Source organism: Centroberyx affinis, unplaced genomic scaffold (genome assembly GCF_046629955.1).
Source record: "Centroberyx affinis isolate AG114_WGS23_722 - 3 ecotype Tasmania unplaced genomic scaffold, CSIRO-AGI_Caff_v1 ptg000521l_1, whole genome shotgun sequence".
NCBI lineage: Eukaryota > Metazoa > Chordata > Actinopteri > Beryciformes > Berycidae > Centroberyx > Centroberyx affinis.
In genome coordinates, this window is record NW_027279170.1 from 24,374 (window position 1) to 96,462 (window position 72,089).

Sequence of the window (72,089 nt, forward strand, 5' to 3'; positions counted from 1 at the left end):
GCATCTCCCTTGGGGTTTTTCATTCCCAGCAGATCGCACATTTAGATTGAGTATGTTTCCTCCTGGCAGCATGATCCAAATCTCCACTACAAGCTCACAATTGTAAAGAAAGCCTCGTTGGGCACCCGTCCATTTCTCTCTGTCTCCGTCTTTCTCATCTGTAGCTTTCATATAAAAGGCAGTGTGATTCATTCAGATTTTGGCCCATGTGTCTCATAAGAGAACGCCCACAGGTCAGGATTCTGCAGCGGTTTCTCCTCTTCTTATACGCTCCCAGCGGTCTCTTTGTTCAGCCTTTCATTTCTAAGACACTGTTAAATATTTTTATTAATAAATCCTTTTCAATACAATTTTCCCCTCTCTGCTTCTTTTAAATCTGCTGTCTCTCCCCGCGGGGCCGTGGTGGGGAACTGATGTGTGCCTGTGGGGTGATTTGCATATAGACTTGTCCCACGGGTTACATGTCTCCGTTGTCATCGGGCTGCAGATACCCCAAACGGAGACTGCTGTAAACACATTATTGTGAGACTTCAAACAATTACAGATTCATTCTTCTGTAGCACACTAATGCACTGTGGATCATTATGGTGGTGCTGTCAAGACTTGTTTTGGTGAAATGAGAGAAGAAGACATGAGCAGACTAACCAATAGTAGAACATGAAAAAGGATCATAATTAATAGAGCATGAGATTTTCTCTACACAGGTCTTGCTCAGCCACAATAAAACCTGCCACAGTCATCTGTATATATCTTTACTGTCAATAGTGTTTTCATTTGACAATGTTCTGTAGATTTCTTTCATTTGATTGCTAATTCCTTGCAACATAATGTTCTCCCAAGCATCCCCCAACCCCTCAACTCCCTCTCTCTATGCATGCAGGCGTGGTAATAGATGAATTTAACGCTCATTGACAGTCATAGTTTCATGCTTCACTAACTCACACTATTACTGAGGACAGACCCATGGACTGATGTTGCAATGAAGACCAGGCGCTCGTGATCAGATTCCTGATAGGCTACCTGAGGGGAGAAGTCTGTCTTCATCGATGGAACCAACACCTCACAGCTCAGCCAATCACATTAGCAGGCTCCGCCACGCTGGGTGAGCTGACTGGCTAGAGCCACAGGCTTTTCTATCGCCCCTCATGTCCTCTGATAAATAATCAGCCTAACTCCAGTGTCTGTGATCCATATTCTGTGTGCAGGGAAAGTACTAAACATAGCCAAACAATTTTAAACAGTGGGGGGCATTGAGAGGAACGTGTAGTCTAATTTGCTACATACTGTGGTAAATGCTAGAGTAAGCACAGACCATGTTGGCTGTGTGTTTTCACACCAGAGGATTAATTGGTTCTCGTGTTAACAGAAAGGAGCAGCCATCCATGTACATCTCTCAGAGCATTAACCAACTTTTTTAATCAAAGGCTTATCTTATGCAGTATGCGTGAGAAACATATTAACACAGAATGGTAAACTGGTGAGATACATGACAGAGAGCAGTGACATTGTGAATCATCTAGTCATTGGAGACGCAGCATGTCCAGCTGTTAGTTGTAAGAGGAAAAATTGCATTTGATTTAATATTCCGTACTTCTGCATTGTTCCAACCCTTTGTATCATCTAAACTAGCAAATTTTGAAAGTTATGCATCATCTAATACTTGAAAAGCTCTGTTGTGATCTGTTATGATAAAAAAAAGTATTTGTTTCCATAATCTCAGCCTGTGTGGACATTAAGTTGATTCATTAATTACTACTGTGACAAGGGAAAGTTTATAAATTCTCTGGCTAAATCATTGCTTAATTAATAATATTTTATCATTGATCACTTCTAGTATGTATAAAGGAATATGTGATGTGAGAAATAATATCACACAGCTTTGTCCATTATTTACTCCACAAAAATTATTAAGCATGTAGGTCGGAGTTAAGAGCATAAATTAAAGGCCAAGTTGATCAATAATGATTCAGAATTCCTCCTGAGCGCTGTAAGAGGCAGATCGACACTGCTTGAGGGGTTACTTTCTCTGCAGGCTTACTATACAGGTACATGTCAATTTTTTAAATAAGATAATGGTAACGTTTTAACGTTTTAGATTACTTGCCATATCACATCATCCTTTACCACAAGTTATATGATGAAGTATCATTTTGTTGGAAAATTTAAAAAGAAAAACAATACAGATTTCATCAATGATTTTTCTAACCCAATAACAGCTTTTTTCCCCCCCTAATTACTCTATTTGTTACTGGGCCTCAAAATAAGTGTCAAGCCCCAAATGCATACATCACATTAAACCAGTATTAATCACCTATCAATCTCAAAGCTGGATATTAAGGGTATTGATTTGTTGCCACTGAGGAAAAAGAAAAAAAACGATCACACCAGCTTTTCTATTTATGGATGCTGTTTATCTTCAGTGAATGATAATAGACTGCTTCTGGTTAAGTGTGAAATTTGACTGCAGCAGCTGTGTCACCTATGAAAGGAGGCGTGAATTGGATTGCTCCTCATCGTCTAGCCTGGTCTACACCAGCTGATATGATTGGCCGCCCCTGCTCTATGGTTAATATGATTGACTGCTCCACTGTCTGTTGACTAATGCAATTGCCTGCCGCTATTTTTGTGATGACGTGATCGGCGTAATTGGCAGTGGTTCCTCCTTGGTCACGGTAGGATCAAGTCACCTCCTGTGCGTAGACAGCCAATGCCGCCACAGCAGGTTCGTGGTGGAGCCGCTGATTGGAGCAGCCAGTCCGCCCTGCGACGGTAGGCCAGCCACACCAGCAGCAGCGTCACCGTGACAACAGAGCAGCCAGCCACCAGGCTGAGGATGACCAGAACGAGGTCCAGGCCTGATGGGTCTGAAACCCAAACAGAAGAATAACAACAGGATATGAAAGTTGTGTTTTATATCCTAAGTAGACAACAACACTGTTTAATCCACTGCAGCCCCTCCCTCACTGTTGCAAATGTCTTTGTTAGGTTTGAGTAGCTTTCCATGATAAACCCACATAGAGCTAACCAAACACACACACACACACACACACACAGACACAATACACAGCCACTTAGCAACAAGGTCCTATTCCTCACATGCTACAGATAAATGGCATGGTCATCTCTCATTTCCTGTCCGGCAGCATCTCCTGTGCGTGCTCAGTTATCTCAGATTGATCATATTTTGTTTTAAGGCACAGCTAATAATTACCTATCTCCTCTGGGAAGGTAGAATTCTTCACTTCTTTCAGCATGGGACCAAAGGATATGCGATTCCTGAGATTGGTGACAATAGCCTCTGGACCCTCCAAGGGGAAGGCACTCCTCTGCTGAACACACTGCTATAAAAAGACAGGGGAAATATGTGGCTCATGAGTATGAAAAATGATCGAGTGGCTAACTGGTAATTAGCTTTTTGAAGAAGTATGGTGTTCCTGGATATCTTAGAAGATACAGGGTACAATGCACAGAAATAGTAATTGAAATAACTCAAGTGCTCCTCTTTGATAAATATGTCTAAAACAAGTTTTCCCTTTGTGGTGTTTTTTGTTTGGATAAAAGGATGGGAGCAGAACCATCTGTTACAAATAGAGAGCTGGAAATAGATTTTTAGCTTGAAAGCAAGCCACTTTCTTGTAATCTAACAGGCCCACTCTGAGCTGGCATAATTCAAACCAGGTAGTTGATATGTATAATATATAGCTCTTATGTATGCATATGATATGTCTCAGAGAATTATGCAGCCTGCCAGGAACAGAAAGACCTTTTCAAGGAAGTAGAAAAAACAATTAATAGATGCACACAAAGATAGGTGGGAAAACAAATGTACGTGGTAACACTTTATAATAACCGTCCTTCATAAATGCTGAATATATCATTCAGTTTATCAGTTTATCATGATATATTGTATATAATTGATAAGAGATTATAAAAATGGGCTCGTTCTATAATTAATCATTTATAAACAGTTTCTTATTATCCTAGTTAAACACTAAAATTTAATATCAGTCGTCCATATGAATGATCGTTCATCATGGGCAACACTTGACAAGTGATTTAATGGTAATTTTTATTATGGATAACCCTGTCTCTTCAAATACTCCTCACACACATTTTGCATATTGCGTCAATGATTTATATTAAAATAAAATGTTGCATTGCTGAGTTAATCTTTCAAAGACCACTTATTAACCATTTAATGGTGTGTGTTGATGTTTTTCATGTACTAACAAAATATCAGTTGCAACTTTATAATAGCAAACCCCCAAAAATTATTTTAAAAATCATTTGATTAACCAACACTTAATGATACATAATTATTTTTTTTTTAACCAAGATAATAACAGACTGTTAATAAATGGTTATTTGATATAATCAAAAAGCCATTATCTCAGTTATGATGAGGTAATAATTGATAATTTTTTATTACATTAACTAATGTTCAAAATTACTAATAGCATTTACTAATCATTGCCCATCTGTTTTGTATTTTTGCAGCATTTACTAACCATGCTGACCTGCTGTACTACCCATAACATGTTTGTTTTTGTTGTCAACAGACAGTTTACTGTTAATATTTAATAACTTTATGATACTAACAAACATATTGAGAGACTGGCAGCATCACTAGTGTGTGAGGTAAGGGAGACACTCAAATGAGTCTCCAAAGTTTATCCTCTGTCTCACCTCCACCCACTCACACTTACTCGTCAGATGACTCACTTTTTCCCAACTCAGTCCGAGTGCTCATTCCCACAACAGCAGGAGACAGCGAATGGTATCAGCGCATCAACGTTCTTTGCTCCTCTGCAAGTGTTTTTCTTTTACTTCACCAAGACCTTATCTGACCTTCAGAGTGCGTACTGACATGACAGATGTTTTAGACTGCATGTCTCTGGCTCTTGGCCTCAGTCTCACCTTTCCTTAGTCTGTGCATCTCTGTCTCTCTCCCTCTCTCTCTCTCTCTCTCTCTCTCTCAGTCTATCACACCTCTGTTCATTTCTGACTTCTTATCACATCTATAAAAGGAGACCCGCTCGCTGTACCTTTGACAGGGTATTTTCATCATCTCACCCTCCCATTTTAACATGCACTTCCAGTTCAGGCAAGTCATATTTATCCTCTCCCTCTTGCAAATAAGCTAAGCCTCACTCACTTGTTTCTCTATCTCGTTCTTAACCCCCAGTACTCTATCCCATTTACCTCCTCTCACTCACTCACCCCTTCCTGCCACCCCCCACCCACACATACACACACACGCACACGCACACGCACACACACACACACACACACACACACACACAAACACATACACACTCACTCCAGTCTCCCGTCTTGCTCCCCCTCCCTAACCCATTTGCATCAGCCTGTTCGCTCCATATCTGTCTCCCTGTTTTCACGGTCAGTATCATACCCTGTGTGTCACTAAATTTTAGTCTCTCTCAACCATTCATTCTCTCATCCTTTCATATTCATTACACAGTTCACTCATCACAGTCTTACCCTTTCACAGTCAGAGCGGTTCCTCAGGCAGACACTCAGATCACAGTGTAGGTACGCTACTGAGTAATTAATCATTTGGAAGAGACTGATGGTGAAGCTGGCACTGCTTGACAAGGCACTGGGCAGCAGCCTGATCCCCGCTGGCTCCGCTGCTAACCTGAGGCGCCACAACACACACAGAATATAACCTTAGTGGATAGTTATTTCCCTATAAATAACTGGTAAAATGCTTAAAGAAGAGAGTATAACAGTGCATACCTCACAGGTAAAGTTTAAATTCAGCTGCCATTGGAGCTGTAATTACTCAATAAACCATTGAAGCTGTAATTACCCAATAAACATAAAAGCAGAAAAAAAATTGGCAGACCAGCTTGCTATCAATATTTCATATTGGATTAAAATGGAAGCTTAAGAGAAGAGGAATCATGTTGGGTAAAGGTCAGCTTTCCTTTGATGTGGTTTAATCAGATCCTTTATTATCCTTTGATTATCCATATTGGTAATGAGTTATGTTTACGTTGAATTCAGCAGCATAATGGCCCAGACTTTAAACATTGATCCTTGGCTAGTTAACTCAGCATCTATAGCTGAGTAAATGGTTTCAGGGCTACATTGAATGTTTTACCATTCTTCCTGTATTTCATCATTCAGCCCAGGGAAGAAATGCATTAAAAAGACACCTGTCCCCAGTGTCAACACTTTTCCTTGTCATTACAAGTGTTCTGTTCAGACGTATGCAGTAAAAGTCTACAGTCAGCCAGCTTATTCACATTTGACAGATTTTAGAGGTTATGCATTTTACTGCTCCCCTCTAAGCGTGTGTGGGTACATTGAATTTCCCATCCATCTCAGTGATGCTGCCTCCCAGAGATAACACCATCAACCTACAGCAGTCCTCTATTTACTGGCCAGACAATATTCAGCTCTTCAAAATGTACCTGCAGCTCCCTGGATCTACATGAGCTACAGCCACATTGTTTCCTTGGTAAACACTTTTGCAAGCATTGACAGTTTGACAAGGTTGTGTTGAAATTGTCACAGAGGTTTATTCTATGAAAAAGTCTAACCTGCATTATTCATGGCTGTATTTGTATAGTGTGTTAAAAAATGTCGATGACAGTCTTTAACCTAATTCTTTTGAAAGCCTCGCCCCAATTCCCAATATGACAATCAGCATATGAAAGAAAAAAAACGACTAAGAGGAACTTGCTTTTCTTATCATGAAATGCAGTCCAGAGTGCTCTCCCATACATGTACAGAACATTTCCCACTGTGAAATGCCTGTATTTGATGACGCTCATCTATATTTAGTCTCTATACTGTACTACCTAAAAATAACTATTCTGGTCTGCTTGTCCTTGTATAATTCTTTACCCCATTTTACCTCCTACTCCTCTCGAAATAAAGGAATAAACTGCTGCCCGCTCACCTTAGTGCAGAAATCTAAATTTCAGATTTTCCCTGTGTACCTGGAGAAGAGGCAGCAGGTGGAGCTGGTGAGGTTGGGCTGGACGGTGGGGGACAGACAGCAGGAGGTGACCTCCAGGTTGACCAGGCTGTTGTTGGTCTTCAGGTTAATGACCACCCTGAGGTTCCCCAGGGCCGGTACAGCATCTCCAGGCTCTACACCTCTCCCCAGGTTCAGACTCATCTCTGCTGTGTAGTTTCCACTGCCACACAGGTCGTCTGAAACTTCTGTTACACTGATTACAGATTCACATTATTGCAGGTTTGCAAAATAAAACCATGGTATTTATGTCTACCTGCACTACCAGTCAAACAATAGTTCACTAAATAGTGAAGTTGATGCCTATGTATGAATTTCTTTCCAAAGCCTTTGCCTTTCCACCAAGGCAAAGGGTGGATACTTTAAAAAATCTAAAATATAAGATAGTTTTGATTTGTTTGGCACTTTTTTGGTCACTGCATAATTACATTTGTGTTATTTCATAGTTTTGATGTCTTTACTATTAATCTAAAGTCTGTGTCCAAACTTTTGACTGGTTGTGTATAAATTTAACCCCTGGAAAAAGTGTCATCACTACTAAAATAACTGTAATAATAATTGTGTTAACTAATATTTTACAAGATGATATGATTACCCAGAGATGTATAGATAAGGTGAGGCCCTCCTGTGTTTTAGCCTAGGCTGTTCTGGTCCAGACTCCAACAGCAACAGCCTCCGCCCAGACTCTTCAACTGGTGTCTCTCCTCCCGCCACAGCAGGCTCTAACTGAGTGCCATTCTGTGCTTCAAATATCTCAGCTTTGGCTGCTCCACTGTTGAACTGTGTTTTTGCGTTGGTCTTGCTCGGCGCAGTATGGTCAGAAGTCTTTTCAGTGGTGTGTGCAGTAATTGCTTCAGGTTCAGATAACGTAACCTCTGTTCTAATAATGTCCTGCGCTTCAGAGGTCTCCCTATGAGGTTGTCTCTGTGTTGTTGTTTTCTCTCCAGACTGAGCCTGTTCAGGTTTCCCAAATGTGCCAAAATGCTCAGTTTCGACAGCTTCTCTGTGTGTCTCTGTTGAAGTCCCATCTGTCACGCTATTGGTATTTCTATTTGTAGTCTCAACAACAATGGCACGGTCAAGGTCAGCTTTACTGGTGGCAGGTGATGTAATTTTCCTAGCCACTGTGTGGTCGAGGCTGGCGGTCTGTGTTGCAGTCTTTCCAGCGCGGTCACTGTTAGAGTTTCCATTGGCTGGTTTGGTATCAAGAGTCTGCTCAGAGTAAAAAGGATCTGTTCCATTACTAGCCTGTGTTTCATATATTTCCTGTAGAGCAGCATGATCAATCTCACCTCCTCCATTTGGGGCCTGTGTTCTAGTTGTCTCGCCTGACATAGCACAGCCGGTTGTCCTACAGCTGGTTTTATTGATAATCTCTATAGTATCAGTCACAACTCTGAGTGTCGTCCGAGTTGTTGAGGTCTTTTCAGATAAAGTATGCTTCTCGTTTGGGTCTGCTCTTTCCATTGTGTGTACTGCTTCAGTCCTTCCAGGCAGAGCGTGGCTGGCTTTAAAAGCTCTGTTTGTTGTCTGTGTTGTTGTGACCTCTTTTAATAAAGAATATTCTGCACTCTTACTCATGGTGCGTGTTGCATCATGCGCCCCTCCAGCTCTGTGAGTGGCCTTTAACGTAGACATACCTGCTCGGTTGCCTTGGTCAGGGTCATGGATAGGACGTGTTATTGTGAGCGTTGCAGGCAGGCCGTGCTGAGTCGGTTCGATACTCTGTATGGAAATTTCACGGTCAGGCTCCTCTGTGCTCTGTGTTTCTGTTGTGGTTTTTCTTTTCACAGTAGGGGCTAGTTTACCAGTGGTGGGAGTTGAGTGAGGCTCCCGCAGTGAAGAAGGCTCAATGTGGTTATTGGACTGTACTATAGGCTCGGCTATATTTGCAGTCTGAAATGCCCTTTCAGTAACGGCTCGTCCACTGTCACCAACGGTCGCTGCTGATTCATGAGGCTCTCTGGACACAATAACATCACTTATACTAGCAGCTGGTGCCAGAGACACATAATGATTGGTCTTAATAGTGGTTATCTGAAATGCAGAAAGAACATTCGCTATCCCTTTAGCAATCTGCTGCTGTGCAGAGATATTGTGGACCTTAAGGTCATTTCCAAAATTAGTCTGTGTGGCAGGGAGAGCATGGTTACCCACAATAACTTGTGCTGTGAATGGGCCATGCTGATTTTCATCAGTAGTTTCTGCTGCACGAATCTCTATATTAAATAAAGCGCTGTTTGTCACATCAGTAGGCTGTATTCTGGACGGACTACCTGACTCAAAAATTGCAGCGTTATCAGTCTCATCATTTGTGTCAAACGCAGATATAGCAAAGTCATTCTTAAGAGGCTCAGATTTCCCATTTATTGGCTGCTCAATCTCGCGAGTGGGCTGAATTGTAAACATAATAGGGCTATTGCTCGTTTCATTAGCAGCTTCTAACTGGGATAGATCATGATTATTCTTGTTAGTGGTTTTCACTGTATTGTTTGTTTCATCATTGGCATCTACATTGGACAGGTCAGTCTGGTTACTCTCATCAGTGTTTTCTACTGCAAGATTCTCCCCACCAATCGGTATTATAGACAAAAGGTTAAATTCATTGGTCTTATTAGCAGTCTTGCCAGTTGTTTGTGCTGTAACAGTGTTTTCATCGCTGTTCTCTGCCATGTGCGTATTGATTCCATCCAAGTTTTTTTCAGCAGAGGTCTCCACAGAAAACACATGGTCATTCTCCACAGTCTCATCAGCAGTCCCTAATATGGATCCAGCATGGTCACTTTCATTATTAATGTATTCAGAATTGGAATGGAGGCTTTTCTCTGCCCTCAATTTCCCTTCCTCAGAGGCTGATCTGGTTAGTTCTCTCAGACCATCAGTGTCAGGTAAACTGTCGCCTCCGAACAACATTAGGAACAATAGTGGTGGCACGCTGCTGAGAGGAAATTGATCTGTTTTTGCTTCAGGGCTTGTTGAAGTCATTGAAGCCTGTGAGGATCTGAGCTCGTTATCATCAAGAGAAGAAAGCAAAGCTGTGTTTTCTGAGTGTGTGAATGAGCATGGTTGACCAGAAGACATGTTAGAAGAGGAGGAGGACTGAGTTATCTCCGAGGCAGATTGCCCTTGGCCAGGAAGCAGCAACAGGCCCATGGATATTTGGGCCTCAGACAACAAGGTCTCTGCTGTGGGTGGGCTGGTGGAGTCATTATACGTCTGCTGGGGCGGGGCAGCATCCAGGGAAGTAGATATATTTACTTCTTCAATCATGTCAGAGGTTAAAGGGTCCTTGGCATTGGATTCAGATATATGTGCTGGTATAATGTGTTTTGTATGCTCTCCAGCAGAAATTACAGTGGTGGTCTGTGAGAGTGAATTTGCTTCTGATACTGAACTACTAAATTGATGCCTTTGATCTGAGGTGCTGTAAATAATTGATGCATTGAGAGTAGAAGTATTTACTGTAAAGTGGGGCTGAGCGCCCGACAGCCCAGCTGTGATAGCCATTCGTGGAGTGAGGGAATACAGATTCCCAGCACTGAGAATTGATTTAATAGTTGCAGTACGGTGTGGGGAAATTGTTGGCTTCAATGTATCAGTAAATTTTGGAGTACCAATTCTATATGAGCTATGAGAGACTTTTGGGACCATTTTTGGTATTTTGGCAGTCACAGTAAGTGTAGCCTCAATAACTTTGTACTTTGTACTTTGTTGCTTTAGTGAAGACGTAATTCCATGATTTGTAGAAGTAGCCCTATGGGTGGAGAGATATGGTTTAAAGCCTGTATATGGCTTTTTGGGTAGAGACACCAGTCTTGATAGCTCTGGGCCCTGAGTTCCTGGAGTTTGTAGTGGTCTGTTATTGCTTGTCACTTCAGGGGAAAATGACCTATTTTTCATTTCCACAATTTGTGCAATATTTTCCCCCAGATGAATGCCTTTGTCTTCGGCGGCTCCCAACTGTTTAATCAAATTGTGGCAGAAAGACGTGTTTGTAACAGCATGTTCTTTGTCTCTGTTAAGTTCTTTAGAATTAGTAGTAAGTCCAAAGACAACAGAATGTTGTGCATCCATAATAACATTTGGCATGTCCTTTCTCCCAATGTCTCTCATATGTTTGACGTCTTCCTTGCTTGCTGTCTCCTCTCTTCTAGCCTGTACTCCTTCCTCTGTCAACAACTCTCTCTGCTTTTCAGTTCTGGACTCCTTGTCCTTCTCCTCCTTTATGTTATTTCCATCTTTGCTAGAATTATCTTCATTTATTTTAGTCTCCTCTTCTCTAGTGTCTTCTTTGTCCCTCACTTCCGCTTCTCTTCTTGGATCTCTCTCTTGTCTCATAGTTGTTTCCTTTCCTGCGGTCTCTTTATCTTCATCTTCCTCTCTCCTTGTCTTGGCCTTGTGTTCCTGTTCCATCCTGTTCTCTTCCCTGTCTCTATTTTGATTGATCTCTACTCCATTACTGATTGCTTCTTCTTGTCTCCTGCTTTCTGTCGTCTCAGCTCTCAATGATTCCTCTCTATTAATTTCTCTCTCCAATTTTTCATCTTTCCTGGTCTCCACTTCTTCCTCCTCTGTCTGAATCTCTTTCAGCTGTTTGATTTCTTCGCCCTCCTTGCCCTCTCTCCTGATAATCTCTGTCTGCTCATTTCCTGCGACTAGAGTCAACTCCTGCTCATTTTTGTCTCCCAGCTTCAAATTGTGGACTATTACTGACTCTCTGATCACACCCCCGTTGTAATGTATGAAAGTTTGATGTGTAGGTCCCACACGGTTATCAGTGCTGTCATCAAAAGTCCTCTCCTGAGTGATGTTTGATTGACTGGTCTTGTGACTCCCTAAAAGTCTATTCAGTGTTAATCTTTCAGAAGATGACTTTGTTGATGCCGTTGTTAGAATCAACATGGGCACATCATCATCAAAGTTCTGTGTCAATTCTGAAACAAACAACTTTGTGGGCTCGACAACTTTTGTTGCAGTGAAGGATTGAGTATGTTTTTCTTTCACAATTGGATTCGCTGGTGCCGAGAAATCAACAGAAGACACCGCCTGCTTAACAATACTGTTTACAGTGCTGAGTCTCTGAGAATGTTGCTTTCCTGTCAGGTGTCTTGTTGTGGTTGCAGATGCAAGCTGGGTGCCAGAACCCTCTGGTAATGAAGTCAATAGGGGCTCTGTGGGTTGAGACCTGGGTTTAGCTGGCAGCTGGCCAATGCCACTCAATACAGACATCAAAGATTTTGCTGTTCCTGTCAGAGAGTGAGACAGAGGATCTTCGACTGCAGAAGTGGTCAGCCTCCTTAGGCCGAGGGGTGTTACTGCACTACGAGCTTCAATCAACCTCATTGTTCCAGCTGGAGGTGATTTATCTCTGTGATCACTGACTTCTGGAAGAATGCTTTTTTGATTGCTGTGGGGAGCCTTCACCGTGATAGGCATATCGTTCACTGACCCACTGTTCATGTCCGAAGTTTGGTTTTGGGGAAATGCATTTTGGAAATTTGGTGAGACACTGTCTTGACTGTGGGAAGCATTTATCTTACTCTTGCTGAAATATGTCAGTTTTGACTCTGGGTCCCTGATGCTCATCATTTTTCCAAACATCTCTTGTTCTCCATCTTGCAGTGGGTTTGATAGAGTATAAAATGACTTTGCAGAGCGATAAAGATTGGTGGTTGAGACTGGTCTCTCAGTAACTAAAGTTTCGCTAGGATAGGTAAGCCTCAAAGATTTCTTTGTCTCTTTTTGCTTTGTTGACATCTCAGGAAGATACTTTGTGTCTAGTCCAACAGTTCCTGTATCTGAGGAAAAAATATTGACAAGATAATCATTCAAAATGCTTTGACTATGATTTACTGTTTCATTGGAGGATAAAAGAGGGTATGTCAGATTGTAATCCAGTCTCTCTAAATCTGTTACAGACAAATTGGAATGTTCAGTACCATAAGAAATCTCTCTGTTCATTATTTCTTGTCGTTCTCCAACTATTTGTTGAAATATACTAGGTAATGAGGTTGTATGTTGATTGAAATCGAAAGTGAACTCCTCCGTATTGACGGGGTCTGAGGAACCTTCAACTAACAGCACAGGCAGGGCCACAGATTTCTCAGTTGATGCTGCACTTCGATCTTTCAGGCAGGTCAAACACAAGTTTGTCATGATTGTTCCTTTCGCCAAACCTTCAGCTGTATCAGTTTGGAAGATGGATTGTGTTGTACCAAACGGATACTCTTTTCTTTCCAATTTCAAAATCCCTATTTCATCCCTGCCTTGAGATCGTTTGTCATCATAGTTGTTATGTGGCTCAGCCAGGTTATCAATTACACGAGGATGAGATGCAGATAGCATTGGAACACCCGGCCCTCCGTCAGCAGATGTGACAGTAATAGAGTCAGTGTTTCTTTGATTCCTGTTATCAAGCAGTGTGTGAAGCCAAACAGAGGCCCTCGCTGCATCTGTGGACGAATGGACCTCGGGCTCTGAGGTGCCATTAATCATTGATTCAAATGTGGCTTGTGTGGAAGAGAAAACGATCTTCTCATAATTGGAGATCAATGGGACTTCTGATTCAGTGTGAGATCTCATGGCTGATAGATTGTCTTCCGTTGACGTGAGTGAATCTGGCCCATTTCTGGAAACAAAACTGGTTCTGCTTGGTGAGGCAACTGTAGCAGCTGCCTCTGTGATTTGTGTTCTCCCATAAGGTGGCGGTGGTGTGGTGTGAAACAAGACCGTCCCTGGAAACTTGGCATCCACTGTGCGTTTATGTTTATCCTCTGTAGGTATTGCTGCTGTGCCATGAACTGTTGTATTTTCCTTTTTCAAAAGCCGTTCTATTGTGACTGTTGAGCCTTTTGTTTGTTCTGTGTGGTAACGCTGGAAATCTTCATTTTCAGCCCTGACTACGAAGAAAAAAAAAAAATGAGTCAGTCATCTTTCTTCCCTGCAAACTAGTCCTAAAATAATATATATTATGTAGAAAAAAGCAAAAATGACACTATAGACTCATACTCTCCAGTCACACATACAAGATTGTCTGTATTACATATTAATGTCATGTGTATTTTGCAGTGTGACCAAGTCAACTTTGCTTGAGTCCAAAGTCAGTCTCAAGTCTTGAAGCACAAGTCTCAAGTCAAGTCCCAAGTCTAAATGTAGAACAGCAAGTCAGGTCAGAACAAATAAAGAGTGCAGTATCAATTTAATGTCTTAAAGAAAACTAAATATCTAGGACTTTTCAATGCAATATGGTTTTAATAGGATAAAAACTTGGTAAGAACATCATGAGTTTGATTTCTATAATCAGTTTCAACTTCAATAAATTCAATCATTCCATACAAATTCAGAAAACAGAATTTAAATTCAGTCGTCTGTTGGAATCTCATCACTATCAATCTAAGTCATTTACACAAACACAAGATCTTTTGTCAAGACTTTAGAAACCTTTTCAAGTCAGTAGTACAAGTCAAAGTCAAGTACCAAGTCACCAGAACCCAAGTCAAGTCAAGTCTCAAGTCTTCTCTTCATGCATCAAGGCAAGTCTCCAGCAAATAAACTCGAGTCTGACTCAAGCCCAATCATGTGACTAGAGTCCCCACGTCTGGTATTTTCCAACTTAACATGAATATAAGACAAAATCCCAAACTGACACCTTTTAGTCTGTCAGTTGCTGAGGCCAACTTTAGTACTATAGGTCAGATAAATTATGTAAAACTCAAAGTCATAGAGTTGATATTTAACCCTCTAGACCTCATTCACACCTGGTATTAAAATGTGATCTGCATCTGGATATGCTATCTGGAAAATGAACAATCCTATCACACCTTTGTATTTAAAGCTGGTATTTATATTCATTCTCATCATCTGTATTAAGATCGGACCTAATTTTTTACGCACACTATGAAATGTGAGGGTGTAGAAGGTGGCATTACCAAAATGGCAGGTCACCAGAGACAATTTTAACCTGATCTCCTAAAATTTTGTGAAATAAGCACAAATTCTTAAAATGCAAATACGTGCTCTGTGTACGAAAAGTGAGAGAATTACGTGTTCCCAATATAAAAAGGTTACGTGAAGGAGACACGACTATAAACAGAAAGTAGTCTCACACTGAAGTAGCGTGGTGGAAAATAAGGGTGATGAGGTTGGAGTGGTGGATTGGTGTATGCATTTTTAGTAAAGGTTTTTTTTATTTAACCATGACCTTTTCCTAACCTCAACCAAGTCATTTTAGTTGCCTAAACCTAACTGTATCCTTAACTCTAATCTTAACCAAAGTTGTTTTAGTTGCCTAAACATTAACCCTTAGCGAACCTTTAGGTGAAAATGTCATGTCCAATTCATGTTATTTTCACAGAATCCAATTCGTGGTAGAGGAACATAATTTTCACATAATTTCCACAACACTTAATCTGTGTTTCAGACTTTGTGCTCATTTCACAAAATTTTATGAGATCACATTGGATTTTACTGTATAGCCTGTTCTTACATTTCCTTTGCCACAGAAGGCGTCATCTTGTCCTTGGAGATATATTGGTCTATTTCTATAGCAACGGTCCAAGTTCGCCTAGACAGCACTGTCACCCCAGACTGCTATCATTGAGTTTCTTGTTGGCTCCACTTTTAAACACATGGGCAGATACTTTCTGATGCGAACACACTAAACTTAGCTCTGCCTGACATCTGTGCATTTTCTGTACACCTTGCATCAAAAATAATAATCTGCAGCTTTTTCATATCAATAAACCCTTTTACTACTCTCTATCGCCAGTTGATACTATTCAATAGTGATTCAACCTATAGCGATTTCATGAAAGCTTTTACATTTGCTATTCTAAACACCCGGTGTCAGGTAGGACATTCTCAGAAAAAAATCCTCTGCCGCACAGGGAGCGATGCATTTTATGTTTCCTGCAGCAGCAACAGTGGTTTGTTTGAAATAAACAGTAGAAGTGCTGGGTAGTAATCATGAGCAGTAACAGCCACCATGGCTGAACAGACAAAGAAAAGAGTGCTACTTGCACAACCTCAAACTTCATCAACAGAAAATCCTGGGGAAAAGGAACAGATTAATCGCTCAGAAGGAAAGCGACTGTCTCAGAGCCAAAACTAGATCGCCTTCCAAAGACTGAAAAGCACTCCAAGCTGAGAAGGGACGAAGAGGAGCAATGCAGGTGTAGCTCTTTTTCTTTTGGGCTGTTAGGTTTCGCTAACGTTTACTAGCCGCAGTCTGTATTGAGTGGCTTTATTCTTTTGTTGGGCCAGTGCCAACATTGAGTGCAAAACACCAAAACGACGACTGCTTTTCACCAAAGGTGTCGCCAAAATCAAGAAATACAAGAATCTTGCGGATTATCACTTTAACATGTGTTTTCCTTTTCCAGGTAAAATATCCAGATTGCATTTCATAAGGTGTAAATCTGTTTTGCAGAATTCTGACCTTTGCCCACCTTCAACAAGCAGTGCTTAAGAATTTCCAAAGCAAGACTTGTGTCCTTCCCACTGTCAGCACAAGAGTCTCATTGTTGGCATTAATATTTTGAACCAAGTGGTTTTGTGAACTCAGGTGGCCGGCACAAAGTTTGACAGAGAAACAAGGCAACAGTAAACATGTCGCCCCTCAAGAATGATGAAGGCACCCCTTGGGCCAATAACTAACAAGCTGCATCATGCCTCCAGGTGTTACCACTAGACTAGCGGTGAAGCAGTTATGGCCTTTCAAAGTTTGAAATTTTGACCTTTGATTATTACGCCCCCATCAATAAGTGTACGCCCCAACCAATTACTGTAATTTTTAAACACCAGAAAAGTGGCAAAATGCATCATCCCTCCAAGTTTCATCAAAATTGGACCAGTGGTGTCTGAGATATCAAAATTTTAACCTTTAATTATAGTGCTCCCATTAAGCCAATCAGTTTAATTTGTATGGGTAAATGAAGTAGTAAGTTTCGTGCCAGTCTGACTTCTGGTGAAGAGTTATGGCCTTTCAGAGTTTGAAATTTTGACCTTTAATTATAGCGCCGCCATCTGGCCAATCCATGTAATGTTTTTAATGCCAAAACACAGTGCCAAAATGCATCATCCCGGCAAGTTTCATCAAAATCAGACCAGTGTTGGAGCAGTTATGGCCTTTCAATTTTAGAAAATTTGCCCTTTAATTATGGCACCCCCATTTGTCCAATCAATGTATTGGAGCACAGTGTGAAGATGTGTCATCCCTCCAAGTTTAATCTGCAGAACACCCCCACACACACACACACACATACACACACACACACACACATACATTTGTGGACATACTGTATTTACTTAATTTTAACAGTTTATTAAATCTGCTAGAAAAAGACAGCAAAGTGTTCTGGTAGGCTTTCATTTAAGAGGGAAAGAAGAGTGAACTGGGTGGGATGTAGGCATCTATCTGACACAAGCCTCACCTTAGACAATAATGTGTTTACACAGTTTGAGAGACTGAAATTTAAGATTGAGATTCAGATTACGTATTCATGTTTGATGTTTTTACATATACTATTCCACACAAGTACTCAGAACATGATTTTAAGATAAATAATGAATATCGGATACCTCTAAATGCCCTTGTGCAATGCCCTTAATCTTGCAAACTTTCCTTCAAAACTCAGTAGAAATGAAAATTTTATAGCTTTTCAGTTAACACTGCAAAACAAAACCTATTCAAAATTTGAAAAGCTTTTTTTTTTTTGCCTTACATTCATATTTTTGAGAGACAAATTGGATGCATATACAAAAGCCAGATTTTAGCTCTCAATACTTGAGTCACTGATTGTGGATACGGTTTGTGAACAGTCATCATCATCATGGCTCTATCTAATAATAGAAACTGAGAAAGCGTTCATTCAAAACACACAATTCTATGTCTTAGAACAATCAAACATGGCCTAATGTTAAGCAAGTTTTAAAAAGCTACTTTCTACAAATCCTAATAAAATGTTAGTAATTTACTCATTTAAACATTAGTGACCTTCAGAGGCAAAGATGAGGAGGATAGGCCTGCCTACTGTAGCTAACAAATAAACACAAAAATGTTTACATACCTGTAAGCAGGAAAACAATCAGGGTGAAACATGAAAGGCTGCTCATTTCTGTTCAGTCCTGTTTACTCAAGCCTCAGTGAATAAGTGTCCCTTTTACCATGTAATCCAACTGAGCAGAAGATATCGCTGGTTTGCAGACACACACAGCTGGCATCATCTCTTAATGGGAGCTTTTGTTCTCGGCAGTTCATTTACAAATGGATTAGATTTCTCAGTAACCCTCCCTGTTACACTCACCATAAGTAGGCTACTGTAGGTACTTATTACATAAATACATGGTAAGAATAGTAGATTACCAAGTAATTACAATTGTAAGTAAGTATATACTGAATTACTTAAAAACATATTTGGTATTACTAATTAGTTTAAGCAACTATATTGTAGTACACTTTCTCAGAAACACCTTCTCTATTACCCATTAATTCCAGGAACAATTTGTGGGTAATGAAACTTTATATTAGCAGTAGCTCAAGATTAATTGTATACATCCTAGGATTCTAGACAACACTTTCCTATACATTAGCTTTTCTTACCTAGTAAGTGTTCATGGCTGTACCCACTTGGAAAGGGTTTGTTAAAGTTAACATAGCCACATACTTCTTCTAGTTGTCGGGATAGTTGAGGGAATTGTGTGTGATGGATCGGCCCTGGTGTGATCCATCACACGATGAAACTTCAGGTCGAAACGTTCTGGCATTTTCAAAATTGCACTGATTGGGGGGCACTACAATATTGGTTTAATTGTCTGTACCTCATGCACAATATATCGGACACTAATCTTAAAGGTGTTCAAAATTGTGTCACTTTCTTCACTGTAGAGCTTTACGTTCCTCCAGTTCGCCAGTAGCGCTGCTCTCCAATACACACTCAAGGGTCAAAGCAAGCTCAGACACTTGAACCCAAAAAGTGATTAAAAAACGTCTTATAGGCCTACGTATTTTCTTTACTATTCTTACCATCTTTTTACCTGGTAAATACCTAGTACTTATGGGTGACTGTAAAAGGAAGGGTTACTAATTTCTGACAAATTAATAAGCACACCAAGCTCCACATTGCCTCATTCTTCACTCATGAGAAGGGAGGCATAGTAACACTGCAGCTATCATAGTCATACTGACTTTTCTGATGGCAATATGTAATTCTCCCCAAATGTTACCAAGATTTTGACATCAGCCTTCCCACAGGGACTTCGAAACACAGGTTTATACACTCTCTTTCTCTTTCTCTCTCTCACACACACAATCCTGAATACTATCAAAACTGTTTTCACAATGTAGTGCCACCAGTGTTAGCCAACATCATTCCTGTTCCACTTGTCACTCCTGGTGCAGTACTACAAACTCACACAGTGGGTGTGTAAATATCATGCCAGGAGTTTTATAAGTCTGACCTTCTCACAGTGGTTTGGTTCAATATTAAATCAGCAGGGGTGAGATGGAAGTGCAGTGGTTAGAACTGTTGCCTCAGAGCAAGAGTGTCCCTGGTTCGATTCCTGGCCCCGGCCCTCTCTCTGAGGAGTTTGCATGTTCTCCCTGTGTTGGTGAGAGTCTCCCAAAGACATGCAAGTCAAGTGACTTGGAGACTCAAAATTGCCCTTAGGCATGAATGTGAGTGCTTGTGTGTCTATGTGTATTAGCCCTGGTTCCCTGCCTCCCACCCAGTGCATATTGGGATAGGCTCCCGTGGCCCTCAGCAGTAATGAGCAGGTTAAGAAAATTAATGATTCATTTACACAATCTAACTGTAAACAGTCTTCTAACTACAAATTTGTTTAGTTTGGGAGGATTTGTCCTTCCAGCACTGTCATCCAGAGGAGATTTCCAACACAGTTGGAAAGGTATAGTTTTCCCATCAATAATTTGTTTTTTAGACGTAGTAAAGAAAAGCACTTTTTAGGAATTCAAATCAAAACAAAGCATGTAATGAACTAGAGAATGTAACAGAAATTACCCCAAAGGCTGGCACAAAATAGAGATTGGATGTATTAACGGGTGAAATGCCCCTTTAACAGACACCCCTCACAGCCCTTCATTGATGCGCTTGTGAGTACAATCTCATAGTATGCATATGGCTGACGTGATTGGCAGTGATACTAACTGTTGAGCACCAGTGCGCTGCAGTATGATGCATTTAGCACAACGGCTCCCCATGCTACATAAGAGATAAACCCTCAAGGCTGATAAACGAGTGCCAGGGTTTATGCTTGTATGAACAGCCTTGAGCCACAGGAATACATCACTCTAATCCATCTCCCACTTCAAACACCACCAATATGTTAATGCTGTCTAATCAATGTCAAGCCTTCGCATTCCAACCATTCTGTACTAGAAGTGAACTGATTCTTGCTTCCTCCTGGGCAATTTCCTGTTCTTTTAAGCTATGTTTCTTTCCCCATACATTATTTGGTCTATAAGAAAAGGATTGAGGACAAATATTTAGCTATTAAATATGAATGGTATTTGAGAAGAACAGCCAAATAAACATGGTAAAACAGACTGCACTTGCACCTCCATGCTCATATATTCATAGTAATTAACCATAGAAATTCACATGGGCGTATAAGAACAAGGGCAGCCAAGAACGCTGCTAATGTTTATGACCTTGTTTATGTAGATTAAGCAATTACGGGCAGAATCTTATTAAAATGAAATCAATCTTTTATTAGTCTCTATGCAGGCTTAGCTATCTTGAAAAAAACATTTTCATATTATGTTTTAAATACTGAAGCATCTATGGGAATAGCGACTTTCATTTGATTTGATTGGATTTATTTGATCATTTTAAAACTATTCACATGTAAACAATATAGTAATACACCTAATTAAAAAACAATCGAGTATAAAACACAAAAAAGTACAAGACTTATTTCCATTGTGGTCCTCTAGTTCAAGAAGGCCATGGGCATGAGGAAGTGTCATTCACTCCCTTATTGATTCATAACAGTAAAATAAACTCAACCAAAGCTGCCATTTCCGCAGCTATGATAGTGATCTCAGTGAATCTGTGTCTTTTCTCAATAGGTTGGTGAGTGCCTGAGGCTACAACAGTCAAAAGACAAAAATCAGAAGACAGAGGAGAGCAAGATTGATAACAAGCAAGGAGATAATGACTCATTTTGTCACAAGGTCATGTGATTAGCTTCATGCAGGAGTGGAGGATCTCAAGACCATGGAGTTCTCGAAGTTTGTTCACATGTCTGGAAATTAAGACAAAAAAGAAGTTAAAAAAAAAAAAAAAAACAGACAAAAAAGCTAATGAAAGCAAACACAATGACAATGTCCTCAGCAGGCTGGCATTCAGTTGATCCTTCAGTTATCTCATGTGAATTGTGAGCTTGGGAATTAAAGACAGACAGAGTCTCGGCAGAGTCACAGCAGAGTCACAGCAGAGCTCTCTCTATAGTCTAGGAACTCTTTTCCTAGGAATAAAAGGCCATATTGAGACTAGTTTGTTGCTGCCATCTCACATTATTGAGGATACTAACACAATGATTATACCCACATAACCTATCAGGGAGGTGCTATGGAAGATTGCCTACAGCAGCAAATCTTCATTGTTCACTTAAGTACTGTATGTGATGAAGTTTTATTTTATTCAACATGGAGTGCTGAAATAAAAATGCCATCTTATTTGTTGCTTTTTGCCCTGCAGTACTAAATAAAACCCTTCAATTCCAAACAAAAGCAAGATTGAAATAGTAATCTTAAAGTAAGGGGGCTGTATAATTTATCATTTATGTACACCTACAGTATAGCCTTTGCAATTATGTTTTGAATAAGATATTAAGCCCAAGCATATTTGAATTTGTCTTTGGAATTACATTTTGAGAGTGTTTCAATGGCAGGGAAAGGCCAACTCCTCTGAAACTGCCTCCTAAAAACCTCCAGTGATCTCACTAATCCAGCCAGTCAGGCAAGTTTCCCCTTCCAGTCTGTCACACCTGTTTCACATCAGTCTGGTGTGAGAATGTTAGGGAATGAGTCAGGATTATAAATAGGCTATATCATGGAACCTGTGAAGAAGGAAAAGTCAGTACATCAGAGCCATTAACACCAGAGTGTTAACTGGAGACAAACTGTAAAGCCTGCAGCACAATTTGTATTGTAATGGACGGGAAGTCCATACTTGAGTTTTTGAAGCCTGAGTTTCAAACGCGGTCTACCTTGGCAATGAGACAGCTAGCTAATCTTCAAGGTGTTTTAGTGAATTTACTATGGAAACACCCTGAATATTAGCTAGTGAATCAATAACAAATAACCGTCTGTGTCATTCCCAAGGTGCAACATGTTTGAACTCAGGATTTTGTCTCCAATTAACGCTCTCTCACACACATGGTTCTGACATATCTGACTTTTCTGTCTTTATAGGTTCTTTGACCGCTATGCTAGCTCAACATTCTTTCTTACGTGTATTGCTAAGCAGGGATTTAAGAACATCAGCATCTTGTCATGGTGATGTAAGGGCAATTTTTACATAGTTCGAGCCAACACTTTCAAGTTCAAGAGGAAAGGCTACACAATGGATAAATAGTGAAACACGTATACTTCTACTCTGATTGGTTGGTGCTTCACTGCATCATCAGAGTGTGGAAAAAATTTGAAGCCAGGTGAACTCCTGTGACTTCCTGTTGCTTTGTAGCCCGTAGTCTGAATGTACCATGAGAGTAGTCTCATGGTGCGTTCAGACTGCAGGCTGCAAAACAACAGCAATTAATTATTTTTCAATGGAAGTCGGCAGCACAAAGCTACAAACGGCAGAACCATAGGACCAGCCGGGTGAAGCTGGAATACATGGAATACATGCTTCTCCAGTACGAGCAGCAGCACAATTTTGTCATATCAAATGCTAAATGAATGAGATACATTTATCCTTAGAAATGGCTTAATTTTATTTGTATCACTATCAGCAGAAAATTAACTCATCTATTCCAGTTTCATCTGGTGGTTCTATTGGTAGATGCCCTTCTTATTTAGTCTAATACTGCAGTAATGGCAACAGTACAGCCTGGCCTAAATAACTAACTCACTTACTAACTCTCTCTCTGTCTTTCTCTCTGTCTTTCTCTCTCTCTCTCTCTCTCTCTCTCTCTCTCTCTCTCTCACTCTCTCAAATGATAATAGCATTTTTTTCTGGGGTGAATCAAGGTACGAACATAACAGAGGTGTATTAAGGGTGAGATGCCCTTTTAAGGCTTTAAATCTGTGGTAAAAGCTTGTTTGATTCACCAGTGCTGTGTACAATTTCATTTACAATTTTCACGCTTACTTTGTAGTGGGCATTTACTCCTAATTTCAACAACTTCGTCCCAAAATGTGTATTCTTAATCCAGTCAAAGTCTTAATTGCTTGGAGGAGAATAAATGTGTGAAAACCAGTGAAAAGAGAAGATTTTGACTGCAGCTATACACTTCATTTAGGAAAATTATGATGATTTTTATTTTTACAATATGACAAAAAGCTATGAAATTTATATCTATAACACTGGACAGCAAAGTGGTGTAGTGAGTAGGGAGACCATCCTTTAACTGAAAGGCTCGGATTTAAGCCCCAGTGACAACAAGCATCTGTCCTGCTGGAGTGCGCTTGAGCAAGACACTGAATGGGAAGAGCTCAGCTGAGCCTGTTAAAGAGTACCACAAATAAACTCCACCTTTGGTACAGAATATATAGAAATATGTTTTTGTTTTTAATTTATCATTGAAAGTAGAGAAACCCACTGAAATGTGCTCTTTTTGACAGCAGTTTTTCATGAATCACAACTTTGACTGGGATTTGGCAGCAAGTGTAAAAATTGTACATGAAAGATGTTCCTACTGAAGCCAATTGACTCTTGAGCACTGGGTAGCCCTCCAAAGGCAGGTGCTTGATAAGCTTATCTCAACAGCCGTTCAGTTCAAAACTTAATTCAAAGCTGAAAATGTTTGTAAGAAAACACAAGTAATTGCTATATACAAGCTGGAAGGAGCTGCTGCACTACTGTGTATAATATGGGCCCTTTAGCAGTCATGAATTTGCCTTATATGGGAATAAGCCCTTTAGTCAGAGCCATAACATCCCCTCGACATCACATTAGCTCATTGTCAGTGTGGCTACCTGACAACCTGCTAGTGTGTGTATCAGTATACCTTCAGGCTAGATCCTAAATGTAATCAACAGCATGTTGCTCATAGAGTGAGGTGAGAGGGCACCTGGGCTCGGATCGACACAGTTTCCCCAGTGCGATAGCTGCATTCTGTTGCACAGCCGTCCTCTTGGCATTCCCTGCAGCGTGGTGCAGCAGTAACGGCACAAAATCCGTGCCCAGCAGGTTGCTAGCAATTCCCTCCAACTCAAGGCAGTGGCCCAGACACAGGGCTGCATTCCCTGACACCATCTCATCACAGCTGGAGCCCAGCAGACGGCGTAAAATGGAGAGTCCTGTGAAGAACAATGAATAGTAAACACGAAGAGAATAACACTGTTCACACACACTCACAAACACACATGAACTAACATGGAATCAGTACACATACACGCTTGCATGCATATATGCACATACACGTACGCACATGCACACACACCTCATTTGCATTAGGTCACCCCTCGACCAAATATTATTCAAAGATTAATGAAGCAGCTCATAAAAGTAATGGTGGTACGTCAATCATTTCTCACTTTTATCAGACTTCACCAGCTCTTCCCGTGCCAAGTGACTGGCAGCAGTGCACACTGTGAGGGTCTTAATGGCATACTTGGTGGTAGTCTGCCCTGGTCCCTGGATTGGAAGAGAGACACAAAAAACAATGACCATACACAAGTAAAATATATGCAAACACTAACTTTGTGGCAGTCAAAAGTTGCATGAAGCCTGTATTAGGATTTGGTATAACTGTTAAGAACGCATACGCAAAAAGGTTCCAACCAAAAAATGGTTTTAGTGACGCCTTCATCAGGTCGTTATGACATTGAATGCTATACAGGACCTTAGGTTACAAGCAGTATCGCACTTGCAGGTGATCATAATGACTTCTATTTGCATGCAGAGATGCGTGCATTTTTCATCATTTCTTTCAGGAAATACAAGTTCAATAAAAGATGGTGATAAAAGTCATATTGGAGATATATTGGTATGATAAGGGTAAAAGATGATAAATATTTTATGAGTGTAGAGTGTTGGGGTAAACCGAGACAGGTTTGGCCATATGTATGTACCTTCAGCAGCCGGCGTATGGTCCTAACCACGCCCTCCTGGACAGCATGCTGAACGGCAGCAGGGGACTGCGGGAGGACAGTGCTCAGCACGCCTGTGGCTCTCTGGAGGACAGAGAAGAATGCTGGCATTAAAAAAGGAGAGAATAGAGAATAGACAAAAAGTAGAGGGAGAGTGGCGGAGGGAAAAGACAGAATAGTGAAAGAGAGGGACAATAGCAGACGACCAAGAGACAACTGCTATGGGAGAGAGAGAGTTGGATGAGAAAGAAAATAAAGAAAATAGAGAAAGAAAAAATAGCTCCTAGTGGAGATAGAGGGAATGAGAGAGTGTGGTAGGGAAAAGACAGAGAACAGGGGGAGAGAAAAAACTGCTATGTCATGAGACATGCAATCAGTGGGGGTTATGGAGTTTGTTAGCAGAGATAGAGTAGAGAGGTAGAATTTTAAGGGACGGAGAAAGTGTAGAGTGATGTCATGTTACAGTCAACAAAAAATTGTAGTGAGCAAAGAGCGAGAGATGATAAAAGGGAAAAAGATAAGAGAAAAAGTAGAAGGCAGAAGAAAAGAGGAAGAGGCCATGCAGGGGTTCTTGTTTTGCCTTGTCGGCAGGATCTACCACATAATGTATTATTTTTAACCTCCATTTTTTCATACATGCTGTTTTTTCCCATTTTTTATTTAGTTAAACACAATTTTTCTCACTAGCTAGGAAAGAACGCATTTCTCAAGTTGGCATTTTCTAACTATATTTCAGCGATAAAACATTACTTTTAAAGTAAATAGTTTGCCCCAAAATGAAAATTCGGTCATTAACTACTCACCCTGATGTCAGTCGAAACTCTACTGAAGTTCATACAAAAAGTAAGCACCAAAAAAAATTAAAAAAAATGTCTACAAAACAGCTTGTGCAGCGTTTAGTAGCCAAATGATTGCACTGTGCGTCCAAAAGTCCAATATTTATCTCATTATCTCCTATATTTTCCTCAAAGTCATTGCTTTGTTCTAGAACGCGCCAACATGCCTGGTCATGCGCGAACCCTACAGATCTATGGCAGAAGTTAACTTCAATAGTTTGGAAGAAGGCTGTGACGGCACCATGGGGGCTTATCCGCTCTGTGTTTGGTTTTCGTAAAAAACCTTCAATGGAGTTTTGACTGACATAGGGGTAAGTAGTTAATTAATACATTTTCATTTTGGGGTTCCTTTGAGGCTACCCTTTCTTCAAAAACACAAGACACAGCAGTAAACTGATCAGTAAACTGATTACGCGAGGTTAAGAGGAGGAGAGAATGAAGAAAATTTTTCCATGAAGAGAAGAGAAGAGAAGAGAAGAGAAGAGAAGAGAGGAGAAGAGAAGAGAAGAGAAGAGAAGAGAAGAGAAGAGAAGAGAAGAGAAGAGAAGAGAAGAGAATTGAGGAAATAAAAAGGACACTGACAGCATGCGGCAGGGAAGAGAAAGAGTGGCAGCCAGGGAGTGGGAGAGGGCTAAAACAGTCAGGAGACAGATGGGAAATGGAGGTCTCTGAGGGCATTGCATAGACAGTGTGAAACTGCTATAACAGTTGTTAGCACAGACAACAGCACCTGGAGCTGGAGTTTTAATCAACTATAATGACACAGACAGGATCCTCTGAACAATATGGGTTGCTGTTCCCACCTTTTGGGGCACATTGCCAGTGAGTTTACAAGCACAAGGAAAGGCCCATTACTCAAGACAAATGTCTTTTATTTTCTCCTTGTTATCTAAAAGAATTGTTTTTTTGTGCTTTGTAGGCTGTGAGCAAGTTTGAAAAACAAAGAAGAAAAACTTTTTCAGCAAGCCTCTTCAACAACTGTAGAAATCACTAAATACTATAATTTTGTATACTTTTCTTGGTCTACCACTGTTCTATGAAATCTCAGTGGGAGTTATGATACAGTGAAGTAACTTTGATGTGTTGGGGTTTGTAATCCTTATACTCTGAGAATCCTGTGGCCTCCTGGGTACTGCACTCTAGTGCTACAGTGAAGGGAGTTCCTCCACTCACAGTTATGATTCCTCCGTCACTATCACTCAGCAGGCCCAGACACAAACCACTGAGGGAAACAGCATGCTCCTACAAAAACCGGAGACAGAGAAGAGGCCAAAACAATTTTCACATACATATCACATCCACATAGGTGAAATCACTAGGGCTGGACCCGAATATTCGACTATTCGGATATTCGTTCGTTGGGTAGGTATTCGGTTTTCAAATTTGGGATTCGGATATTCGTTTTTTTAAATGTAATTTTATATGTAATCATAAGCCGGTTGCCATTAACGCTGCGAAGCAGTTTCTTTTTTTTTTTACTTGCATTCAAACGTCAGTCACATTTGCTGATCGCAATGGTGGCACAGAGAAAAAAGTACCTGAAATTCAAGCTGTCAGTTGTCAAATTCGCTGAACAAAACTCAGGAGAAGCAGCAGCAAGACATTTCTCTGTTGATCTTTTTTTAAAAATCTTTTTTCTAAGGTAGGCTACCGGTATTTTGATACAGGGCTCTCCCTCTCTCTGCGCTTTAGAACGTAACCGCTGTGAAACAATCAGAAAATAACGTTTTATTTCTCTGATTCACCGGCTTTCTCGCTACTACCGCTCCCTCTCTTCATTCACTTTCTAGCTCGCTCGACCATCTCTCTCTCTCTAGCTCGCTCGACCATCTCTCTCTCTCTATCGAAGTTATATGTATGTTAAGTATGTTTTCAGCGCTGTGTTTTTGTGAGGAGGAACTGTGTCTATGTGTGAACTTTGTCGGGTGAACTGTTACCCGTGTATGGAAAGCCAAGCAGTTTCAGGGTGCGTGACTCTTAACCCCCCCCCCCCTGCGGCCGGAGCTTCGAATATTCGCTGTTGATTACTACCGAAGCTCCAAAGCCCAAAAAATTGTATTCGGGACAGCCCTAGAAATCACACATCAAGGTTCACACAAATGCCCCCTCTACTTCCGTTGTCCACTTGCTTTTCATTTTTCCTATATTCTCATCTACTGAATGTCAGTGTTGTGGAGTATATCCATTTACAGACAAGCATTTGAACTCTTTAAAGATGCCAAAGATCCACTCAAGGATGGAATCATAGTTCAGGCCAACCTTGCCTAAGATATCACAGAACTAATGGGGTGCCTAATACTGACATAACTAGAGATGAGGCAGAAGTTTGTCTTTGCCACAGCCATAAAACACCCAGGTAGAATATGATTGTTAAATTGTTGTAATTGAGACTCCACACCAGTCAAAGTAACTTCAGTATCACACATCACCCCCTGTCTTACCTGTATGGCTGGAGAGTTGATAGTGGACAGGTTGATGATCAGCCCAAGCATAGGATAAAGGATGTCTTTGAATTCACATGCACTGCAATGCTTCTGCAATGACAACCAACAAAGTCTACCTTGAATAAAATTGCATCCAGTGAACATATGCACCAGCAAAACAATGTGAAAATATCCAAGACAAACTACTGTATTTCTGATGTCTTGATGGTTGGTTTTATTTTCTGGCATTCAAATTCTTATTGAAGTGTTTTTTTTTATTTTTCTTTAGAAGCAGGTGTTGTGGCATCAGAATTCAACACAAATACCAAGTGAACAGTACTCTTCTATACAAAAGGACAAGTCTGTAATCATATTCACCATGGCGACCAGAAAGGCCTCCCAACATTCTGGATTGTGAGCCATGTTGTGGCGGATGACATCATCTCTAGCCAGACAGCCAATAGCTGATATCAGAGGTGGAAGGACATGCTGATTGGACCTGCTGATATTTCTCTGAAAAATGGAGTAAACACACACACACACACATACAGTATATTAAGGTCCTGAAAGGTGATTCTACCGCTAAGTCTGGCATGATGTTTGACGATGATGCAACTTTTTATGCAAATATCTTACCAGTATTGTTGTAAAAGGGACACAGACAGATTCTGCCAACACATCCCTTAGCTGCATGCAAAAGCTATAAGAAAATATGAAAACATTCTACATGTAAGAGATATTAGATAATATCAGACAACGGTTATAATATCTTAAATATTCCATCATTAAACAAAAGTAGCACATTTCTGTCAACATCCAGTGAGTAGCAAGGCTTGGCTGATGGAGGACTACAAGGTAAAACACCGCAGTACACCAGTATGGTATCTTTTCCTCCCATATACTGATAGTCTGAGAGTCATTTAGGATGATTTACGTTACATAGCAATACACTCAAGTGGTCAAACAGCATTGATTGTCATGCTTCATCAACATCCGTCAACAACACTACAGTATTTGAGATCGGTACTTTCACATCCATTTTTTATCTAATCACCAACAAATCTATTGTCTATGATCGGAGAGTAAAACACGCAATATCTTACAAGCAATACCAATCAGTTTTTTTTGTGATGAAACACAGTTCCATAGAAAGTATCCCTCACATCTGTTTCTTAAATGGTAGTGTTGTCTTTAGTGTTGTCCACTTAATTAAGTACACCTAGCTAGTACCTTTTGCCTCCAGACTGAACTTTTTGAGGTATTTGATTCAACAAGATGCTGGAAACCTTCCACAGGGATCTTGGTCCATGCTGAAACTGATAGTGTCATGCAGTTCCTGCAGCCCTAGTATATGCATTTGTTTTTCTTTGGAACAGTCTCCCTGCTGCGATTAGAGAGGCAAATTCTATAGATGTCTTTAATACCAGGCTTAAAGCCTATTTATTTTAAATTTTCCATTTTTTTCCTTGTTCTCAATGAGGGTCTAAAGTTCAGGGGTGGGGGGGGGGGGGGTGGGGGGGGGGGTCATTTTTACGTATTGTTTCATAATGTGAGCATTGTGAAACCCTTCAAGACTGTAATTGTGATTATAAGCTATACAACACTGGCCAACAGTATCTGTGCACCAATATATCTGTTTGGCACTAGAGGGTAGGTGGGCGGACATAAAAATTAGCTGAATTGTTAGCATGAAGAGTGAACCCGTCTAGGTCGTACTTCATGCTAATACATTCTAGCGAAGAAATTTACTGAGAGCTATGGACGGGAAAAAATGTATTTCCCTATTTCACTGCTTGACAGCTCGACTTATTTCCTGCTGCGTTTGAGAGCCCGCCTTGTCCTTTCGTCTCCATTTTCATGAAGCACCAGAGAGGGAAACAGGTTGAGAAACGGAACGGCCTTTTGCTTTCTAGTGAGATTAACACTGGGATAGCACGTATTGATTTATTAAAGATGTCACACTCTGCATTTCTCAGAGGCCCTCTCCTGACGTGGGTGGATTTTAAAGCGTTTTTAATATATATGGATATGATGTATGTGAGGATAATAGGCTGTCCTATGGGTCATAGTCTGAATTCTGCAGAGTATCTGAAAACGATATGTATTTTCTCATGCAGAAATAGCATTCATCATTTTCTTTTGTGTGATGAAAACTCTTGTGTAGTTGCTGGGCTGTGCTGCATATGTAGTACTTGTTTTCTGACGCAAACTTCTCCAGAACAACCACTGCTGTGTTCTCCTGCTGCTGCTTTGGCTTTGAGATGCACTCCATGAGGTTCTTCATTAACCTTCAGATCCAGATTAAGTGCACAGTACAGAGAGAGAAAGAAAAATGGAAAGAAAAGGAGAAAGAAGGAGAAAAACATTTGCTAAAAATTACACACTCTCCATTAATATCAAAAAAGTGAACTGCATGTAAAATGAGATTGATAACTCAAGACAGGAAGACTATTTGTAGTGCAAATACAGGAAGCCACCGCATAACTTTAGCACATTAATGAATAGAAAAATTTATTTCACTACTCAAGGGGAGAGGGGTGGAATAGAATATGTGTTATTAATGATTTGCCTATTGAGAATATAAGCCAAAATTCCCTGTCATATTTCACTTTTTAATTTCCCTACCCTCTATGTGCCTGGGTTTGGACCAGCAGAAATGCATTTTTAATCAAGCTGTGCTATTGCACTCATCAATTGCAATATGATGACAACATGGAACAATTTCTTACATGTGCAAATTCAAGTTGTCAATGGCCAAACCTCTGCTGTGTGGCATCTGTGAGTACAAACACAGCAGTGCCAGGCATTCTGTCCGCACTGCAATGTGTTCTGATGTTACCAAGTAAACAATGGACTGGCTGGAGGCTGGGCATGTCATCAGCATCTTCTGGTTTTCATCTAAAAGCAAAAAAATGTGAGCATGTGCAGAGAATGAGTTTACTGAACACAGAATACGCTGTGTAGGAATATATTTTATTTCTATATGTTCCTGATAACCTGCTTACTGTAAGCACAAACTAGACTGTAAACACAACTATAACAACTAAGTTCCATTCACAGATTGATACTGCAGAGCCATATGCATTTTTGTGCATATGGCTTTTGGATAGCTATTTGGATAGCTTTGGATTTGTCACAGTTGGCACAAAGAGTTAATGTTTGTGAAATTTGATGTGTTGAAGCCCACATAGCTTGTGTGACTCAAAGACAAGTGAGGGCTTAACAAGAGGAGGCTTCAGCACCACCGTGGCAATAACAACACAAAAGCATTATTGAAGATGTTCGGTATTTCAAGCATTATTTCTCTTTTTTCCTGCCAATTCAATGAGAACAAATTGCTGTGTGAAGAAAGAGAGCAAATTAAGTGTACCTCAAGCACCAACATACCATTTCCATTGCAAATCATCCTCCATAATTTCAGAACGGACACACACAACTCCTGGGCATACGGTTCCCTCGTTTTCTGCAACAGGCAACTGTAGAGAAACCAAACTAGGTATTCTTAATTGCTCTTCAAATGCAGAAATAAGGAAAATGCAGTTTGGACACAGGGTTAACAATGGTAAAATGATAATGGTAAAAATGCATTAAAATCTCAAAACAAATTATAGCTGCTGTGCAGTGGTCAGTCGGGGCCGGGCATTTTGAGGGGGTAGAGGAAGAAGAAGAAGAAGGAGGAACAGGAAGAAGAGGAGAAATAGCAAGGGGAGGAAAACAAATGAGAAATACATAGATAACATAACATTTCAATGAAAAGCAACATCACATTTCATCTCTATTTTTTATAGGCATAGAAGTGATTAAGTCCAGCCAAAGAGGTGGTAATGTCAATTTTCTCAGGAAAAAGAGAGTAGCATTTTGGATTTTCTATTTCAAAAGTTTATTTCCAGGGGGCATGAATGAGGACTTCTCAATTAATGAGTTTTATAGTGGTTCGTAAATATCTCTCATGTATGTGGTTTTGTAGTGGGGTTTTTTTTTTATTTTTTATGATGTATTATTATTTTTTATGTTATTCTTTTATGATGTATTTTTTACAGGCCACATCAAATAGGCACATTTTGGGTTGAGGCCTCTTCTGTACAAACTCAAGTACCACCCCTTAGGTGCACTTCTCCAGTTAATAACCCAATATGGTGTCACCCATGCCCCTTATTGGACACTCCCCTTGCCTTTCTGCCAGTCTGGGACTGCGATTGGCCTGAAGCCACATGACCCAACCCATCTTTGTAGGTACCCCATTGATATGTGTGTGGATGTATATGATTGGTTGTCTTTTATTTTTTTTTACCTTTTTGAATTTTTTCTGTTACCCTATTTAAATGTTGTTTGTAATGTGTTTCATGATGACCCTGATGAAGGCCACAAGCCGAAACGCGTTGGTCTAACAATAAAGTTGTTCTATATACTACAAGTGTTTCTGGAGTTTTGACCTTTTTAGACCTTTTTCCCTTCTCCATGCACCTTGGAAGTAGGTAAGTAAGTTGTGCCAGAAACCCCTACTCTAATTTATTTTTTGCAAAGATTGATTGCTCCATAAGCCAAAAACTGATGTTTAAAGATGCTCTATTTCCATTGACTGCAATAGTTTACATGAGGGCAGAATTCAAAATGTGTCAAAAATGCAGTTTTTGAAATAAAATTCTGAAATTTAATACACTTTAATACACTCATTTGTGGAGGACAGTCTGAAGATGCAGTGTAGCAAGTTTGGTGTCAATTGAGCAAAAAATGTGGGAGGAAATAGGTTTAATTAGTTTTACAGTTTTTGATAAAAACAGAGTGATGGACTTCAGAATTTGCACTAGGTTGAAGTTTACAAACGTTTCTTCACACTTGGGCCTGCATTGAGGTTGAAGTTGCAAAGCCGTAACACACACGGCTGATTTTTAAGGAATTTTCAAAGTTTAGAAATTTAGGACTATTGGCTCCCAATTCCAGTTGAGGAAGTTTGGCATGGGACTGGACCTATGTGCAAAGTTTGGTTTATTTTAATGCATGAGAAGTTAGATTTCCTCGGAAGAAGAAGAAGAAGAAGAAGAAGAAGAACATTGGCAAATACAAGAGGAGCAGCAGAGCTGCCCGGCCCCTAATAATGGAAACACAATAAAACCAATAAAAACACATGGCATAAAACACAATATAAAACATAACAAATTGCCACAATATATACCTGGACAGATAGGGAGTCAATAACTCAGTATTGTGCAAAAAAGGTAATTCATCAGTGCAAAATGCAAAGTTCCTACACAAGCAAAAGGGACCATATCATTTAATGTGCAAATTAAGCAATCTTGCTGCTGTGAGTCCCTGATTCTTTTACTCTTAAATGCAGGCTCTCTAAAGCAGCGCCCAGAGCGCATCAGTTCAAACTGCCCTTTAACAGGGTGACCAAGGCAGGTGAGAATGGCATTGGTCTTCCTCACAAAATACCTGTCAAAGATTTCAGTTAGTTGTGCCTGGCTCACACCAGTAACCTTACTGGCTATTTTCCACCAAGCTAAATTTCTTTGCAAAAACCTAAACAACTTTCCAGACACTTTGTTCCAACTTGAATAATGACAGTGCCAACACAGAGGAACATGCAGAGTGTGAAGAGTGCGTGAAGTTAATAATACCCTTACTAATCTGGCATGTGGGAGTCATAATTGTGTCTTGTCGTACAAAACTTCCCCTCTTTCTGGGACAAAGCACGGGGCCTTTGCTCATTCCAGGGCTCATCTCAATCTCCAGTGTGATAATGTTTTCCTTTTTGGGCCATCATTTACTAAGACAAACAACCAAGGGAGGGGAGGGTGATCTCTCTCTAGGCTGGGCCATCTTTGTCTCTGTATGCCCCTGTCACTGGGTCCATCTGTCAAAGCCCCACTGAGGGCTGTCAGCTGCCTCTCCCTCTGGTCTCCTTACCTCCTCACCATGTCATTGCTGCTGATGATACTGAAGCCATTGTTCAGTCTGAACAGGGTCTGGCCAGTACCTGTTAGGAGAGAACACTAGATAATGTAAGAACACAGAGAACCATATATCATCGCCAGGCAGCCTCCAGGTTTTACAGAAGCACAACGCCTCTCTCTCTCCTAGATCAGCCTGGCTTGCGCACTGGTTCACGGTCAAGGGCATGAGAGAGTAGAATAAATAAAACACATTTGGAACGAGTAGGTGAGTGAGGAATGGTCTATTTTCCTCAAATAATGAGTTGGACTAAACAGACAGTAGAGCAGAGCAGAGAGGGAGTACTTCGAGGGGAGAAAGCCTGTAATGTCAGCCCTGCCGACATCCTTTCAATTGTGAGTTATGTAACTTTTGCCCTTTTCCATGAATGGCACTGTGAGACAGGCATTATATCATCTGACAATACACTTTTATTCATCCAAATGAAGAAAAAGGAGAGATTGGACGAGAAATGTTTGTCTTTTTTGCAAAGGACAGCCGGTGCAAAGTAATATGGTGTATTAGAAATAGCAATACAAGTTAAAAGAGGGACAGAGAGTTAATATTACACTAAGGAAGATTCTTGAGAGTTTTATAGCTTACTGAGAGTGACAAGCTATAGACCTGTATAAGAGCAGTGATGGGTCGGGCATGTCATAACTAATACAGCTATTCAGTTGAAATGTTACAAAATAAATACTCCTCTGAGGATGCTGTTAACCTTGATAAATTGTGCTGTTAGGCCCTTTCTACAAAACTCAGAAATGTGTCTTTTCTGCCTTTTGGCTCAAGCCAAAAAGAGATATTTTAGCAGTGCAGAGTTTCAAAGTCAAATTGTTGGGTCAAGAGTATTCACAGGAGGGTGTATCAGCAGCTGACAGAAGAGAGGTGAACAACTTGATGGAGAGCACTTGCTGTCTGCAATCCAAGGTTATTAACACCCCACCTGTCCCTTCCAAAGAGGACCTGATAAACAAATGGCCTTTCCTCTTCATCCAGAAGTACTTTTGATTTCCTCACCAATATTCCTTTTTTTGGCCAATGATGAAGATTTTGTTTAGCTTTTTTCTGCTTATTGCCATTTTCATGCACATGCTGGATGAAAAGTCATGTGCATTGATCTTGAAATGTACTATTAAAGATGTGCAGTGTTGTGTTTGTTTCTTACAGGTGACTGGCGTAGCAGCTGATGGAGAAAGGACACACGTCCTACGGCCCTTGATTGATAATACTAATATGCACAAGGTTGCAATGAGTTTCTGTGTTACAATAAGAAAAAAAGAATGTGTTGACTTTGTAGACAAAGCACACACATTTATGTGTATGTGTCTATATTTGTATACAAGGTGGCGTAATTCCACCTTAACTGAACTTATGTTAATTTCTAAATATCAACTTTGGTACTTGCTCACACTCACCCACTGTCTTTTCTCTCATATTTTCCCTTTTTGGTTTCTATTATATGCTGTTGCACCAAGGCTGTCACTCATGGTTTCAAACACAAGCATCTTGTTTGAGCCAGTGAAAGGGATTTTTGAAATGTAAACAGACATTTGGATGTTTTAGACATTGCTTAAGTATTGCTGCTTGCGCTATGTTCCAAAGTGATATAAACAAGCTTTTTTTTGGGGGGGGGTTTTGTATTGCTTTCCTTAATGATTTAGATTAGAAAAAAAATAGGAGAGAGGGACCATCAAAATTTTCAGTTTCTTTCTGTTTTGTTTGTAATAAACATGTTTTTCATACAGAATTTGCTTTGTGAATTGAGGATTCAGCAGCAATGTGGTAGCAACTACTGATATTACAAATTTCAGAAACCTGCTCCATTTCTGACTTACAATAATGTTTTATAAACTACATTTGCAAGAAAAGTTAGGTGAATTTCAGGTGGCATACTGAAAAATACAATGCAATACCAGAAACATTTCAGTGTTCACAGTATTATCCTGTAATTTTCATTTACAGTAAAGTTAATTTCCAGTACAGTATTTGTAACAAATCACACAGTAGTATACTAGTAATATACTAGTTTTTAAGCAGTGATGGTCCTGTATGTTTTTTTACAGTAATATTACATTTGTTAATATTGTAGATAACACATAAGAAGAAAAAATGTTTTGATCAAACTACAATTCACTAAGTAGGAGAAAGCGCTTCAATAACCAACCATCTACAAGGAATGCTGAGCCAAAAATCTGTGCCAGTTAATCAAAAAGGAACAGAAAAAACCTAGCACATCCCACAAATTAAGGCAAAGATAACAACATGTTTTGGCACAAACAGGCAAACATTTTGTTTCAGTGCATTTGCCAAATTAAATTGAAGTCCAAAGGCAAGTGCTCTATGGCCTTTGCTTGACACAGGTGCTACCTTTCACTCTTTTTTGGCTGGGCCAGCAGCCAAAGAAGTTGGTTTGTCACAGAGTTGAACAAGTTGAATATGTTAAGCAATGTGAAACACACATGTGCCAGCAAAGACCTGTGATGGCTCTAAGTTTGGCTCGTCCAGCGGAGGCATGAGGTGTTGCTTTATCACTGGTAATGCTGCCTGAAATGGCAAGGGTCATCTGGTTACATTACCTTAGCATAAAATGTTTGTTTGTTTGCTTTGTTTGTGTAGTCTTATCAATTTGCCAATAATGCTGGCATTGCATAAAATAAATAGTTTGTCAGTGAGATGTGGTAAACCATTGTATTATGGTATTATCCATGTTTTGTTAGTGCAGCTTGCTGTCTTTAGCTAGTTTAGAGATACCAGAAGTGGAATGGAGGTATTTATTTAACTTCTTGTGGCAAATTACCCTACAAGGTCCAAATGAAGCGAAGACTTGCTCGCACCAGTAGTTCACCTATTGATAACATTATCTAATGTTAGCAATCAGCTACTTGTTGTTGATGTTATATTGGAGGGGATGAGTCAGCCTACAGGCAGGAGATCGACCGCCTGGTGTCCTGGTGCGGACTCAATAACCTTGAGCTCAACGCTGTGAAGACAGTGGAGATGGTTGTGGACTTCAGGAAGAACCCAGCCCCACTCACCCCCATCACCCTGAGAGACTCCCCAGTCGACACTGTGGAGTCCTTCCGCTTCCTGGGCTCCATCATCACCCAGGACCTCAAGTGGGAGCTGAACATCAGCTCCCTCACAAAAAAAGCACAACAGAGGATGTACTTCCTGCGGCAGCTGAGGAAGTTCAACCTGCCAAAGACAATGATGGTGCACTTCTACTCCTCCATCATTGAGTCCATCCTCACCTCCTCCATCACCATCTGGTACGCTGCTGCCACTGCCAAGGACAAGGGCAGATTGCAGCGTATCATTCGCTCTGCTGAGAAGGTGATTGGCTGCAATCTACCTTCCCTCCAGGACCTGTATGCCTCCAGGACCCTGAGGCGAGCAGGAAAGATTGTGGCCGACCCCTCCCACCCTGGACACAAACTATTTGAAACGCTCCTCTCTGGCAGGAGGCTGCGGTCCATCAGGACCAAAACCTCACGCCACAAGAACAGTTTCTTCCTGTCTGCAGCTGCCCTCATCAACAAGCCCCGGGACCCCCACTGACACAGACCCTTATCCCCCCCCTATACTCCATACCTTTGCACATGCTCTGGTAAATATTTTGCACATACCCATAACAGTTATATTGCACATATACATTTGTACATATTTTTATATTTCTTATTATATTTGTATTATATTTTTATTTTATTATTATTATTATTATTTTTATTTTATTTTATTTTATTATTTTTCTCCACGTTTATGTTTATTGTATGCACCTCCATACCAAAGCAAATTCCTTGTACTGTGAAAACTTACTTGGCAATAAACTTGATTCTGATTCTGATTCTGATTCTGATTCTGATTCTGATTCTGATCTCCCAACAAACTAAAGGCCCTATTTTCGTGAATAAAGGAGCAAGCACTGGCACTGGAGCAAGTTCAAGAGTGATGTACTAATCCACAAATGGTGACTATAGAGGACTTCAGGCTACGCCTTCATAAATCTACAGGACCATCAGACAGGCAACACCATTCACCAGCCACCTAATCTAAACGTTACAGGGAAGGTCACTGGGGTTAGCAAATGGGCACCTCGCATCACAGATGTTTCACTGAATTAGGCCAACGACAGCTCCAGAAGGCTCAACAGTGATTCTGGCATCCCACAAACACACCCCCTGCACACACACGCACTCCGCTCCCCACCCTACCCCACCCCCAACCTAATTTCAACACCATTAACATGACTCAGTAATTTCTAAATTTACTATTGATTTCAAAAACAGTAAGTTAATGGGACAGCCAACATTTCTGGCTTGGAACAGCCCACTCAGCAGTTCAGCAACTGAATTACATCAACAATTATAGGCTTAAGGGACAGCTGATTCTGCTAGATCAGAAACCCAATTCTATCAGCACACAATTATACTGAGAACAGTATATCACTCATACGGCTACCATATATATACTATATTATACATAATAGATTTCCATACATTTTTTTTTTCATATGTCTTAGTCAGCATATTTTGGATTCCAGCTGATATCTTTTCTTTCAGCCAGAGTAATCACACTGCCAACAAGCATTGCTACAGTGAAACAAATTGTTACTTTTCAGTCTCATCGTTAGGCATAGATTGTCTACATAGCAGAATAGGAAAAATTGTCTAAACTAGTGAAGTATTACGTAATTTCAATCAGGAAGACTACTTATCTCCGCCCCTCTCTCCCCCTAGTTTCATTCAAACTTCTCCCTATCCAATCACTGTTATACAACGCATTCCCTCGCTTTCAATATCCAATCCATGCAAACCATCTCTTTCCCTCTCTTTCTCGCAGAACCAATCATCTGAGTGGTCGAGAGTATATACACGTCATTTACTATGTCATTACGCTACTCACGAATGTGCATGCTGTCTTTCAGTCGCTGTCATTCCAGCCGTTTCGCCCCTCCTCCTCCCCTGCCACCACCAACGTCATGGCTCCAGAGGGATTCCCCGGGGGGGAATCCTAATTCTATCCCATTCCCGACGCCCTCCTAACTTCATCATGGGAGGCGTGTCATCATGGAGCCTACGCCAAACTCTAATTGTTTTATTCAATAAAAAATATTCATCGAACATTCTACCTAGTCTTTCCTGATTGAAGAAATACTATCCTTCACCCAAGTCAGGTGTGCTAATGTAGCATGGCCCTCTATCATAATGGTAAGCACAGGAGCTGTAAGTCACTACAGAGAAGGGGACTTTCCTTGAGAAGAGGCTGTAGTCCTTGCTAGTGTGAAGGTGCAACATGTAGCACAAAAGAAACTATGATATCTGGTTTGATTAGGAACTTGGGCTCATTTTGACTTGGGCTCACTTTAAATATTTATTATTGTATTTCCTTGTCCTCCAGGCGGTACTGAGGTTTTGCTCTCTCTCTCTGTGGCTCTATAGACTGGATTGGAAATTTGCTCACTGTGACAAGCAAATGGAGCATGAAGAGAAATCAATGGTGGACAGCATCAGGTCTCCCTTCTCTTCCATTTTCACAGGTATTACAAATTGTTACCCACAACAAACATTTGGTTTTCGCAGCCATGCTTCATTTGATGCCATGTCCTAGGAAGTCCATTGCAGGCACTTAAGTATTAACAAAGAGGTTGACTTGAAAGACAACTACAGCTGAATCATGAATATGACCTAGAATTGCCTAAGGTGGCGAAGATTTTTCTCTTTTCCTCCCTCATGCCCTCTTTACGCACCCTAAAGGAGCTTCTATTGCTATCATTTTGGCCATAGAACCAGGAGATGGGTGAACTAGTGAAGCAAGTTATTGAGTAAGGACGCACAAAGAGGATAAAAGAGAGAGAGAAGGGGGGGCATCTCCATATAGAGCACTCACAGTCAGTAATGGCTTGTGACAGAAGCTCCAACCCTCCACAGTAGTAGAGGGGGATCTGTTCGGGCCTTGACAGCTTCTCTAGCAGCTGGGGCACTGTTGTGGCCTTCTCCTCTCCCTTGTCAAACTCTTCCCTCGCACTCCTCTCCTGGCTCTCTCTCTCTTCTTCCAAATCCACCTGGGTCAGGTATTCTGTGAGGAGAAAATGAAAAGAGATGAAAGAGGGGAAATGAGAAAACAGAACCTGATCTGAGAGAAAAATGGTTCCAGAGCAGCTGAGCGTGTAACTATAGTTGTACTGTACTATAGTAAGGCAATCTGAAAGCCAACAGCCACCTCAAGATAACTCCCTCCCCTTCCCCAATACACCCAGAGAGGAGGAGAACAGTGTGGTAGCACTGTTTCCTATGTATTCAAAGTGTAATGCTACAATATACAACAAATGGTCTTTGCAAAGCTGTGTACATGAGACAGTGATAGACGCAAAGTAAGGGAGGGGTTTTAGGTTCTTCCTGACAACAGCCCACACTGCTTGTCTAAACCAGAGAACTAAGGATCGTTTTCTAACTTTTCATACAGCTTCCATTAGTGTCTCTCAGCTATTACAACATTGGACCCATAAGCATTCAAATTCAAATCTGTAAATACACTGACAACAAAAATCTGGGCAAATTCTTTGCAATGGTACTATTCCTTGTAAACAAAAACTAACCTTTCCAATACTGAACACAATCACACTAGGAAGGAGAAGAAATGTCTTTATTTGCTGGGCAACAGCGGGATGACATGAAGCTTTAGTTTCTCATAGTAACTTTGCAACTAAACGGGTTGCTCACGGGGGGACGGCAGTGGCGACCACATCGCCCTGCCAGGATGAGTAAGAACTGTATTGTGGTAGAGGAGGAAAAGGAATCAGCCAAACTGAGGGCTATGGAGAACCTTTCCTCTGTGCTTTGGATGAGGTTGATATACAATAGTAGTATTCTTAACAATGTTTGAATGATTTCATGGAATAATAATGAAAATGACCCTCTAAATTTCCCTCTTAATTTCCAAAAAGCATAAATATATTCCAAAAACCAGTTGAGATGGTGTGAAATGATACAGCCCTAATGAGGGCAATACCCACAGAATGACTGGAATAAATATGAATTTTCCTTACCCAACCTCTGGAAAAAAAAAATTCTTTACCTTTGACCATCTTCTCCCTTCCAGGTTCAATTTCCACTATCTTTTCATAGCAGTTTCTGGACTGAAAAAGAGAGGTTTTTGGTACATCACTCTGGTAATATGATAGGTTGATGTGCTTCACTGATCTCTTCCGGAACCATGGAAATCAATACGATTCTGGCCTCACCAAAATACGATCTCAGCACAAAAGAGTGTCAGCAACAAATTGTAAACCATGATGGGAAATAAATTGTGCACTTTGCAATATTTGTATCAAAGAGAATGTTGACCAGATATCAATATGTTAAAATAAGCTTATTTTCCAATGAATGGATTGGAATAGCTGTACAGCAGATTTTACAGAAGCTTGCTGTGAGCTCGCATTACTAAGGATCAATAACAGGCCTGCAGAGATATGCAACCATACTGATCCTAAGAATTACTAAAAAACCTTACCAACTTTGCTCTGAATTGCAGGTCAAAAAAATTGCCTTAATTCAGCAGCAAGTTTCTGCTATAGTCAGATAAAATGCTGAGCAGGAGCTATGTATATACAAAAGCGACGTGTAAAAAATCAAAGAAGCGTGATTAGATGTAATGAGGGGTAATTATGCTCACCTTGTTATAGTTCTTCAGTGCCATATATGCTTTGCCCATGTGAAGGTAAGCCTTGATGCACTTCTCATTGCACTGACAGAGAGAGAATGAGCAGGAGAGTGTATGGGTTAAAGCACTTCAACAGCAGCACATCTACATAATGGTGGTTTAATGTTTCCGCACTGTTAAACACTGGTACAGTGAAATTGAAAATACTCATTTTGAACTTCAAGAGTTTGTATGGTTTATATAGTATGTGTTATTGAGATGTGATTACACAAAATGAAATGAAACAAACAACAGTTGTTTTATAGAGCATATTTATCATCCAAAACTAGGGCGGGACAGCTAGAACTTGTACTTGGCTTGAGTAACCGGGAGCAAACACACATCTAGAACTACCAAATTAGGATGAACCCATAAACATTATTCATTTTGTACGCTTTTTCAAACAGAATGTTCTCTTCAGAGTGCTGCACTGCTCATGACCTGCACCCTGCACCTATTACTGTTCCTGGCTGAGTGCTGTACTGGACAGAACATAGCCTAGTGTTAAGACATCCAACCCATTTTCCTACTAAACCTATGATCCTCTGGGCTCCCAGGACCACAAAGAATGGCGCCTGAGATGACACCATGACGAATGAGGTAGCAACCGACTGACCCCCAGCTCCAAGTCTGGCCTTACCTTCAGGGCCCATTCACAGTCACTGATGGCCTCCTTGTACTTTCCCAGCTTGATATAGGCCTAGATAGAGTTAAATGGTGGACAGATGGTAACTAGGCAGCAAACACATACAGTAAATAAATGTGACCTCAGAAAGTAAAACATAGTGTAAGATTGCTGTGGCCACAGATAGTGCAGTGCAGGCTTTGCAGAAACTGGGCCCTTGGAATGAAACCGAATGAATCTAAAATGACTGTAATTGCATCTGATCATCATTGTTTTGAAATTAAAATCTATAGCCAACAACCTTCAGGCTGCACAGAGGCCCCTGTGGAAGTCCAGGTCCCATTACTGGGCTGTAGTTGCCTTTGACAAGCTCAGAGCTAAGAGCTAAGAGTAGCTTTATTTCTGTTCCTCTGAGGAACAAAACACTGCTTTGGCACATCTGCCATGTATTTTAGAGGTTGGGGTCAACATCAATGGGGTCCTCAATTGGGGTCAACTGCCAAAAAAAAGGTTGTGAGCCCTCATGTGTTTTACTCCACTGCCTCTGAAGTCGCTCTCACTCACTTTTACACTCTGTGGCCTGGGTCTGGGTCCAAATCCCTTTTTCAAACCTACAACTCCTCCCTCTGTCTCCCATATTTCACGTCTTCATTACAAAGCCAACATTTAAAAAACAATGATATAGGATGAAAATTTACTTGCGCTCGGTTGGTGTACAACTGCTGCATGTCACGTAGTTCAGCCAATCCATCACTGTAATACTTCACAGCAGTTTCATAGTCTTCTTGGGTATAAGCTGCATTCCCCTTGACTTTGAGTGCTGCAGCAATACATAAAAGAACATGTAAAACAACAGCTGGCCCTACAGTGCAGCAAGTACAGCTGAATGCGATGGCCTCCAAAGTTCACCCACCAATTGCCTTTTCCTCTTTTTCTCTCCTCCTTTGTCTCCTGTCTTCAGCATCTCTCTCCATAATCTTCATGAAATTCTCTAGTCAAAAACAAAACAAAACACATAAGCGCGAATGCTAGAACAGAATAGGAGTGAACTGTAAAGACATTAGTTTCAATATTTTCTATACAATTAAGGTGATATTTCACATCCAAACCATTTCAGGGAAACAGTTTTTTCCTTCATTACCAATAACTGAAATCCAATCATCAAAATAACATCAAAATTGCTGTTTGAGTTATATAAAAAAAATATTGTTGGCGTCTAGATTGCAGCAATTTATGTATTAGAAGTGTCATTTTCAGACTATGTTTTGAAAGTGAAAGTTTTCAAGTCAATGTTGCTGATCCCCACAGGGCAGTTAGTGATTGTTTATGCTAAAAAAGGAAAATGTTCTCCCAAAGACAGACATTGCTTTAAGTCCAATATAGTAAATGTCAGTTCAAGGTAGAGTCAGCATTGGTATCAAAAATCAGTGTGCAATGACCATGGAGTTAAAAGTAATTTGAAATCGTTTCGCTGTCTCCTGTGCCTCAAGCACAAATTATTTTCTACTCCACTGATGGTGAATAGAATGCATCACTAATAACATTCAACTTCAACATTAACGGTTTCCCACAAAGAGGTGTAAAAGGTTGCTGATTTGCTTCTCTATTGTCATAGTAAAATTGATGATAGTTTTACTCAAAGAAGAATTCTACGTGTTAATTTGATGATAATTTGTTTGACAAGTGTCCTAGCAGTGCAGCACAGCTGTGCTGTGGTAGCACACACTCTAAAAAGTAATGCCTTTCTTTAACTTATAAAAAGTGAGGTAAGTGGTTGCATTGGACTTTTTGAGTTGAGTCAACTTCAAGGCTTTTTTAAGTAGAATGAACACTGTAACATTACTTAACATGAACCCAGTAAAATCAGGTTGACTTAACTAATACTACTGATATTACTTAGTTAGATAAACTTAATTTTCTTGGTAAAGGTAACTCACTTGCACATGATATTGAACTTAATTAAAATGAGTACAGGTTACTTGTAGATAAAATGTAAAATAGTAAAATTAACCTAATCACACATGTGAATGAACTCCATTAAATTGAGTCCAGGCTACAACCTCTGGTGAATAAATTATGCTACATTAATTTCTCTAAAGGTTTTGTTGTTATAATTTCTATATCCCAAGCACTACGTTTTGATTAACTTTACATAAATAGACTTTCCTGTCAATAACAATAACAATTTCAAATTAAGAAGAACAAGATGGAAAGACAGATTTAAGATTATAACATTTATTTAACTCTTCACAACCCACTGTTTCAAAGGTTTCACTTCTAACAGTGCCGTAGATTGCAAAACAGGCCATAACTGCTGAATTGCGCACACAATACTGTTGAATATCTACCTCATGAGGTAATGACAATGATGGTACAGAACACAGTTAAGTCCATTTTCATTTAAGGCACATTAGAATGAACACAAAAGGAAAATGCCAACTGAAATTCTATTACATGAGTAACTTGCCAAAAGACAAATTATTTTCAACACATGTAACACGCCAGTTTTGGTAGATACTTAAGTTCCAGGGCATAGGCAAGTCCAAAGAGAAGGCAGCATGCTTTTGACAGGTTGGTCAGACCTCTGACCACTGGATGTCCTTCTTTGATGATGCCAATGGCATCGGGCTGATGGCACGCGTAAATTTTCATCGGGCAACTGCTGAGCTTGGCGTGCACCTCAGTTTCATCACGACTCTATTGGTGGAGACAAAGAAGAATAAACAGTTTGGTCAGAGAAACGAGGTAATAAGATAGATCAGACACAAAGTCAAAATTGTACCATTGTTGCTAAAGGTGACGGATACTTCATTACACAGTTATACTAGTTGACAGCATATGTCAAAATCAATCTCATATAGCACTTACTGTCAGTGTAATGTTAACAACACCAAATTGCAGTTATGTTCTTGGATCACTGGATCTTAAGTTTGTTTAGCTTCAATTCCTTTGCTTTCAAGTCTGAGTCAACAAAATTGAAGACCCCATTACCAGTGTCCCAGTCACCTGTAAGCTACACATCCAAGTCAATTTTCAAGTTGGTTTCCAGTGCTCCAATCTGGAATTCCAAGCCATGGACCTAAGTACTATAGCATTGGCAAACAGCATCTGTAAGTATGCCTGCTGTGTTGGCCAATCTTACTTTGCCATGACAATGGCATGGAGTGTGGGTATTGTACTATCGTGATCTGGCATAAGTGTTGTCTTTTCCTGGTTTTAAAGGCTGCATTACAATAAAGGGATGCAATTTTCTGTTCTTTGCCTCTACCTGCTTGGTCATCACATTACTAATGACTGTTCATCACTAATCTACAGTGTGTAAATATCTTTTGAGAGCAATGATAATCATCCCTATAATATCATCACAATATCAACACATTAAGACATTCACTTAAAAATACTGATCAAAAAGGTGACCAGTTAGACTGTTGATCAGACAGATAGATACATAGCTTTAAGCCTAACACATACCTGGTGGTCACTGATGGGTTCTTCTTTCTCTCCCCCACTCGGTCAGGCATCTCAGGAGCACTTCTCTCCTTTTCTCCACAGAGGCAGATGGATCCTATCAAAAAGTAAAACCTGTTCAAAATTCACTGCCTGATGACACCAGCACAAACTATACACCCTCTGTATTTCAACTATTCATTCAATTGCAGTATAATAGACCAAGCATTCTTTAAAGCTGTGGTTCTCAACTCGTCGTGCTACCACGGGCATGTGGAGAGGAAAAAAAAAATTACTTTGTCCATATTTGGATTAGATTTTTGAGAAAAAAAACAACAACAACTACTGCCTGCCCAAAACCCACTCACATGACTCACCTACAGCTAACATACAGTAAGTTGACATTAGCTAGCGTTACCATTAACTAGCGTTAGCATTAGCGTCTTTTGTCTAGGGGTTTTATCTAACCGTTTATGGTTCTAATTTTGTGTACGGCCACACACCACGTTTCCTGCTCTGAGGCAAAACAAAGGAAGCGAGATGGCAGACATAATGAGGAGCACAAGTGCATAAAATTCACTCTGACTGAAACGTGATAGCTAACTTAGCTAATAAGGCATACTTTAGCTAGCATGTCTGTAGCCTGTCTGTATTGAGACTTAAATCGGCTTGGCTTAGCCTACATTAAATTTTACAGGCTTCGCTTCAGGTTTCTGTTTTCCCCAAGTGTAACGTTAGGTTGCGGTAAATACGGTGACAGAAGTGGTCGACAGGATCACGTTAGTTAGCACCAGGCAGCTAACTTAGCTTGCCATGTGTGCAGGGCAGCTACGTTAGCTACAGATTTGCTTAGCTGACGTTAGCTGCCGAACGGGACCTCTCAAGTCATCGGTTTAGCGCGACTTTACATCACCAACCATTCGGCTAAAATTGCTCAACTTACCGCTTTGTCCAGGATCCATAAAATTCTGCAGCGGCGAACAGAGTGAGTAGGCTGTAGTGCCAAGCAAGCTGCTGATACCTTCCCGGGTAAAGTGACCTGTCCCGCCCAGACCAGACAGACACGTTGCAGCACAAAGCATCAGGGGAAAAGTGATAGTCAACTTTTTTTTATTACGTTACATGAACACAGCAACCACATCGACATAACTACTCTAATAAATTGTGTATGTCAACTCACTTTTATAACATTTCATGTACACAACAATCACATAGACATAACTACTCAAATAAACTGTGTATGTCAACTCACTTTTATAACATTTCATGTACACAACAATCACATAGACATAACTACTCAAATAAATTGTGATAGTTTTATTTAAAAATATATTGTTGTATATATACTGACACATTTTAAGTAAAGGGAAAGTATATTGATACTTTTTAGGATAAAACAAATAAAATAAACTAGACCACAACTATTTAAAGTATATTAAACCTACATGATGGATGTAGCACTTATTACAGTGCAGTGTTCTTTTAACTAAAATTAACTAAGAACAGCTGAACAAAATATTTAATTCATGCATTGGCTAGTCACTACAGATAGAAAGTCACCAAGCTACTTCCTGGTAGTGAATGGACTATGCACCAACCTAGAGCTCGCTCATGCTTGCATTACAAATAAACAAACCAATAAACACACAGACCCCGGGTCTTATTGAGCAAATAAAAAAGTAGATCTGGTTCATTAAACTGGAATGAAAATGTACCTCCAAACACCACAGTACCTTGTATTACATCAGTAATGACACTCAATTTCACTCAGTAATCACAAGTAATTAATTTGTGTTTTTTCCTCCACTTTTGCCTCCAGTCTCCTGAACCATATTGGATCCAGATAAAGTGCTGTAATACATCAGCAATGATTATTGCCCTGTAAGATTACAAGTAGCTAAGCTACCAGGTGCAAAGTGGGCAAAGCCAAAACCAATAAATATCTATTAAATTTTAATAGGAACTAAGTTGTTTCCTGTCATAGAGGGGCATATTTGGAAGCCAATTTCTGGTCTCTGAAAAGCAAAATAATTTGGAAATAAAAACAGCCAGAACATAGCCTTGATGGGCCAGGCAAGGGAGCTAATCCAATGGACAATGTGCATATAGTTGACAGTTTCTTGGTTTGCACTCTGAATTGGCACTCCGAACACTGGAGCAAAATTCTGGCAACAAACTAAGGTATTCATAGATTCAGAGTAATGTCAAAAAAATCGCATTCATGTAATCAGACCAACACCCCCACGGGAAAGTGTAACAGAGCATTCAAATGTTCAAAACTTTTTCATGTCATAGGTCCGCCATCGGAACCTGTCCCTAAATCTCTCTAAAATGATTTGTTCTCTTCCCATGGCACCAAGGGGCTCTCTTTCTGAAACAGAGCATCAGACTGCATATAATGTAGCAAAACACCCAAAAACAGAAAATACTGATGCTGTTCTCCTTGGTGAGGTTTCAAGCTGAATGAAATCCTATGAACAAACTTTTAGTGACCAAATCTCACAACATGCTATTTCTACTGAACAAGTGGAGTAATGACAGAGTCAAAACATATAACATTTGTTTTTCCCTTTAACAGAAAAGGCTGCAAGTCTCATCTCGTACTGGTGGATTGGTCAGAAAGACTGAATGACATCATCCAAGGCCTGACAAGTCTATGGATATTTACACAGAAGGAGAGTGGTACTTTACTGGCACTTCTAGCTTTGGTTCATTGGTTTGTCTTTCATATCATTTGGTAGTTCTATTCTACAAAATCACCTCAGCTGACAGAAAAGTAAAAGACGTTTCACATTTCACATTTACCAGATACTGGTTAGTTTGCACTGTGAATGAAAGAAACCTTTTCTGCCTTGCTCAGCAGGATATTTAAGTCTACTTAAACACTTTTTTTAATTAATTGTAAAGGACAGCCAGAGGGAGATCTTCTTTCAACTTTGCTCACCTGGACTTACACTCGAAGAATTCTGTGGACTCTGTAAAACAAGGAGAGGAATTAAAAAGAGTGTGTGTGTGTGTGTAATGTGTAATGTGTGGGCTACAGCCTTTGTGTGAATGTCTTTACCAGTGAAGAAGGCTGTGGTGGAGGATTTGTGTTGATTGTTGTCCTGTTGATTTTTGTCCTGCATGGCTCATCTACCTCCAAGGCAAAGGCAGAAATATAGTGATCAGCCTTCTCAACTGCTTTCTGCTGGGCATCAGCGTCAGAGGATTTTAGTTCCTTCACCAGTTCACCTGGGGGGGGGGGGAGAGGAAGAGGACATCTCACTGGTGGTAGAATTTAAATAGAACAACACCCAGATAGGTTAAATAATTCACGTTTGTATTGCAGTAGCCTATAGCAGCTCCCAATCTCACATGTTGTCCGTGGTTAGAGATTTCTATGGTTTCTGACTTTTGAAAAGCCATAAAAGCGTTGTCTTGTCCATGTTCATAAAATTGATTGGACTGTCTGCACCATTACGAAATCTTGAGCAGTATTTCCCTTTCAGTTGTTAAGACTAAATAGCTGGTACGTGAGTTAACATTGTTAGCTAACCCAGTTACACAATTAGCGTTAGCGTTAATACATTATGTGCCAGAAAACTTTCACTGCCGTGTCTTCGAACTTCAGCTTGTCTTAATAGTGTGTAATAGTGTCTCAATAGTGTGTGTAACGTTCATTTAACAGACCGTTTTATGTCTATGCTAACGTGCACCTTCATTCTGGCACGGAGTGAAGCTCCATATATTACTCACTTATTTTGTCAACTTTCTCCAAAAAACTTTCGAAGTCTTCAAGCTGGTCCATCATGCCGCTTTCTACAACAGGGCAGCTTTTATTAGTGGCTAAGCTAACTTTACCTTTTATTGAAGTTATTTAATTTTCGCCTTCCGCGTTTTGAGTAACCATGGTAACGTGCTGCCTTCATGATCCTCGTAAGCTCCTACTTAGTACTTTCGAGCTCTGAAAATATGCAGCCCGCCTGCGGGAGTGCAGCGCTCGTCGCGTATTAAAATAGCCTACTCCTCGTCGAAAATAATAATGAAAGGATCAATGGAATAAAAGTATTTGGTGAATATCGTTTTATTTTAGAAATAATCCGGCACGGAGCTACTTTGGGCTGCAGTGACAGAATGACGAGGATAAAATGGACACCAATTACCCAAACGTTGGCTTACAACACTTTAACGTTTACCATAAATTGTTAACACGTATTCCATGTCCTTCGTCATTGTAACTACACTAATTTACACGCTGCATTTCGTGTCTCTTAAAAAATATGACTTCCCACCGTGTAGGCTACCCAAGGAGGTTTTATACCACTGTGTTAGGTCGTCCGTGTTCCTTCTAGTCCTAATGAGGAACTTTACGACAGCCCTTGAAAGCAGCATTTGTCTCCTTGGTTTCGGGTGGTCACGTGCTTGCGGGTGGTCAAGAATTTGCTAGACTAAATAGTGGAACGAATATTTCTGTAAAGTTTATTTATTTCTGTAAAGTTCATTTCGCATCTGGCGCGTTCAAGTGGCTAATGTTGACATGCAGCATATCTCTTCATTACTAAACATGGCTGTAGATTCGGATTCCCGTTCTCTTCATGCCTTCATCCCATACATAGAGTCCTGTGGGTTCAGTGACCTGTATAGAAAAAAGATAGACCTAAATCCCCTCAAAATCTCAGTGACCTTTACGTCTTATGAGGGCTACTTTCAACACTGACCATCTTGATGAGAGAGTATCCTAGGCCAGTGAACAGCCGCTTCCCGTTCCTTTTTCTCAGCAATAGATCAACACTGCCTCCCTATGGCTACATTTAGACCCTGGCACCTATAGGTCTACAAAAGTGTTGTATTCTGATGAAATATAATAGATTTGTCTGTTTTATTACCAACACAGATTTTTTTCTGACATCAGATCATAGCATCAGATCAGATTGTGTGTGTGTGTGTGTGTGTGTGTGTGTGCGCGCTGCGCGCGTGTGGTGATAGAACCAGTGGGAGCTTTAACTTCCTGGTGTGTAGCAGTAGAGTCTGGAATGTTAATGAGAGCCAGACCAGTCAGTGTGTGCAAGTAATAATTATCATACAACTTCTGTGAGACTGGTTTCACTGTGATTTATTGTCAGGGTGGCATGTGGCCAGGCAGGGATGAGTATCACACATCTCTTTGACAATGGTTAATTTTGTCACATTATACGAATAGGGTAAGTTGCACTAATCAAAGTCGTGCTCCGGACAGTGTATTTTGTTCTTACAATCCATTTTGTTACTTTTTATTAGGGAAATATTATTAGCAGAATGCCTGGCTATAAAGGCTTGTCTGTTAGCACATGCAGTTGGATCTGTATCATAAAGTTGATTAATTAAACACTCTCAGAAAAGTGTACAAATGCTTGTCGCTGGGCCTGTACCCTATAATTAGGGTACAAATGTTGTACTTTCAGGAACGGGTTCATATTTGTACCCTTGTCCCCCGTGCCTCTAAAGGAACAGCCATGTAGCCTACCCCAAGTGACAAATATGTACGTATTTAGAAAAGGTACAGATGTGTCGCCCCACCCCAGTGACCAGGACCTTAAGGATCACTAGTGTACCTGGGAGGCTACATGTGTGGAGAGTGGACCTTTGGGTAGCCTACAGCAATGCACCTGTACTGTACCCCTATTTCTGACATTGAAGATCATTGAATTGAAACACCCTAATCATGACCAGATCTGTCACAAACATGACCTTTACTCACACTGTTTTGAAATACATTTCCTAAAATGATCTGAAACTAATGCATGTTCAGTGCGTGCTGGTGAACCTCAACCTTTTGTTAAATACATAACACAGACCGCATCTCAGCCACCACAAAGTCCTGGTTTTAGTTTTCAAAGAATCAAACTAACAATACAATCAACTAACCAAACAGCAGAATGCATCTTGTTTTCCCTCTTTCCTGTCTCATACAAGAAGACCTCTCTTCATTGAATCATACAAATAATGCAAACTTTGTGCCAAAGGGTTTCAGTCTTCAACTTTCAATCACTAGTCACCTGTCAATAATACAATAATACAGCAATACTCTTATTTGACTTCTTTTAGTTTCATTTTGTCTTATTTCCTCCTTTACTCTAAGTCTCTCTTGCACTTTATTTTATTGTGTGCGCATTGTTTATCTGTATTTTATTATTTCATCCTTTATTTTTATGTATTTTTAACTGTATTTTATTTTATATTTTATTCATTTTAATGTGAAGTGCATTGCATTGCAAGTTGTTCAGACAAAATGTCCTATATAATTAAAGCTTGATTGATCAATCAGTCTCAGAGCCATTAGCATACAAAAGTGTATGATATGTAGTGTATGACATGTATGATAATGCATTTCTCTCAAGCCCACACATTGTCATACTCTTTTTTTTCTCTTCTCTCACACAACCAAACACACTCACACACATACACAGAGAGAAAGATAGAGATTTTGAATCTTTTCACCGTCTACACAGCACACGGAATTAACTTTTTCTTTGTATGACAGGAAATCATAAACATGAGGTATTTAAGTGGGATGTTGTCCACATACTACACAATTCAACAACCTACCCAAAAGGCAGAGGACATTTCCCCAGTTAAAGTTGTGTCCAACAGTTGGTTTGTGGTGTCGAATGAGGAGATCCATTGAGCTGTGAGTTACTTCTAGTGTGATAAATACACGCTCATACAAAACTGTTGTGAGGAAATCCCAATGTGCAACACAACTCTGTGCTGACTGGAATGTCCTAAAATGGAACTGGAGAGCTGACCTTTCCCCTCAAAGGTCACTGTGCTTTCACGGTTAGGTCCTAGTCAACAACATTCGCAGACAAGGAGGCTTTATATTGAGAAGGAAACAGGGCCCTTGGTGAAAACAAAACAAAGGAAATGATTATGGCATTCCAGATGCGTGACACTGTGCATCTTGACTGGCCTTGCATTTCAATCTTACAGTACTGCCGTAGTCAAAATCAATTACATTATCAATTTGAATGATTGTGCACAGTCCTCATTTAAACACAACTGTAGTGTCGTCTCACACATTCCATGTTGACAGGCTTTCAAAGTCTTTAAATAGCAGGCTGGAAGTTTTCCAAGACTGAGATCTCCAAGGTCAAGAGAGAGACCACATCGAGACACTAGACAGGCTTCAAGGAAGGGAATGACATTACAGTGGTGAGAAGCAGTGTCAGAACGTGAAAAGAGAAGAGAAGAGAAGAGAAGAGAAGAGAAGAGAAGAGAAGAGAAGAGAAGAGAAGAGAAGAGAAGAGAAGAGATTTGTCATTCATAAAAGCCTTCAAAACATAGCTAGCCATTTGCAGTGTTCAGCTGCTGTTGATGCCTGGTGCATCAGAATAATTACCACAGCAGGACCACTGTACCGTACATGTCAACAATTGAAATCAGATGGTAAAGAGACAATAAAGGCTGCCAGTATATAATCATGATTGAAACAGAATGGAATGTATGGGGCCATTTCTGTGATGCATCAGAAAGACAGAGTTTTGAAAGACCAGAATCCAACCACTCGGAATGCCATGGTGTCGCGCCTCATGGGAAGACAGATACTGACGGCACAATGCTGTCATTGATTAAATGCTCTTTATCTGTCTCCGCACAATAAGGCCACTCACGGCTCAGATCTTCCCCCTGTGGCTGTCTACAGAAGATAAACACCACTCCAGCACTGCACTACAAAGCTACAAATTAATTTCTGTTTTATATTAATGTTTCCTGTTTTGACAGTTATTATTGAAGATACCTGCATGTGTGACAGCTTGACTGAAACATACAACGTCTGTTCAATGATCTTTATTATGAGACAGTACATGTTTACACGGTGCACAGAGACAAACATTACAGCAAGTTCATAAACCGTGGGTCACACAAAAGAAGAGGCAAGTGAACCTCCCGTTATCTCTTGTTCTTGCTCTTCTCCTCCTTCTTCTTCCTCTTTATGGGCAGAGTAAGTGCAAATTAAGAAGACATCTTGGATTCAGAATTTGACCTGAAAAGATAGGTTTGGCTTGAAATATGTAGAACAAATGAACAAGAAAGCATTGTAAACCATAACCATATAGTTATAGCAATTATTACGATTATTGGGATTGGGATTATTAAAACTATCTTAAAAGTCAATGCAAATACTTGTTTATAGGACTAATTCATGGGATATTATGACAGAGTAACATATTTCCAGTGACTAATATCTGCCCCTCTTCACTCCTTTTTACATGGAAAATTTGCAGTTATTTGAATTATTGCAGGCAACCAGGTGTAAAATGGGAAGTGGGGGGAACTGTCCCAGAAACCAATTAATTTCCTACCGACAGCAAGATCTCAAACCAGGTGAATGAGCATCACTGCCTCACAGTTGGCTCTCAATATACACCCACTATAAACATCCAGAATGATAACATGTGACTCCCAAAATCCCCAAATATCCCTCAAAGCCATTGTTGTTCAGACATTACCTCGCACATCTGATTTACTGGCACTACAACTGAGACATGATGAATGGAGGCCATTCCCCTGCTGTTTTTCCAACGCACCTAGCATGGTCAATCCTCTCTGCTGTCTCAGGGGATTGCTGCTATAGTCTACTAGCAGGTACCTTTTACTTACTTGAACATTCATTTTTTGTAAGGCAACTGATCCATCTATATCATCCCCTATTGGATTTTGCTGTTGTTAAGAATCACATGAATCAGTTTCATCGGCAGTGAGAAATTCTGCTTGCCAATTAAGAAAAGAATGAACATAATTAGACCGATTGTGCTTTGAGAATAATTAGCAACAATAATTTCAGATGTGGATAACAAACGATTATTAAATCTTAAAACAAAAGAAATGAATGAGATAACATACAACAAACTGGCGGTTTTCAAGACAAGGGGCACTACTGATCTCTAAAAGTTGCAAAATGCCAATTTTACTGGTCAGACAGCAGTTCTACAGGACACATCAATGACTGCCATGATCCTAAACATCTATTAGAATTGCGTTCTCATGTTTCACAATTTACCAAGCGCAATATGACTTCAGTTATGTGTTAAATAGAATGCAAAAGGAGGCGGCAAATCAAGTGCAGAGAAGACTTCCACTGATAGTTGCAAACCTGTAATATGAGAAGTTTCTGCCTCTTTTCTGCTCTCTCCTCCCTCTCTAGAGCTTCTCCAATCAGTCAAGTCCAAGTTATATGACGTCCAAAGAAGTGCTGTTCTCTACATATAGAGTACATAGTGTTTTTCTTCACTGCCGGTTGTCCACATAACTTTCACCCCTTATCCAACCCCCTTGCTTTTGCGTAAACCACACCCAAAAGGAATAAAAGGTTGTCACTCCCAACCCCCACAACCTATTGGGTCCAGACATTGGCCAACAAACTTCAGCATCAACACTGTCCATTTCAACTGAGACAAACAACCACTATGGAAGGAGGCCAGTCCCGTGTTGCTGCCCCATCCTACCTAGGATGGTCCATCTTCAACACTTTGTGCTGCTGTCTGCCTCTAGGGATTGCTGCTATTGTCTGCTCCTGTAAGGTAGGTTATCATTCCTGAATACCAAACTCCTATTCTCCTAGATTTATTTTTTCATCTTCATCTGCTGCTATCTGCTCCTGCATTGTAAGTGTGGGCGTTTTGTGGGCGTTTTGTAAGCAGCCCAGTTGATTTTACATGAATATACATTTTCCTGATCATAAATGTTAGCCTTACAGTGAAATTGAGTCACTGAGTTGTAAAAGCTAGAAAAGTTACTTTCTATTTAACTGTATAGAGCAGCTCTAGGTTTTTTCTTGATGGCTTGATGGCTTTATTTTACTTAAATTGGTTAAAATTTTATATAATTAAATTTCTTCAGGAATATAATAATTTTTGTTTTAGCAAACTGAATGCCACTTTAACGAAAACTGATTAAACCCATTTCTTGTTAAAGGCACAAAATGCTAATGCTGTTGGTGATGCAGCTATAGCTGAAGATGCATCAAGGACAGCCAAGACCCTTAACATCATCGGACTTGTCTGTGGAATAATTTTGATCATCATTTTCGTCGCCCTCAAAGCCACTGCATGAAGTTGCCATTTTTCGCTGGCATTCATCTATTGGAATCTCTGCAAATCTTTTTGTAATCATGGACTCACGGCACCACTGATGAGAACCAGCTGTGTGTGTGTGTGTGTGTAGGTGTGTGTGTGCGTGCATACAGGCGCACATATGTGTGTGTGTGTGTGTGTGTGTGTGATTGTGTACTTCCTCTGACCAAGCCCCAATAAACAGTCCCCAGGAATCCAATTACACACCCATGCATGTGCAGTTAGTGTTGAAAGACAAACATGTACAACTTGTCTGAGGAGAAAGCTATTGCTAATTTTCTGTTTTGTTGCAATAAACAAATACAAATCTATCAACATGAATGTTTTTTTTGTGATCAGTGATGAACTGTAAGATTTGTATGAAGGTAAATATGTTGCAAAATGAAAAATCGTAAAATACGATGTGAGAACTTGAAGAACAAAAATGAATGTGAAGTCACAGAAAAAATATTCACAAATGTGTAGATTGATATTTACATGAATACAATGACAGCTGCAAACTTGTAATCCAACATTTACTCATATTTATTTATTTTACTTGAGTCCATTTTCCAGTACAACCACAACTCTGTGATTACAACCTCTCGAATCGGTCACTGCAACTTCCCAAAGGTGCTTTCTTGCATCACAAATTGACAAATCTGCACACCTTGACTTTTGCAACACTTCTTGCGATAAATGTGTTGCAAAACTCACTTAAAAATTCCAATTTTCTGAACCATCAGCAAAATATCTCACATAGAGGAACTTCCCTTCCCCCTTTTCCAAAAAATGCCCACGCCCTATACCTCAGTTTTATTACCAAGCACTATACTAGTTGGCTGTACCACCACCATGTGCAGCATGTACTTGTACATGCTTGTACAGAGTTTCTCTTGCATTTAAGAAAAGGCTTGAGAAGTTTGCTGTTTGATTGGGACAGAATACTCAACATCAGTGTCATATTGTAGAATATTTAAAAATGTTCTCTCCCTTCTCCCTCCAAAGACATGTGCAACAGGTTGCCATGAACATTTTTCAAAAGTTACTCTGTTGAAAACTATTCATTAATCTTTGTTAATTCATTATGAAGTGTATGGACAACAACAAATACTAACCTTGCCAAAAAAAAAAAAACTATCCAAGGCTTCTGGAAATGTGGCAGGAGGAATCAATAAATAGTCTGGTAAGCTTATCATCTCAAAAATATGTAAACAAAAACGCTGAGGTCAAGAGCATAACTTTAGTTATCTTTCTTGTTAATTAGCTGCTTGCATGTCTCACATGTATTTATAACTAAAAATATGAGGAATGGAGATTTCTCTCTGAAGCCACTCACGTCTCATCTTCTAGTCAACTGGAAAACCATAAGGCAAGATTTCAAGACTTATGAGACATGTCCAGTTGAACACTAGCTGAGATTATAATTAGATTGAAAGATTATGCATTAAGTTTGCACATTTTGAAGTTGAGGGGAATTGGGTTTTGTTTGTTAGATTTAGGGTTAGAGTCACGATTACTGACCAAACCCAGAACAAAGGAAAATAAAAACCCAGAACATCTTGTACAGTGTAACTCTAGCCAGTAGTCTTTCCTCTGCAAAGTTCTTGCTCTTCATGGTCCTAGTTTCCCTTTCTGATGCACTTTCTCTATTAGTCCATATTTTCTTCCTTCCACTGATTTGCTGTCAGCCTATGCATAACTTCTCATGACTTCTCTGAGATAGTTTATGTAAAATATAAGGTTTTGTCGATTTGTTTTTCTTGGATACTCAGTGGCATTGTGTTTGTGCTTTGTTTGTTTGTTTGTTTTGATTTTAAATTCATTTGGATTACCAAAACTTTGTGTGATCAAGTTCTATATTAACATTGGTACGGAAACTTTAGAAAGCCTGAAGGTATCCATATTTACCCCATCAGGTCTGTGTCTGTGGCTTCAGCGCTCCTCTCCTTCAGCAGTCCTTCAACACGGGAGAACAGGGACATCTCTCTGTGCTTCTTCTGAAGCCCCTCAACTTCCTATTGCCATAAACACACAAACACACACACACACATGTACACACAAGAAACATGAAAGATTGCCCCTGTGACTCACTCACAAATAATACCTTGCCACTCTTGCACATTACTGAGTCCAACAAATAAAACAAAGAATGACGAATCATGCTTTTACCTTAACAATCTCAAAAGCCAACTCACAAAGAAAAAATTATAATCACAAATAGCAGGCTGGTAAAGCTTCCCTTAGCTGATGATTATAGCTGGAGGAAATATACAGTCCTTACATCATGGGAGAGCAGCCCCCTGCTCGGTCTATGCAGCCTGTCAAGCAGGGAGGCAGCATGAGAGCCTGCAGGGGTCCCATGTAAGTCCCATGGAGGGCCCCCTTGGCCTGGGAACCATGCACTCAGCTTGGGCTCCTGTCCAGAGGGGAGAACACCCAGTCTGGCCTGAAACAGCTCACCCAGACAAGCCTGCAGCACCTGAGAAACAAAATTAAACAAACACACAAACACAAACAAACACACTTCATATAATGAAACCTACAAGATGTTGCACTGCCCTGAACTGGTATGTGAAAGTGGACACTAATGAAAATTCAAAGTTCAGCCTCATTTGGGGGTTAATTTGAAATCACAAAATTCAAATCGCTCTTGCAGTCATTTCTCCAAACCTTTAAGGATTCACAGACACACAGGGTGTTTGTCTGTACCTTGAAGAGAAGCCTCTGGAAGGCAGGGCTGGAGTCGCAGCTCATGTCTCCAAGCGTGACATGGGACAGACAGTGAAGCAGGAGCAGAGAGAAGCCCCCGACTGACTGGAGTCTCTGCCGACGCACAAACAATGTCTCCTCTGCCTCCTGCCAACAGGTCAGTCATTCATACACATCTGAGAGCTGTTCTCAATAACACACACTGCAGTCGTGCAAGCGTTGCCAACACATCCAGGTGCATAATTAATTGATGTGAGAAAGCATTGCACGTACACACCTACACACACACAAACACCCACCCACACACTAATACGAGGTCTACAATACAGATATTTGCTTACTTGTCATCCAAACACACCAATGACAGCCAAAAGATCTAAGCAGGCCAGCATCTGGACACCATACTTTCATCTGGCATGCATTTACTATAACTCCATGATGCACGATATTGCTTCAACTAACATAGCCCCACTGCATTCAACTGTTTGATCACAAAGACATTAAAAGGTTGAATTGCAGAACATCATCATTCGTGTGCATTGAAGTGTACTGTGAAAGTCCCACAGAAACTGTGTAATAAAAGTCAAACACACTTATTTATGATCCAAGAAGTACAATAGAGATTCTATAGAGCACCACATACAATATACTCTAAATGGATTTCAGTGATAGTGGTGAATGCAAAGGAAATCTCCAATCCACAAGACCTAACCTTACCTGGTAAAAGAAGGAATTTCTGAAGGCATTGTTGAAGTAGTTGTTGATTGGAAGACTAGCTGCTATCTGGAGTGAAATGGCTGGAGTCTGTGGGTAAACAAGTAAAGAACAGCGTAGTTGTTACGGGTGGATGCTGTGTAAATGTTTCCACCCCAAGTGGCATGCTTTGTTGCCATAGAAGCCTGATTCAATGTGTAATTGTTTATGGGCACATTAGTGAGGGGGAGAGGTGTGAGAGGGGAAAGGGAAGTGTCCAATGTTGCGATGCGCCTCCTTTTCATATGTTAACTGTGCTGTGTGGGTGCACATATTTATGGCTCCCGGTCGATCAATGTCATAGTGGCTCTGTGGAGTCTGCACTCAATATAAAGTGGGCCCTCCTGCTGGCAGGCTCCTGACCTGCAGGCCCTGAAACCTCGGCAACAAGCGACCACACACACCAAACAACCGAAAGGGTAAACACTCCACAATTCACCACAAGCCAAATGTATTAAACAGTTCAATAAAGCTTTTTTTGAGAATAAAACCATGGGACTTAAATTCAGTTATACCCTACTCTTAGGGAATTGGCTTTGCCCTAGACTTTATAGCCCACTCTGATTATTCCCCCTGAACTGCAACAAGAGGTTGGTTTGGTATATCTTAGTTCACGGACGAAAGTAACAGCTCACTATCAAGAAGTGAGGACACCACTGATTTGATGCCGCCACGGCCTATTTATACACTCAGTTACAACAGAATGCTCCACCCTGATCGGTTTCCACCCATCATGTGACTGGGAGGGTAGCAGGCGCCCATAAACGAGCGCACCCTGTCAATGTGGTATAATGAAAAGCCAAATATGAAATTACAAAAGAACAACACAAATAAGAAAAAAAACATCCACACATGAATCAACAACCAGCTTTATCAAATTTTTATGTTAAGGTATGGGTCTACTGTTCGCCACTAGATGTCTTGATTTTATTATTTGATATGGACATTCATTATTTGATGACTGCCGGAGTATTCGTTGTTTGATGTAGTCATTTGTTATTTGATGTTGTGCTGTGCACCAGTCAATACATTCAGTATGCTGTTCACTTAGACTGCATCTTTGTTTGTAGAATATTTCAGAAAACTGTGAGAATAGTGTGTTTTACTCAATCAAGTTCCTCCTCCTAGCCTCCAAGGTTCCACTGAAACATTTACCTTGATGCATCAGTGGGCGGGTTGGATTCGTCATCTGTTTTCCACCCACACACACTCTGTCCACAGACTAAATCGACGGCACCCAGTCATCTTTTGACAGTTTGCATTAACTTCAATGACAGCTTGAAGTTTTGCATTAACCTCAATGACAACTTGTGCAGACCCCGAATACCATTTCACACCATTTAAAAAAGAGAACAACAATCCCCCCAGAGAGCCTTTACATTAGCATAGTCCTACTGACAATGATTTCATATCTAGAGCGGTGCTTATTAATCAGAATAGGCAGGGACTGTGTTTGACACCGACCAGTTTGAGAGTGTGCAGAGTGTGTAGCAGGAATAGTCCATGCTGGTAGACCAGGAACTCTCTGGGGTTAAGGACTGCTGGGTCCAATGGGATCAGCTCTCCCTCACACTCCCACTGGGCATCCAGGACGTCTACAAAACTGTTCCCTCTGTCTGGATAAAACACAAATAGAACAGACGGCCGCCAGCTTTGGTAAGCCGTAACTTAGTCCTCACCTCATCCAAAACATAGTCAGTAAGCAGTAACCTACTGTGTATCCAAAACACAGCAATAAACACTGAAGGGAAGGTCTGGGATTGTTGGACCTCTAAACTGTGTTAGTTTTGCAAGCAGCAACAGCAACAGCAACTGGAGATGGCCTTGTTTGATCCTGAGCTGTCACAGGTCACAATGTTGTTTGTGGCTATTGTCGGTATACAAGTTGAAACATAATGTATAGGTCCAAAAATCACAAATCTTCCCTTTGAGTGTTGACAAATCTTTAGAGGTACAACACAACTACACATAGCTATCCATTGCTACAGTACAAACAAGACTGAATTCATACTAAGAAAGTTTATACAAGAAGTACAATATGTTTTCTAGCCAGTAAGACCAAGCTCTCTGTTTTCCGCTGCACCATGTGACAGCGCCTCAGCAAGAGAGAGATCACTTCTAGTCTGAAGAAAGTTACCCAATTAAACCCTGAAACCCTGAAGCCAAACAACGTAACATATGCATGCACACTTGAGGTTTGTTAAATGTCTACCATCTGGGCTTCATCAAGGCATTGGAAAACGAGAAAACAAGAGCGGGTGAAAAAAAAAACGCAGATAGGCAGTGCTAGTGCAGAATACTAAAATTGGGTTGCAATCTAAAAGATTTAGTAATTAGCACTTTATGCCACTTTCAAAGTTATTACTATTATAAATTATTTCACAAATGAAATGTGGATGTCATTTAGTTTTAGAGAAATGAGGCCTAAAATTCAAGTTGCCTCCAGTTGGATTTGAATGAGAAAATTGTGCTTTACCTTGATTATTGTGTCCGAGTGTATGTATATGTTTGTGTCCATGTGAGTGTGCGCACATGCATGATGTAGTATGGAGTATGTGTGTGTGTGTGTGTGTGTGTGTGTGTGCGTGTGCTTTTATGCTTTTATGTCAGTTTCTGTACATGTGGGTGAGCATTACGAATGTGAATGTGTGCATTAAGTAGTGCCAGCAGCATCTACTGCATCCAACCTACCAGAGAGCTCTCCTCTAAGAAGCCCCGCCTCGCGGGCCCGCCCCTTCAGCTGTAGCTCCACCCCCTTCAACAGCTGGAACAGAGGAGAGAGCTCCAGCAGCTTGTCCCACTCCTCCTCTGGGGAATAACAACAACAATGTGTGAGGAGAACATAGAGTGAGGACAAAGGAAGGACATATAGGAGAAGCCAGAGAAAACATAGCTCCTTCCTTCTAGTTAAGCAGATACTGTAATGCGTTACTTCACATCATTATGTTACCTGACATTGTGGGGACACAGATATGTGTAGGCTGAGCAGACTCTTTCATTGGTTGGCTCTCTAGGAGGAAATGGAGCACAATCATATTTAAAATCACAAATAAAGGCTGCTATGTTTTTTATGCTATACAGCCAGTCTAAACTAGAATGAGCATTTGACGTCCTGTGTGTGTGTGTGTAGGTGTGTGTGTGTGTGTGTGTGTGTGTGTGAGAGAGAGAGAGAGAGTGTGAGTGTGTGTATGTGTATGTCCTTTCCCAGCAGTCTATTCTCAGAAACAAAAGAGGATGTGAAATTGGTTAAGTAAGCTTTCTCCAACACATCTCAGCCCAGTTCTGCTCAGCCAGGCACAGCACAGAGCAACAGTGTAGCTCACCTCATTCCAGTCATTTGAAAGGGGTCTTACATTCAGTCATGTAATGCGTGGTTAGTCTCACCCTGGGAGTGAATGCCAGAAGATGCGGTGTGTCTTTGAGAGTTGTGCGTCGGGGCCGAACTGGCCTGGAGAGCAGCAGCAGTGTCCTGGGACTGAGCCTTGACTGGCTCCCTCAAAGACTGGGTGGAAATCCCTGTAGAAATACAAACTAATTGTCAGAGACCTTTTACGCACTGCAGGCCAGAGATCAAGCCAATTCAGAGGAAGCGACTGGACAATGCATCTCCCCAAGCTACTGTGAGGCTTTCTTTAGGCTAACTTCTAATAACACTGATTCCCTCAAGACATATTATTTTGAAGTAATGAAGCCTACTTTAGATGGCCAGTTTTGGTAGAGATATTCACCATCAATTTTCATCTACCATCATTCTAAACTTATTCTTCTTTAGGTCAAAGTGTAATAATCTTACTGGTTTCTGTACCCACCTTCAGTTTCATATACATATACAACATATCTCTACTTTTACTGCAAGCAACGTTGTCTTCAACGCTGCTCAGTATCATAATAATCGTTCTCTTTTCACTTCCCCCTCCACAGGGAGATTAGAGAAACTGAACAGCTCTCCTGGAGATTTGGTGTCTGACTCCAGGGTGGATTCTTACCAACGCAATAGCGGTTTTCCTACTCACTTCACCACCCTGCTGCCTTATGACCCAATACATACATCACAGCTCTTCTACACACACGCATACATACACACAAGCATAAAGCTTGAGTGGCCTTAATTGTACACACCTTTCACCACAGGCACTGAGGCTGTCCACACTCTAGAGCACATCTCCAACCCATACGTCTGTTTCGTTGACAAACCTGGAAAATACATTTCAGAGATCAAGCTCAACCAGAATACAATTGTGCAAAACATGAAAAGATAATTGCCTCGGTTCTAGGAATCTGTGGATTTGTTTATCTATAGCGCATGTTGCAGAAGTACCGTAGACCTCTGCAGGCTCAAGCTAAAGTGCTGGGGAAATGTGTGCTGCAGTACATGAATTGTAAAAGATCATGCATGAAAGCACCACATTGCTGCAGATCCATGTATAGCAATACAGAAAAACAGTATTGATGCCAGATCTACAGTGTATACTAATACCACTGTCTTAATAATAATGCACATGATGAGAAATGTATGCTGTGGTATCAAAGAGTGTACTGCTCAAAGTTCTCTAATACAGTATGTAAATCTAAATGTTTGCCCACCACCGTATGATCCAGTACCAGAGATGTGCTGACGGCAGGTGCTGGGGGAGAGGCTGGCAGGCTGTTTGTCTTCCAGGAGCTGGCTCAGTCTGTCCAGTAGAGGCAGAGCCTTCTGTTGGACCAAACCCATGACCTTCACACAGGGTCTGGGCCCACTGCACCGGGCCAGACCAAAGTCTCTGTACCAGAAGTTACCAGACAGTACTGCCTAGGCAGAGAGAGAGACAGAGAGATAGCTAATAACAACACAAGAAGGAGTAGAGATAGTCAAAATAAACATTTCTCAACTGACTAAAAATCCTCCACAATTATTGTGTTATTAATCAATATGTGCTTTAGTCTATTGACTATTAATCTCTATTAGCTGGCAACAGTGTTGATGAAAAAACAAACCAAAAAGCCCTTCTGTGCAGCACTTATTTAGATTAGCTTTATTTATGTTAAGTAGTATTTATTTAGTTTGTCCGTGCGTGTTTTAACCTGAGCAGTGTCAGCACGGAGCTGGGAGAGTTGTCTGACAAAGTGCAGGACAGTGAGAGCCGCCTCCAATTCCGCCTGTCTGGAACAACACTGCTCCCAATTCTCTCTCTGTCTCGGTTTCCCATCCTGGAGAACAAACAGACAGAGCCTCATGCAAAATTAAGAGCACAGTCTCTTGGATGCATCTGCCAGCAAAGTTAACACGAACACCTATTTACATTTGGCTGACAAAGTTACACAGAGCGACTTACAGTGAGTGCCACACTAGCATAAGCTCAAACTGCTAGATTTCGAACATTACAAGATGCCACATTACATATTACATTTACAGTAAATCCAAAGTTCCTTACAGTACCATGGGTGGCCCCAGTGGGAAGTGAACCCCTAACCTTACAGTGTCATGCTCTACCCATCCAGCTACAGGAGGTTGTTTGAAGTGCAATGAATGTAATGCTGCTGAACTGACCACAGCATGGAGAGTCGCAGCCCACTCTCCTCCCTGTGAAATCCATTTTTCCTGGTCTTGCTGCAGCTGCTCCATACACACATCTACCCTGTCTAGGCCTGACAGCAGCTCTGAGTGCCACACACACTGCTGATCCCACTCCTCCTCGTCACCTACACACACAGACACAGATGCACAAAGACATCCCACCAACACACATACAATATTGAACATAGAAATCATTTTAAATAATATATACAACTTGCATGTTAGATGAAAACTTGGCATAACAGGGGTCTTTTTTTGGAAAACACTGAATATAACCGTAATGCTACAATTTACTGCAGGTCATGACTGCAATTTCCTTGATGCTCATCATTATGCCAGCTTGCCAACCAATTTACCCAGTGTGAGGATGTGTAATACGTGTGGAGGCAGGAGCAGAGCCAGGTGGGAGCGCTGAGCTGCTCTCCTCTGGGCCTCGCTCTGGGCTGACTCCTGGAGCTCCACCGCTGCTTCCCTCAACTGCCTCTCTGGCTCCGACCACTGGACCTGTAGCAAAGCCCACACACATATATATTGGAGCCCAAAAGTAGAGGCACACATACACGTACGGGCACACACACAATCACAGAGGAAGTCATATCCAGACACACACATTTAAGGGACAAAGACATGGCAGACATTCACACATACACACAGAAATATGGGGCTTTATGATAATATTGAAGGCGAGGGGTATACAGTATGAGCTTGCTCACAAAAGCTGCCTTTCCTCTTTGTTGTGCATAGAAACCTATCCATCCCAGCTGGCTCACTCGCAAAGGAGCATAATCTACCTTCAACCCCAATGGCAGGATATGACAAGCTTCACTGGAATTCCTTTCCAATGTTGGTTTCCCCTCCATTCATACATCCCCTCACTCATTTCCACATGTTGAAAAGGTTTATCCCCTTTGAATTTTCCATGCTTTACTGAGAAGTTTATAAGATATTTGGAATAAACCCGCCATCACCCCCCGCTGACCTGATCAGAGTTGGCCTGTGTGACTCTGCTGAGGCACCGGAGTAGAGCTGAGTCCAGATCGGAGAGAATCTCCTCCTCCCTCTGCCTCTGCTGCTGCCAGTAACTGTTCCGCAGACACACCTCCCTCTGCAGCGCCTCCACCTGGCACACAGCAATATCGACAATAAAAGGAAGTTTGTGGCACCAATTCCATCCAACTGAATTCAAAGGCCTGCAAAATGAAAATTGAAGCTAAAGCAGAAAAAGAAAAGAAAATCATGAATATTCACTATATTAAAAAGAGAACATCTCTCCCGATTGCTTCCCCACCTGTGCACTATCAGTGTGATCAGCCACTGTTAGCCAGTAGGAGGCTGTAACGGGTACAACAGTTTTTCTGGACACATCCAGCCTGGCGCCGACCACTGGGGCCAACACTCCTGTCACTGGGTCTACTGTCTGAGACCCACAGCGGATCGCCACCAGGCCTGAGAAATACAACAGCACAGAAGACACATGTGGAGAAGGGTAGCTGCAGTAGCTGTACACTTTGAGTCCTCTTCTGATCCACGCTCTTGTAATTGATTGTCTTATATCATATGAAAGTGGATTACTTAAACTGTAACAGACTCTTTGTTGTTTTCCCCAGTACCTTTTCCATCAGGGTCCTCCATGGTCCCTGCCAGTGGTATTGTGACTCCGGAGAGGGGGTCAGTCTGAGACCCCAAGACAGGCACACTAAGACCAGATCCCATGGGGTCGGGGTACTCCATCCCCAGCAAAGCCGGCACACACACATCAGAGCCTGGGAGAGGCATGTCTCCTGGTGGGAGCAGCACAGGGGGAGTAAAAGGGTCAGACCTGAGAAGACATGATAAGGTGCTCAACCACCAATTTTCCAAAGCATTGATTTCCCAAGTCTGAGAGCAACCTCAGAATGAGGTTAAGTAGACAAGACTGACATTTGATTTCAGGAACTTTACTTTACTTTTGTGCCAAACGCAGCACTTTCATCAGTAGTTCTGTTCTAAGATGTTAGAAACAGCAACCTTTAAACCAAAGCAAATGCTAAAAATACATGCGGAAAGAAGAAGGTACATGAATCAGGATAGTAATTGCGCTGCACATCTGGCAAAGTGCATTAGACATAATAAGCAGATAAACTAAGTAGCAGAACATCCAGCAAAAGCACACAAGATATAATGAGCAGACAAACACAGCAGCAGAAAATTAGCCACAGCACAATATTGCAAAGTACAGTGAGCAAAACATACATTTCATGATAAGTCTGGTAAAGTCATGGAGAGACAGACTGATACTGCAGATTAGCAAGATAAGAATCATGAGTTATACTCAGCATGTACAGATATAGAAGTCCATTACAATCTCTCTGATAAAAATAGGCAGATTGACAAAACTTTTTTAATGGAATAATGGAGTCCCATCTCATGGCATCTTGGGTAATTTGACATGTGAAGGTCCCCTGATGAACATGATAACAGAGTGGGGGGAGACTCAGCATCAGACTCAGAGTTTGCAGCCTGAGTCCGGGACTTGAATGTCTGATTTTGTGAGCTCACAGCACAACCAACTGGTGAAGTCCTGATGCTGATATTTGCATATAATAGTTATGAGTTTCTCCCCTTCCTATCTCCACATGACTATATTATACAATCATAGAATATGGATGTAGGTTATGTGTGTTGGTGCAAACTAGTTTAACGTGTTCAGAGAAGTATAACATGCCCACCACCAGGCAGCTTCAGACAAATTTGTCTGAACCTGCCTGTCCCAGTAAAATGCTTGTCATGTTTTTTCACGTTTTGCGATGAGAACATTTTATGATCCTTAGGCTTATGAAACACTTTCAAAGCCCATTGCAAAATAAAAAAAAAATACAAGATCGTCAATTTAAGACACAAGCTCTTTTTCTGAAAACTAGACATTTTGGAGAAACAATGTTTACCCCCAACAGCAGCAGAAAGTTAGTCAGGAACTGCACATTTTCTGTCATGCAGTGTTATATTAAAGTGTTCTTACTCCCAGAAGCAGCGAGGGGCTAGGCTACATTGAAAATTCTCTCACATATCACAGTAAAGTTATATGGATGAACAGTAAAGAAAAAAGATTAATGCACTGCACATTTTCCTAGTGAATAATGAACAAAGATTTATGGCAGGATGATGACAAGTGGAGATAAAAGTGAAAAGTTAAAATGGAAAGAAATAATGAATAAGGGCTTTCTCCTGGGACAATATTTTCTCAAACACTAGCAAAAGGCTAAAGTGGAAAATAGATAGCTTCCAATGTCTACAGTACAAAACAAGCAACTCATTTACAATGATAAGAGGAGGAGCAGGAGGAGAGGACCATATCAGCACAGGGAGCCAGAACTGAGGTAATAAGAAAAGTGTGAGTGTGAGTTTGTGATGTTTTTCCGAGGAGCTGCTCAAATCCATTTACTTTCTCTGTAACAAAACTCCTGCTCTTGCTGTCAATACTGACAATACTATCCTCTGTCCCCAAGTGTACCAAACAGTACACTTCTCAATAACTTCAATGGCTCGTTAATCATGAATCCACCTCACCCAGAGTGCCTCCGTCCTGCTGGAGACCCGCGGCCCAGTCCAGCAGGACCTCCAGCCTGGTGTGCAGCTGCAGCTGGCAGTGCAGGCTCCTGCCCCAGGCCTGCTGCAGCTCCTGGGCTGCAGGCAGGAGGTGGTCCTGGCGCCCGCTCCCTCTCTCACTGCCCTGATGGGGCTGTGGAGGCTGCAGGCCTGGGTCTGACCCCCAGTCTTCAGTTAGTCCCTTCAGGAGCTCCACCACTCTGACCCTCGCCGACAGCACCTGGGGGAGAAAGTTTCACTGGTTCCACTCGTGTCAGGCAGTCACTTTTTGATCATTAATACACCTGAGAAGTACATCTTTTGTGTCATATTTCAACTATTTGTTTCTTGTTCTTACAAATTTACAATAATTCATTATTATAAAATTTGGAGGAGCAAATGAAGCCACGCATGATTAGTGTAATAGCAGAACTAACATATAACTACTGCCATGTTACTCCTTTATATAGTATGAGCATACAGCACATACTACATAATTCATTAGCATTATAATTGCCAGCAGCTACCAGAGAGGAAATGAATACATAAACTCTGTGTCAGTTAGCGATTAATAAGTGCTTTATCACTTTAAAGCATATTTCTTAATAGTACGAGGTAGCAAGTAGTTAACTAGTATATCAGTTAGTGGTCAATCAATTACTAATTAACTGCAAAATTTAAAATGAACTAGCAAACCATAATGTAAAATGTTACCCATTTATATCATTCAAACTATATAATAGAGCACATAAATCATCTTTGGAAATATCATATATATTTTCCAAATGATTCCAGTACCTTGCTGTCCAGAAGAGTCTGGTATCCTCCTGCATGAGGCACCAACTGCCCGGCCCTTACACTGGCTCCTCCCACTCTCACCATCCGCCCACTCAGAGGCTCCATGAACGACTCAGCAAGGAGAACGCCGCCTACTGGCAGGACAGCTCCTAGACGAGTATGACGAATCAGGTGAACTCATTGGAAGCATTGTAACCCAGATACACACCTGTGTGTCTGACGGACCGCAGCAGCACTGACCTGTTGTTGGATCCAGACAGACCCCGGCGGTGAGCACCACGTTCCCTGTCCTGGGGTCCAGCATGGGAGAGCCTATCTGTATGGGCTGTGGCAGGCGGGTGAGAGGGCAGACATGCACCCCTCCCAGCGGATAGACCAGTCCAGTCTGGGGGTGGATGGTTACCGCCAGGATAGGCACTGGGACCCCTGTGTCTGGGTCAGCCATGGGGGCGCCCAGCTGCAGCCTCTGGCCCGGTCTGAGGCCTCTGAGCTGGGTGCTGGGCAGAGGCTGGTCGGAGTGGCAAGAGGTTGGGTACGGAACAAAAGGAAGCAGAGGATTCTCCCACTTTCTGTTGTCTCCTAGGGCTAAGAGTGACACATGTTAGGATGTTAAAGGAAAAATCCACCCTCAGATATTTTCTTTGTTATGTATCATTAATCTGTGTGATGCATGATGCATTACAGACGGTATTTCATGATGATGGATTGTAATGTAATTTTTAGGTCTACCACTTCCCCTTAGCCTGACAAATACATTTCTCAGAATGTCTTTCAGAAAGCCCCAGAGAACGAGCCTGAACTTCTTGCGTTCTGCTCTGGGCTACATGTGTAGGTGGAGAGAGCAACTGTGATAATGATGTAATTTTAAGAGCAAGAGAGTGAAAGTTTTTCCAGTATTGGTGATGAATTTCAGTGCAAAACGTTGAGTGAAGAAAGAAGCCCTTTCTCTTTTTGTTCTGAGGGACTGACACTAAAACTTTTAGTAAAACATTTACAGTGGATGTTTTTCTGCTATCAAAGACCAATATAGCTGCGCTGGAAATATCTCAATGTGACATGTGTCATGTTGTCTACATCTGGCCAGTTATCCATAGAAATAACAAAAATACACTATCAAACAAAATGGGACAGAAATTCAAGGTTCATTGTCGATAGGTGTTTTTTTTAACAGTTTGAAAGTGTTTCAGGGTGGATTATAAATGATTTGCCCTGAGCTGTATTTAACTTCCACCCCCCAAAATACACAAACATACATACACACATCCTGTTACCTGTACATGAGTCAGTCGTGAACACTAAAGTGGAGCTGGCAGGATCATAGGCCACATTACCAGCTATGGGCATAACTCGGCCAGTCTGTGGGTGGAGGAAGAAATCAGGAGGCACTGCCATGGTGTGGCTGCTGCTCAACAGCATATGGCTGTGGGCATTTGGCCTGATGAGGCCTGTGACCAAATCAGAATGAACTGAGGCACAGGCAAGCAGCGACCCATCTGGACCTGGGTTAAGGTGGAAGGAGAGGTGGCTGTGAGGTCATCTACTGGATATCTCTACTGTGTTGTAATCAACAACTGATTACAGATTACAGCAACAAGTAAACCGTAAACTGCCCCACTTGTTCATGCAGTGCACATTTTTACCAATAGATGGGGCTGTTTATCTTTAAGATACAAGGTCAGGGGTTTTGGATTATGAGGTCCTCCAACTCAGAGCAGAGGGTTAGGGCCTCACCAATGATATGCTCCTTGGTCAGGACAGTTCCAGTGTTGGGGCAGAGCAGCTTAGCCCCTGTACCCTCACCCAGCACCCCCCAGGCACCCTGTCGCTGGCACTCTGCAGACACCAGCTCCCCCATCTCAACTACCAGGGACAATAGTTTCTGCATCACACTGAAGACGGTAGACAACACAAAGCTCATAAGATAAGGAATAGGCTCTACGGTTGTGAAATTTCTCTTCTGAGCAGGCTGAACTCTAATTCCTCTCTGATAAATGGATTCTATGAAACTCTCCATTATGATTCACTCTACTTGGTTACATTAATGTGAGTGCTTAACATAATAAATGTAAGCTTTACTTTTGCTGGTGCTGCTCACAGGAGGGCTGGTTGTTGTTATAAAGTTTGGCCAGGAGTCTGGTACACTCTCTGAGGTGAGCTGTGAATATGCTGTGGAGGCTCTGCTGCGCCTGCTGCTCTCGCCTCAGAACCTGGAGGACATCAGCAAAGCAAACACAGTTGATCTAGTTGTGTTCTTGGCTAGCATTATTTCTGTGATTATTTTACTTGCAATGTGTAATGTTTAACTAGAATGCTCTGAATTTCATTTCAGATAAATGAGCATCTAGTAAACGTCTCAAATAGCGAATATTTTAGTTACTGAGATCTT

General features: G+C 40.9%; 1 protein-coding gene across 1 annotated transcript; it reads right to left on the minus strand.

Moving 5' to 3' along the window:
* Window positions 1-20,824: 20,824 nt before the first annotated feature.
* Window positions 20,825-50,115, minus strand: ttc12 (tetratricopeptide repeat domain 12). The gene is made up of 21 exons (XM_071517786.1): window positions 49,985-50,115; window positions 49,311-49,480; window positions 49,191-49,212; window positions 43,713-43,790; window positions 43,498-43,619; window positions 42,815-42,874; window positions 42,148-42,219; window positions 41,551-41,611; window positions 40,363-40,551; window positions 34,450-34,519; window positions 31,930-32,018; window positions 31,272-31,440; window positions 30,735-30,830; window positions 29,179-29,242; window positions 28,921-29,055; window positions 28,561-28,653; window positions 27,293-27,361; window positions 25,266-25,367; window positions 24,729-24,828; window positions 24,263-24,491; window positions 20,825-21,271 (listed from the first exon to the last, which is right to left on the minus strand). The coding sequence occupies exons 1-21, from the start codon at window positions 50,037-50,039 to the stop codon at window positions 21,202-21,204; spliced, it is 2,115 nt and encodes a 704-aa protein (XP_071373887.1). The 5' UTR covers window positions 50,040-50,115; the 3' UTR covers window positions 20,825-21,201.
* Window positions 50,116-72,089: the final 21,974 nt, after the last annotated feature.

Bases quoted from the DNA above. Each gene is read 5' to 3' on its own strand.
- ttc12 (XM_071517786.1), bottom strand. From the start codon at position 50,039: ATGATGGACCAGCTTGAAGACTTCGAAAGTTTTTTGGAGAAAGTTGAC. The intron at 43,620-43,712 runs GTGGGTGAACTT...GTATTGCTGCAG, and splicing joins AAAAGAGGAAAAGGCAATTG to CACTCAAAGTCAAGGGGAAT. The intron at 24,492-24,728 runs GTGAGAAATGAT...TGTTCTTCACAG, and splicing joins GCTGGTGAAGTCTGATAAAA to GACTCTCCATTTTACGCCGT.